Consider the following 72,089-nt stretch of genomic DNA (forward strand, 5'->3'; position numbering starts at 1 on the left):
ATACCCCAATACTGAGCATTCCAAATGAGTGAAGTCAGGTTCATCCCCAGGTAGGATTCCATTTTTAACTGGGATCTGTTCTTAGAAGCAGTTTCAGCCAATTCATAGTGTTGATAACGTAATTATGTTTTGCTGAAGGATAAGGCAAAGGTCATGCATAACTTGGCATGTTTATTTATCAATTGGTAAGAAGTCCATACTTGTGTAAGCAGCAAAACAAAATCTGAGCATGAATGATTCCTATGCAAAATCACTGTGAGAAGTACCCTCCACAGCGATGTACACTTGTTGACCAAACATATAAAACATGCTATATGAAAAAGATGCTAACTAAACATCTGTATTAAATACTGGAGGGGAAGGGGGATGGTTTACATTTTTATTATAATTTATTCTATTTAACAATCTAAGAAGTTTGCAGCCATCAGCAGTTCCAGTGCAATCTCAGGTGCAATTGGGAATTCAGGAATCTCTGTGGAGCTGTTAGTGTAGCGAACCTTATAGGTGAAATACATGCATACTTTAGATAAGACGTGGGAAGGAATCTCTCTGAAATTCACTTCGTTTGTTTCATTTTCAGCAAATTGGCCTGCGTACACAAAAAACAAAGGTAACTCATAAGCATAAATATTTTTTGACAAACATTTAATACAGAAGGGTATGGCTATATAGATACATAATTTAGTGAAGCCTCTGCTACTTGAACGTCTGTACTTTAGATTTGTTGTGCCTTCTTTATCTTTTATAATCCTTTAAATTTGATCAACCTGAACAAATTCAGAATGTATTTTCTGATGTATTGATTTCACCTTAAATATTTTGTTTTACAAATCCTGTCAAACCAGTTCTTATAGCAACTTCTATTTTAATTATACCACTGGAATAAATCAGAGTGAAATCACTTCACTTCTTGAATATGATGATGCACTAATCTTTTCAATGGCACTGCTCTTTTCAGTATTTTTATTATACATATACAAAATACACACATATACATGTACATACATATACAGAGAGCTGAGAACTGCATGTTAAAAGTTATATTCTGTGACAATTTCCTCTGTATTCACCAGCCTTCTGATATGTACATATATTTCTTGGAGGAAAAGCCAAAAGATAAGCACCTGGCATACATAGTTATCACTCAAGCCTTGACTTTGTTCAGTCCTTGTGGCCTAGATGATAAGCCCATGTGTAGTCATCATCCCCCAAGGAAAGTGTTATTAGATGTTTGAAAAAAGCACCTTGCATCTAGATGGTTGATTGGTATGTGAAAATATGTGATACAATCTGTTTTCTATTGCTGATCTGCATCCAGGAGTGACAACTGCTACATTATTTCTCCAAAATTTTGAGGGAATGTTTTTATGTTATCCTGGCTTTCCAACAAGGAGTTAGGGGCAGCATATTTGGCTGCCCCATTTTATTCTTCATAATTCTATGATGTTAATTAGTACATTGAGAGATGATTGATTCATTAGTTGATCAGTTAGCTTTATAGTTGAGACGTGTCCTATTCAGATACTTTCATCACTATTTAATTGGCAGATATAAAAATATGATGATTGAGGTAATTGCTGTCCTAAACCATTATAGTCAGGGTAATATAGGGAAGCAGCCAAGAAAGTAGTTAATGGGATATCAGCATTCAGATAACTTTTATAGTTCTCAGAGAAACATGTACAAATTATATCTATAGCTATATATGAAGGAACTCTCTTCTGTCAGATGTTGCTGCATGAATTCATCCTTTATAGCTTTGCTTCTGTCCTCAGAGCAGATTAGGTTTCTAGGTTGTAGAAAAACTTAAGCTCAAATTTAACTCATTAAAACTTAAAAACCATTCCTTTAGCAATATTAAATGCAATTTTAGAAATAACAGTGGATTCAAAATTAGATTGTAAAACACATTTATAAATTAAGCAAGTTTTATTTCTGAAAAGAAATGGATTGGGAATTGTTCTACACTGGTGTTAATCATTATAAAATTCTTTATCATACATTTGAATTAAATATGATTTTGATAGGTGTTGATTACCCGACTTTAATTCCTAGAAAAAAATTGTAGTAAACATAACTGAACATATGTGAGTCAATATTATGAAATATAAGTGGATTTTCCTTTTCTCTTGCACTTTTGCCTCATAAATCTGGTTTGTAGGAACCCAAATCTATTTTATGGATTTGGTGGGCATGGCACTTTACAGGAAGAAGGATGGAATTATTTATTTAATAGGAAATGGCTACAGGGAGGAGGAGAAATTCACCCCACCAGTACTGTCCCTTGCATTGGCAGATACACTCTTGAATTTCACTTTTGGAAAACATATTGCCTGTTGTGAATGTGCACAAGAATTCTTTGGACAGATTTTTTTAATGATATCAAGAAAGTAACCCCAGTGGGCAGGAATTTGTTCTCTCAGTCTCTGTAAAATATGATGCACATTAATATTGTACAATCATCATCAGCAGCAAAGTTTACATTCTTTCTATAATAGGTATCATTGACCCAATCTGGTATTACAACTCAAAACTGATTTATCCCTTTTCAAAAAAAGCAAAGCCAACTGAAATTATATAAGAAAAAAGTATCTAAAGTTTAGAATATTTTGAACTGCAAAAGTATTTCCTTTGGCAATACTGGCAAATCTTTTAGATTCCAAAATGATTTTGCACTTTTAATTATTTAGACACATAGTCTCTGGCTGAAATCAAAATACAAAATCCTACAAAACTGTATTGTTCTTTTTGAGAAACTGGTTCCGAAGATTACTCTTTCTTTGTCTTGTAATATGACAAGACAAAGAAAACAATTCTCAATCCCGTTTTTTCAGAACTGAGTGTTGTACCAACCTGGGCCACTCAACATTGCCTTAATTGTTCCTGATGTGAGTGCATGCTCCCGTTTAACAATGAACTCATGGCCATCAGAAGATATCAACTTCACATACATAGCATCAGGGCCTTCACACCCACCGTATGTTTTCTCTTCTCCATCTACAATACAGAATCAATGCATAATTTCAATTTAAGATTATTAGAAGGTTTAACAATTAAATAATGAACAATAAAACACTGAATTAATGAATATAAGAATGCTAGCAAGCCCAACATGGAAATATGATATTTGAACTACTCTAAGAGTATTTTATCTCAAGACTTTAATACTAGATGAACACTAATCTACTAATCTGAAATCTTTAAAAATGCTATCGCATTCCTTGGTAATATTCAAATGATGAATTTTTTAAAAAGGCATTATTATTATTAATAGCTTGATCTGGAAACATGGAATATTTCCTTACTTTAACACTTTAGTTACAAGAAAAAGAAAAAGAAAACTGCTGAATATAGTTGGTTATACTATCAAAAGTATTTTAAGAGGTGGTTACCTAAAATGCTTCATAAAAGGAAGGAAACTTTTAAAGATAAATTTAAGTATGAATACAATTTCAGCACACTATGAAATAGAATGAATTATGGTGTTTTCTGTTATACCCCACCCTTCCCACACATTCTGGTAATCTATATTTTTAAAAAACATTTCACCTGTCAGGATTACAATACTCCCAGCATGGCTTATAAAAAAGACCATATTTCTTTATACAGAGCTATTAATGGTAATTAACTCCACGAGGGGGAATGGCTGAATGCAAAGTCCAGCTGTGCAGGCTTTGGGGATGGTTATTACCTCCCATCCTTCTCCATTTTTCAGAATTTTTGTACAAGGCACTTGGTGGTAATGGCCCTCTAGGGAGGGAAAGAAATGTCCAGCAAAGTAGGGTTCTGTGATGGTTGTCACTTGCCCATCTTTATTCCTTACTCTTCAATTTTTCAAGATTATTTCTAGAATCCCCATGTACTTTCATTCATATTTTATCCATATTTTAATTTTGTGAAAACAGATTTCAAACCAGATACATATCTCCAAATAATATGAGATTATAGAAGTGTCATTTTGTCATTCAGCAAACAAACTGAATTTTAAAAGATACTCTATGACAAACAATTGCAATCACAAGTATATTAATTACTGCTCTGAAACCTCACTCAACTTCATGAACATGGCTGGAATTAAAATCAGCACTTTTAATGATATACTGAATACATCCTTAAAAAGTGAAGATACTTCTAAAGGATATTTTTGTCAATATCCTTACCCATCTCTTCTTAACAAATGATATTTCTTTGCCTTTGGAGCTTTTAAACAGGATCTGAAAACAAATGGAGAAGTACATACATATTCAAGTTCATTATGAAAAGTATATTGTTTGGTGGCAGTACGAGAAGGTCACTAACTACAATCCTTCCTACAGCTGGTAGTGACATTAAATAAAAACACGATTTAGCTATGTTTACTGTTGGACATCCTTACTGTACAATTACAATCACATGGCCATGTCTGGCTAAAATCTTATCTAGGTATTCGTATGCCCACAAACACGTACAATAGGTTTCAATATAGATGGTACGTTTAACTGTTAAAAAGCAGTCCCCACCTCTGCATACAGTATGCTGGAGAAAAACAGAAACTCCAGGCCAGTTTCACTCACGTTGTGTCATTATCCTGAGCATTACACTCTTTAGCCTTCTACCACAAGTTTGCCCCTGGACACTAAAAAATTCTCCACCCCTAAAGTATAGGGATTACTGAATCTCTGAATCCTGCTTCATTCAAAAAGATGACTTTAAATCAATTTATAGAATGCCAATCAGTGCTGGCCAGTTCAAGCCAAAGACACCATATGAGAGCTTCTTCTAAAGGTTACAAATTAGTTGCTAGACTTAACTCTACATTATCATTCTTACCCTAAAGCACCCAAATAACCTTGGTTATTCCTCAAGGACAGAATTCCTCTTTCTATGCATCTTTTAATGTCATGTGGAGAGATTTGGCTCATATCTTTATTTTTTTCTATTCTTGCTTTGCACTGGGAATCTCTGCCCGCTCCCATAAGGACTATCCTTTCTTTTTGAAGGCAGAATACCTTTACGACACTTTTGAAATATAAAGGGTAAACACATTTTTAAAAAAAATGTTGACTTCACATCACTAAGATGTAACAGTGGTAAATGTGTTTAGACTTTAATGCTTTATAAATTAAATTACATTGTCGTTTGATGATTTCAGGTCTCATCTTTGCTGAGAAACCATACTAAAATGTTACAGTATACCAATGGCAAATATTGTAACTTCTTGGAAAAATACTTTTTATGAATCAGGTATGGAGTAACTTAGGAGGGTCTCACAAGGTACAATAGAAGAGCTGATGGAAAAAATAACAGTGGACCAAGTCAGACCAAGATGGGATTAACTTAATGTTCAGTTCCTTTGCTGCTCAAGAATGCAAATCAATCACAATGCTCATTGCACAATACCCCTCAACATCCAGAGAAATATCTGTGGTAAATGAATGAAAGCTAAATAACTAGCTTGTTGGGAGCACTTAGCTGGCCTTGTCTGGGCTTAGAAGAAAGGACAGGCCTTCTTAATATTTGGATTGTAGATCTCCAAGGTATACCAGGGCACTTGATAGAATGGAAACTTTAAAAAGAAACAAAAAAAATAACTTCCCAGAAGGTGGCTACAGGAAATCACTTGACACTGCTAACAAGTACAGGTTGTCCTCAGCTTACGTCCATTCATTCAGCACCATTCAAAGTTACGCGGCACTGAAAAAATGGATATACAACTGGCCCCTGAAGTTCCAGCAATCACAGACCCCTGCTGTCACATAATTGTAATTACAACATCGCAGGGAGCCGCGGTCATGTGATCATTATTTGTGACCTTCCCTGACGGCTTCCCACAAGTGAAGTCAACGTGGAAGCCATCAAGGAAGGTTGCACATCGCTCTGGTAAGTCAATCCTGCTCGCAGCACATACACACACACACCCACATACACGCAGCATCCACTGGCCCTCCCAAGCCTCCCCCAACTCACTCCCCTGACGTCCCTCAATTCACATGCAGCCTGTACTGGGACCTCCCAAGCCCTCCCCCAGCCCCCCCACATTCCTTACCTGGGACTCCCCCCGCTTCCCGCTTAATAACCCACTTGTCTTGGGGTTACAACGGCAACTGGCACTGCTAGTATTGCCATCCTGATGCAGTCACGTGGCATTGCGTTTTACGACCAAATCACTAAGTGATGGCAATCCCAGTCCTAATTGCCGTCATAACCCGAGGACTACCTGTATACTAAATAGATGTCTCTATGAAGACACCAGGAGATTAACTCACTTGAATAAGGTTTTTCCTGTAGGATTTTTAATAAGAAAGATATTCAAATTATCATTGCAAATATTATCAAAATAAGATACAAATAACTTTAGCTTCCCAAGTATAATAAAATGCAAGCAAGTCAGATGATTTAATTCAGTCTTCCCAAACTTAATACCTATCAGATATGTTGGATTGTACCTCCTATAATCTCAAGGACAAAAGATAAGTGCCTAGAATGCTACTATTTAAATGTGCATGGCATTGCTTGCACAGAGAGCCAGTGCGGTATAGTGGTTGGACTAAGAGTAGCTGGGTTCTAGTCCACCTTCAGCCATAGAAAGTCACTGGGGGACTCTAGCCTATCACTGACTCTTAGCTCAATCTCTTTAATTGAGTTGTTGGGTGGAAACATAGGAGGACAGTACATTTCACCATGAACTTGACTGATAAATATGTAGTCCAGGAATTTCGGTAAGATGCTATTTTTTATTAAAAATACATAATAGGGTGTTTTTGGCCAGGTGTCCCCTTGATCTTCAGAATAAGTTTTCTTTCTGGCAAAAATACTGCCCATGTCATCAGAATACAAGTATGATCATTTCTGATAAGGAAGAGCTCGTATCTTAAGTTTGTGTGTGTTTGTGTAGATATATACATATACATACATATCCTTATACAATGTATTATAAAATTATATCCATGTACTTATATATCTATATCTATTTTTATCTGTTCATTGTGTCTGATTCTCAGACTGCCTGGACAAGTCCTTGCAGTTTTCTTAGCAAGGTTTTCCAGAAATGGTTTGCCATTGCCTACTTTCTAGGGCTGAGAGAGAGTGACTGGCCCAAGGTCATCCAGCTGGCTTTGTGCCTAAGGCAGGAATAGAACTCATGGTCTCCCGGTTTCTAGTCTGGTGCCTTAACCACTACACCAAACTGGCTGTCATATATCTATATAGATTTATGTATATTCATATTAGAATTTACTGGTATATATTTTAGGCCAAATACTCCTCCCCCCACCATGACACCTCAAGATTCCTTGCAGATAAAAACACATAGTAATGATCAGGAAATTATTCTTGCTGCTTACTTCTAGGCAGCATAGCCAAAAGTAATTCTTGTCAGCTGAACTCTGTTAAAAATCCTGTAGTCACATTATATGAATACTTTCCTCATTTAGAAGACAGAATTGCTTTTCTTGTTCACTATACTATACTATACTATACTATACTATACTATACTATACTATACTATACTGAGATAAGAATCTTGTTTAAAATGGAAATATACATAGAAAGAGCAGAACTTAGTTTTTAAACTTTGGTTAAGTCTGGGATGTGCCAAGCTGGGAACCAAGAAAACACAACTCTTGGTATCAGCTAATTCCATGATCCACCTATTGAGAAAGTAACTGAGATTATGAAATACCTGACCATATTCAAACAGTAGATATTGCATCAATACCTGCCTTGCCAATTGATCAGTATCCCAGCACAAGTGGCACTGAGCAAAGAAAATGGATTTGAATGCCATTTTGCACAAAAGAGCCAGTTTGGTCTAGTGGTTAAGGTGCTGGGCTAGAAACCAAGAGACTGTGAGTTCTAGTCTTGCCTTAGGCCTGAAAGCCAGCTGGGTGACCTTGAGCCAGTCACTCTCTCTCAGCCTAACTCACCTCACAGGGTTGTTGTTGTGGGGAAAATAGGAGGAGGAAGGAGTATTAGGTGTGTTCCCCACCTTGAGTTATTTATAAAAACAATAAAGGTGGAATAAAAATAAACAAATAAAAAACCTTCACCAATTTATTTGAATATTTGGGAGGTATTATTCCTATAGAAGGGACAGTACTGTTTGCATATTTAACTTTTGTCCAACATTATACATGTTGCTTTTTAAAATATGAAATTAAAGATGTCTTGGTCAAAAAGCCCAGCTCCCCTGAAAATGGTCAGGCTTTATCCTATCAGACAGACATATTGTGCCTGCAGCTTCATTATTATCTCATGTAAACATTTTAAAAGTTTTGGTTGTTTTGGATTGCCCATCCTAGTCCACAAGAACTATAAAATTCTTGTTGAATTCATTACCACAAGAAATAGTGATGTCCACTAACTTGGATGGCTTTAAATAGGATTTGGATAACTTCACAGAGGACAGATACATCAAGGGCTTTTAGTCTTGAGACTCAAATACCTCCAAAAACCAACTGAACAATGGTGAAAAGGGTTATTCCTCCTCCTCCTGTTTGCAAACAACCTAAAGGCACTTGTTGGCCACAGCAAAAAACAAAATGATGGACTTGGACTGACTTGGTGTTTTTATGACACTTTAGATTTTCAAATCTCAGACTGCAAATTGAATCAAACAGCCTCTGATTTAATCTGAATCAAAATCAGTTTCACCAAACTAGATCAGAAAAGATTTTTGTGCACGCACGAAGTGACACTACGTAGGTGGGCCTTCCTCAGCATGACACCATTCAGATCGTTTAGGTCTATAATTCCCAGAATAGTTAGCTAGCATGACAAACAGCCACATTAGCTGGGAATTCTGGGCAGTTGCAATCCTAATACACTGGAGGGTTCCATATTCAGAAAAGGCTGATATATCCACTTTTTGGTGATTTAGTTTTTATGGGTTAAGAGACATAATTGATTGTTGTTCCTGCTTTTGAATTTTCTAGCATTACATGTACAGTAAGAGAGCCAATTTGGTGCAGTGGTTAAGGCATCAGGCTAGAAACTGGAAGACTGTGATTTCTAGTCTTGCCTTAGGCACAAAGCCAGCTGGGTGAGCTTGGGACAGTCACTTCTCTCAGTCCTAGGAAAAAGGTAATAGTAAACCACTTCCTAAATCTTGCCAAGAAAACTGCAGGGACTTTCCAGGCAGTCACTGGGAGTCAACACTGACTGGAAGGAACACGCATGGTATATCTGTATCCTTATTGCATAGATTGTATTTTAAATAGTGTTGAAAATCACTTGGGCATTTTAGGCAAGTGACAGATTTAAAAAGACAAAGGAAAATCTGTCACATAACTCACTTGATTTCTACACTACACAATTAAATATCTGAGAGTTGGGTTATGAACATCTTGCTATCAGAATGGCTTGTTTCGTTTGTAATCATAAGGAAAAAAAAAAGAGAAGAATGCTAGGTAATGGAAGAAAGAAATGCTAGAAAAATACGTGTGGCAAGGCCACCTCGAGAGAAAACTCCAGCCAGGAGTTCACAAATAACGAAGAGGTGAGGCTGCAGAAAAAAATGACGTAAAACTCCTCTGAGTTCTTATTAAAAGGGAAGAAGGCGTGGCAACGTTCGCGGGGTGCTTTCCACAAAACAGCAGTCTAGAGACATGGCAGCTCTGTAAAACGAGCAAATGAAGTAATCTTCAGGGGCTCAGAGAGAAAAATAGAAACGGGGTGCTGTTTTTTAGCACTGCTTTTAAGATGGCATCCATAAAACAAATCAGAAGTAGGACCGGCTTCTCCGACGTGATGCCTTTCCGAAATGCTGAATTACAACACCTATCATCCCCATTCGGCGATAGGAACTATAGTCAAACATAGTTGGAAAGCATCGTTGGGGAAGGCTGGTTGAAGATGTTCGGCCCCCCGAACTTTAATTCACGCCTGGGATTGAGTTGCAGCGAGAACTCAAGTTCCGCCCAGCAACAACACCAGTTCCTTCCCACGACTCCCAGTTATCGGGGCAAAGCGGTCCTCATGGCGATCAAAACACGCAAGACTACCAGGCCAACTGCTCGCTCGTGCTCCAACAACTCACCGCTTCCCACGCAGCACCGCAGAAATCCTCAAAGCAGTTTCTCAGACACCACACGGTTCCAGCCGGGACAACCGCCCGTATAAACCACTTCCTGTAGGTCACCAACAGCGATTTCCGGTCTCCGCAACGCAATGAGGGGAACAAATACGATAGAGACGGAATGTAGAGTAACGCGGGGAAGCGACTGGGTGGATTGTTTTTTGTCAGTGCTGAAAAGCCGAAGAACTTCGTCTTTTCGGCAATAACTCAAGTGATTCGAGGCGAGTTGTCCTAATATCGGTATTTTAAAATGCCGACGAATGACCCTATACCGTTTTGATTTATTTAGAGCTACCAGGTTCGATCTTGTGTGTTTAATATTATCTGGTTTATTTATTATTTATTATTATATTAAAAATACTATTTTATTGATGATGATGATGATCTGGTTTATTTATTTAGGGCTACCAGATCTGATCTGAAAAAATCCGGGCGACCCCCGGGGGCATTAAAGCGTTTTTTTTGTTGTCGTTAAGTACAGAATGCTGGCCTACACTGCAAGAGTGGCGAAAACCATTCTGTTTCAGTTACTGTCCACTGGCTCGCAATATTTCTTGCAGGGGAAAAAAAATAGGGAAAAAGATAAGGGACTTCAGAATTCGTTAAGCCATTGTGATCTTGTGCCATATGCAAACCCACCATTGCTGATTATCAGCCATGGTTAAGGTCTTAGAAAAGATGTTTCAAGTCAGTTAATGAAATTAGATTAGACGGAACAGGAACTGGCTCATTTGCCTTCAGTTTTTTAAAGCGAAGAAACGGCACACTTCTGCTTAACTATGCTTTTCTACGTCGTGGCTTCCTCACCATGTGAAGTAAACTGGAATGACCAGCTTCCCTGGCTGAAAGCGGAGTAGAACCTGGTCTCCCTGGTGCTAATCCGACACCTTCACCGCTACACCGCAATATGTATACGTTTTTTAAATCTCATGGATAAAGCAAAGCCTCTCTCTCTCTCTCTCTCTCTCTCTCTCTCTCTCTCTCTCTCTCTCTCTCTCTCTCTCATACGCACATAGGAAACTGCTTACAAAAATCTTGAGCAAAAGACTTCAGTGACCTTTGGTCCTGTTAGCTGTATGAGAAATATCACGCAAGAAGTGTAGCAGTTGATTATTTTCCGTATAACTTTCAGATCAGTGTTTTTCAAACTTGGCACTTTTAAGATGTGTGGACTTCAACTCCCAGAACACCCTAGCCAGCATGCTGGCTGAGGAGTTCTGGGAGTTGAAGTCCACACATCTTAAAGTTGCCGACTTGGAGAAACACTGTTTTTAGACTGAGAGGGACAAGCTTCTGGCTCTTGGGTGTATTGGACATAATGGAAAAAGCAGTTCCCAGAAGTTGCAAGCTGCGGATTCTGATGGCTCCACTTTTAATTTCGCTGTACCCATTTAGCTCTGATATGTGCTATCCTTTTTAAAACTATTCTTCGTGTAAAGTGGTGCCGCTCTGAGCTCTTAAACAGCCTAAAGATCAGCGTTCAAACTCTGTAAGCTATATCTCTATGAACTCGGGGGAACTTGGCCGGCTCTCGCGAGACTCTGGAGCCGGCTCTCGCGAGATTCTGGACCGGCTCTCGCGAGACTCTGGAGCCGGTTAGCGTGAGAAGGCGGAAGTTTGAATCTTTCCTGCTCCCGCCCGTCAAAGCAGAGCTGTTGCTCTTTCCCGAGGCTGGCCCGCGATGGTTTGGGGTTTGTAGGTGTGCGAGCGCTCTTCAGCCCTACAGGTCTCTTGTATTTGAATCCTGCGCGGGTGGATCCTTGTGATCACTAGCTAATAAACCTAGGAAAGGGCAGTGGGGATTAATACCAAGTAAGGGGAGAAATAGTGAACTCTGTTAATGTCCAAAGAAAAGGGACTTTAATAGAAAACGAGTAGAAAGGAACTTAGCTTTTTTCGGAAGGTTAAAGCAACTTACTTGCTTCCTAGAAAGAGTCAGTAGGGTTTTTTTTTAGCTCACTCAGTTTAATCTCTGCATTATTTTCCTACTGACTATTGAAATGCATTGTTATCAAAATGCAAAGTTCTAATTGGTTTAAACTATGTAATGGTTTTCCAAATAAATTGACAGAATACAGAACTTTGTAAAACTAATTTCTCTTCATTATCCCATACTTTTGTTTACTATAAATACTTGAAAGCCTGGTAGCAAGCAGCTGCAATATCCAGCATCAACACGGGAAGTCAGAATTATGGATGGTGGAGCTAGGTTTGTTGAAACTCTAAAGCGGACAGGATATTTAAAGGCAAATTCACTTAATGGAGAAGACTTTGACTGGTTATTTGAAACTTTGGAGGATAAATCATTTCTGGAGTGGTTTTGTACAGCTTTGAATGAACATCATGTATTATCTGAAGAAGAGTTGCAGTCATTTAATGTTCTCCTAAAATCATCAAAACCTGTTTTAGGAGAAGAGGCTCTCGATGAAGTTCTCAAGATTTCAAAGCCTCTTGATCTGAACACTAATAATTGCAAGGAAGAAGAGGAAAACCTTAAAATGTTAGAAGATGAATTTCAAGCTCTTCAAAAGATAAAACAGCTAAAGATTCATCAACGTAACAAGCTTCAAAGCATGGCCTCGGCTAATAGCTTTATGTCCTTGAAGGTTAAAGAAAGAAGTGAGGAAGGACCTAAAATCCTGAAAGAGAGTCAAGGGGACTTCACAGCCATGAATATAAAGATAAACAATGAGCTTCAGACTCTTACTGAAGGAGTTAAGAAGCTTGCTTCTTTTTTTGCTGTTGCAGCTGGACAAGAACTGGATCCTCTTCCTGTGCTGCTAACACAACTTGCTTTAGATACCTATTTGTATCAAGAAGAACAAAGCACTGGAGCTCTTACTTCATATACAAAAAAACAGTTTTTCCAGGGTATATCTGAATTGGTGGAAAGTTCTAATGAAGAAAATTTTCAACTTGTACATATAAATAAGCCCTCCAGCTGTGAAGGAAGCAATGATGTATGCGATGAAAGATTAGAACTGACTAGGTTGCAAATGGCATATATTTGTGCTCAGCATCAATTAATTCAACAGCAAGCCAAGAACCTAAGCATGAGATCGGGTCTTCAGTGGGGAGAGAAGAGTATCTGTACTTTAAAAAAGGTAAGATGATGATGCTTGCATACTCAGGCTTAATTCTACTATCTTAAACATGCTTTTAAGCAGTCTCTGAATTCATATTGAGTTGACTTGAAGAACTTGACATCCTCTTAAATGTTCCATAGACAGGCACTTACTATTTTGAGCAAACTCATTTAGCATTTCAGAACAGATTGATCCTGAAAATTAAGTGTAAGTTGCTCAGATCCATACTGAGTTGGATCTTGGCTGGGCTTGAGGTGTGAGCTGGAATGAGTTTGAGTTAGTGATTCTTGAGTGGGTTCTCTGTGCCATTAGTTCAGCCACCTGTTTGTTGGAGTCAGACCCCTCCTGGGTTGTTTAGGTGGCCAGAAAGATGACCTGCGTGGTCTTTGAGGGAGGGGGTAGTACTTTCAGCCTTGAAGGAGGCGATTGTGGGCTCCCTCCTCAAGAAGCCAACCCTTTTAGATAATCCCTGGACCCAACACTTTTAGATAATTATCATCCTGTTTCCACCCTTCCCATTTTAGGGAAGGTTGTTGAGAAGGTGATTGGACTGCAGTTGCAGAGGACCCTGGAGGAAGTAGATTATCTAGGCCTGTTTCAGTTGGATTTCAGGCCATGATTTGGTATGGAGACAGCCTTGGTCACACTTATACATGACTTGTGGTGGAGCCAGGATGGAGGTGATGCATCCGTTCTTATGCTCCTTGATCTCTCAGTGGCTTTCAATACCATCAACAATGATATCCTTCCAGACCAGTTTTGGGGGTTGGGAATTGGGGGCACTGTTCTCTTCCTTTTGGGCCAATTCCAGTTGATGTTGGCTGGGGGAGAGAGAAAGCTCCCTAGGCCCTTCCTTTGTGGGATGCCACAGGGCTCGATGCTGTGTCCCTTCCTGTTCAACACCTACATGAAACCCCTGGGTGAGACCTGTGAAGTCCTACATAGGATACAGCTTGGTTACTTGAGGGACCGTCTATCTCCTGTGGTGTCTGCCTCACCAGTAAGAGCCAACAGGATTGGCACACTCTGCATTCCTTCAATTAACAGTGTCATCTGTTGGGACCCAGGAAGTGTGCCTTATCTCTTGTGGCTCCTGCCCTCAGGAATGAAGTTCCTCTTGAGATCTGTGTGGCTATCACCCTGATGATGGATCGTACTGTTCTTCCAGGCCTTGGATTGAGGTGGTTGGGGTGGATATGTTTGTTTGTGTGTGGTGTTGTTGGCCAGGCTGACCATCTTGTTCTCTATCTCTTCTGTTTTATATTGTATTTTTATTCTGTCTTGTTTATGCTGTGATAAACCCAGAGTTAGTCTAGAGTCAGTTGGCACCTAAATCAAATCAAATAAATAAACCCTCCAAATAACTGATTCTCACACTGGTAATTATTTCCTTGATTTTTCAGCCACTGGGATAACTGGATCTCCTTGACAAGGGACTCAGGTGGACAAGGATATGTGGATTTCCACTCGAGAAATAAAATATGCTGATAGAATATATACATCGTAATTATAGAATATTCAAATTAAAGTTCTGAATAGAACTATTTTATCTATATCGATCAGTAACATTGGAACTTTATGGAGGAAATGAGAAATACTTGGTAGAAGAGAACTACAGACTTCTGAAAAGCTTCCATCCTTGTAGGGATCAATGTTGGCTGAATTTGCTTCATAGTATAGTTTCTATGTTGCAATAAATTATGTGGCCTTTCAAAAATGGAGGGGCTAAGTAAAGTTATTATAGTGTGAATAAAATAAGTGGAAGAAATTGGTGAGCAAATGAAGTTTTGCAAAATATTTCTCACTGGCTCAGCTCTACAGCAACTCAGATTTTAAAGATGAGCAGTTGTAATTGCACTTCAAATTAAACGGTGTATTATGGAATTTATTTATCCAATTTATATGGCTGTCTACTTGCCAATTGATTCTGATCAGCTAGCAAGGGTTAAAAACATCACGATATGAAAAGAAGACAACAAAAATAAAACACACTACTCTAGGGACACAACGTAGACCTCAGGTTGTTGCAACAGGCTTATATACCATCCTGGCCCAGGACATGGAGGAAGAACAAGGCCTTCAGGGATGTTTTAAAGGGTGGGGTAGGGGTGTATTCCATAGAGCAGGCACTGTGACAGAGAAGGCATGCTTCCTGTATCTCACAAGATATTGTTTAATTATTGACCTCATGCATACCAACTGTTGGATGTTGTAAGATGGGCAAAGTGGAGGAGAAGGAAAAGGAATGAAACAGTATTGTAAATATAGAACTCAAACTAATTAGAGGGGAACTTCTGGAATTCAAGAATTAATAAGAATTCAGTTAAACAGAAACTCAGAAACTATTTGTTTATTAATTTTGCAGATTCGTGGAAAAGAAAAATTTGAAGCTAAAATTTCTAGCTTGAATAATGACATCGCAAAAATAAAAACAGATTTATCACAAATAAACAGTGAAACTCTACCTTTGCTAATTAAGGAGAACGCAGAGCTGTTGAATATGCCTGTGGTTAAGGGGGATTTCGATCTACAAATTGCTCGACAGGACTACTATATATCGAGGCAGGATCAGATCTGTAACCAGCTGATCAAACAGAAGGCATCATTTGAATTTCTTCAGTTGGCGTATGAAATTGAATTTCGAAAACTTAGGGAAAACAGCCGTCTGCTGGAAAATATGGTGCAGGACCTGAAATCAAGCAACGACATTTTAGCGCGGACAATAGAAACAATGTCTGAGCCTTCTATATCCCTTCATAGGGCACCAAGAAATACCCTTGAGTCAAAGGATAATGCAGCACACAGGTAAGAAGCTGACTCGCTTCAAACTTACTGAGGCACTAAACATAAAGTCTGTTGTAGATAAAAAAATCCCAGGCCCAAAACATGAAAACAATTTGATTGAAATCAGTGAATCTTCCTTCTTGGTAACTGCTCTGAGCCAGCATATATATATTTGCATGAACTTGTGATAGACATTTACTTTCTTTTTATTGTACAATATTTTAAGATGTTTCTAGTTAAGCAGTTATTAACCTGAATACTTGCATGAAAAATACTTGCCAGGTTAGTAAAACATTTTTCTGCAGAGCTATAGGAAACTGAAATGGAGATTACCATTAAAATCAATGAGATTACCATTAAAATCAATGGATGTAGTCTCACCTCCCATCCAAACTTTGCAGATGAACAGGTTCTAAGTTCACTTTTAAGATGCAAATATTTTGGGTTTTTGTTATTTTGATTACAGTATAATTTACCTGCTTCTTTCCTTGAATAAAAGAGTGTATGGATGTTCCAGTTTGCATCAAATGTACATTTTTCATCTAACTTTGGTAACATTTCAACCAAGAAGATTGGCTAGCTTAATGTTCTCCCTGTATATTAATAGCTGCCTAATGTTGGATTCGATCATTCCAAAGTCAGGTGTACTTTGCCGGTGCTTCCTTTTATTTATTTAAAATAATGCATTAGAATGGTAGCACAAGAAATAATGTCAAACATGACTCTTGAACCAAACATAACATGGGTGCAAAGGGCCAACACCCCTTGAACTGCTGAATTTGAGCCAGATTGTACAGATTTTATTAAATAATGTAGTATCTTATAATAGTTCACTGTTCAGGAAATGCTGGTGTTGTTAACTTCATTGTACTTGTATCCCACTTCTATACATATTTTAAAGGATGTGTCAGCTTCTGGAAGGAAAAAATCCAAAGCAATTATTCAGAACATATGAAAGGCTTGAGGAGATGGCTGAGAAGTTACACCAGGATTCAGTATCAGTGCTTGACCAATTAGTGATAGCTGGCCAAGAACAAATTCTTCTTCTGTCAAAGATGGATGCTGATTTAACTATTCTTCATGATTCTATATACTGCAAAGAAGAAAGTGTCTGTCTTAGTAATCAGGTAAGTAATTGAATTATGATCACCTGAGATTGTGGTTTAATGGAGTTTTCTTAGTACTCAGTGCAATTATAAGAAAATACCTTATTCATGTGGTTTTTTGATGTGGTCATTAGATATGTATAATCTAAGCCAGTGTTTCTCAGCCGTAGCAACTTTAAGATATGTGGACGTCAACTCCTAGAATTCCCCAGCCAGCAATGCTGGCTGGGGAATCCTGGGAGTTGACGTCCACATATCTTAAAGTTGCTACGGTTGAGAAACACTGATCTAAACTCTATAGTATGCTATTATAAATCTAGTAGGCAGAACTGAGTCCTTCCAAACCTCTGACACACTCTGGACCTGTCCTAAATATTCTGGCTCGGCCTGGCCCTTTTTCCCTGACCACCTTAGTGCCATCAGCTATCCATATTGACATCTGTTGCAGGCTCATCCACCAAGCTTGAAGCCCCTCATTGTGACAGTGGTAAGACAGCTGTTTTCTCTGGCTTTCAAATCCTATCTCTCTTGCTTCCACAGTGGGAGGAGAAACAAGAGCCATCACAAAATTGCCATGCTGCCTGTGTGAAGTTTGTACAAGATCCAATTTTCTGTAGCTGTATCTAGAACACAAACAGTTATGTACTCTAGAGCCACTGCATTCTTTCTGGGGTCTCTGGCTATATAGGCTAACCCTGATCTCACTCCTGGTCACAGAAACTAGATTTGTAGTAGCTGCTGCTTTTAAAGAACATTACAGAACATTAAAGGTTTCTGATTTGTCTTTAGCAGTTCCCATCTTTCCCAAATCTCACTGGGTCATATCCTGCCTCCTGGAATTCTTTATATGGTTCATCAACTGGGTTCAGAGAGTTAAGCCAGGGTCAAAAATTCATATTTTATTTTATTAAATCTGTATTTAAAGATTTGCTGAATCTTTCCAGATTCCTGGTAGCTGTCAACAACATAAAATATAATAAAACATCCACAGTAAAAATAATCCACAACCTCGAATAATACCATCTCAATTCAGGTTCCTGAAAAATGAATGCAGTACTTAATAAATAATATTACCAATGGTGAATAATACTTTCCTGAAGGCCCTTCACTATCAGGATTCTGTCATTGGAGGCAGGGGTGGCGCTAGTCTAGGAGGCGGCTTTCAGGAGCATTGGCACTATGATGGAAAAACACTTTCTGCCTCAGCCCCTTTCATCTGTACTGCTAAGATGCTTCTGATGCTTCTTCTGGAGCTCCTCAATGGACCAAAGCATACTCTGAGATCCGTGAACAGAAAAAGGCAATTTCATCAAGACTTTGAGTCATTGCCAGAGGCTAGCTCAGCAATCAGTAGAATAGCTTGTCAGATCATTGGGAGATTCTGCTCCTGGGGCAGAAGGTCTGAAAAGAATGCAGGAAAGCAAAATAGGTCTTCTTAGCAAGAAGAAAGGAAGGAAAATAGAAGCAGGATTTGGGCAGATATTCTGAGATGGGTTTCTTAGACCAGATGTTGGTGTTCTGGTTGAAGATATGCTGCCAGCTAAGAGACCAAAGTGAAGTGGCTCTTCACTTGACATGCTAATGTTTTTGTAGCAATGTATGATAAGGTTTCTGGCAAATGAACTAGCTCTTAGGCAGCACTTTTGAATATTTGAGCTTGAGACCCCCCGATCTGATATATTGTGTGAACCCAGCCATACTTTTTCATCCAGCAGAGGGTTCTTGCCAATGACCAATAATGGTTTGCTTATAGCATCAAATCAAAATGTTCAGATTCCTGATCTACAGTATAAATGTGAATCTGCCAAGAATTCCAAGTTGTGAAAGAAGCATATTTCAGAACGATGTGGGCAGAAACTGCTCATGGTTGCCTACATAAAAGAATTAGTATGATATTTATAGGAAGATATATTGGGAAAGAAATGTATTGAATTCACTATTATATTTCTGTCATGTTTAGGAACTGTCTGAACATTTTCACCAGCTGGAATTCCAGTTGAATAAAATAAATCAGCTTATTATGGATTTTCTTGCTGATATAAAGGCTAAGAAGAAGGTCCTAGAGAACAATAAATTACAACAGATGGAAAGAAAACTCTGCATGTATTTCTTCAATGATGAAGAACGTTTGAAAAATGTTGTGGAAAGATTGGAGCAACAAGTTAAAGCTCAACCCAACCCTTAAAGATTATATGTTAAATTACTAACATAGATTTTTTTAATGAAGTTTTGTCTAGATTATTCAATTTTAGGTACTAAAACTTAACCAGAAGGGCTGTTGCTGCAGCACCGTGAAGTTTAAAGGAAACAGTGAAGGAACCTCTATCAGTGAATAGTTATTTGGGAAACTAGATATACTATACTCTTGAGCTCAAGGACAAAACAGAATCTGGGAAATATCCTCCTATTAAATGATAACTAAGTCCATATGGACTTGTTGCAAGACTTCCTAGGTTTATTTCACAACTTTGGAGGAATGTGTAGAACATTAATTCATTAGCCAGTAGTTTTTCCACTGGTTTTCTTTTTATCCTCAGAATTAATATACTGATTGTTAAAACTCCATCCTAATTTGGGAAATATTCCAGAGCTGCCTTCCTCAACCTCATGCTTTCCCAGTGTTTAAGTACAACTACCATTATTCCAACTAAGATGATAGTAGTTGTAGATAAGATAGCAGGGGGGTACTGGGATTGGAAGGGCTATTCTAGAGGGTGATTAAGTTTGCACTTCTGTGCCTAGTAATTACTTTGAGTTTGCATGCATGTGTGTGCTCTACACACACCCACACAATATCCCTATTAGTATTCTCCATTTATATACAGTTGTGATCATCTTAGTACTAGATTTAACACGGCTGAAGATAAAATCCTTCCATATATTTTAGATTAGGTTGTAAATATTGGAAACATGTAAGCTTCAAATAAATTTTTAACCATCTCAAAGGCCATGCTTGTTTTTATTTCCTAGAAGTAAAAACATTTTTGGAAAACAGATTTTATTCCAAGTATGCTAAAGAGCAATGTTTCTCAACTCTAGCCTCTTGAAGATGTGTGGACTTCAACTCCCAGAATTCCCTAGCCAGCCTTCCAGGAGTTGAAATCCTCACCTCTTCAAGCAGCCAAGGTTGAGAAATGCTGCTAAAAAGCAAAGGGACTGCCTTGCAGTATGCTTGCAGGATATGTACCTCATATTCGAGGGTGGGGGGGACACATTTCCAAGTCTTATGCCAGATTCGCTGAGGAACGATTCACTTGGCAATGCTGCTTTATTTTTCACACTCAGAGCTGCAGACAATAAACTTCCACCGTCTTTCCATCGTTAGCTGAGCCTTAGGACACTCAAGCTCCTCTCTCCCCAGGACCGCGTGCCTCAAGCAGCACGATTCATCCTGAGTCAATTTAATCCCGCTATTCCTTGGGTGGGAAAAGTCGGGTTCTTGGCATTTGATCCGGATCCCACTGACTTCGAAAACCTTTCAGCGTCCTCTTCAGACCGAGCCGCCAAACTTGAAACGCCGCGCTCCCTCCGCCGAGGCGCGCTGCGGCAACGCACCCACCGCCGCTCTCGGCCTCTCCGTACGCCGGAAGGGGAGGTCCCGCAGCTGCGCCCGCTTTCTCTTTCCCGCGAGCGGCAGCTACCTGCGGTGACGATGTTGCTGGTGGCGGGGCTGAGGTTCCACGCTCCCGGCCTAAACCGATGGCAGCAAAGCGTTGGAAGATGCAGGGCGCTCCGGCAGACGAAGAGGCTGGCGGCAGTCCTCGAGACGCGCCAGCCCTTCACGGCTCCGCACTGCAGGCTGCGGACGCTGCTTGGCGCGCCCGGAGCCTTTGGATGCGGCTTTTGGCTGGCGGGAAACAAGCAGGTGCTGCAGCGTACGGTGCTTCCTTGCACGGCGAGGGAGGACGGGAGCTCCCGCGGAAAGCGTGTAACTGGGACTTAAGCCGCGGCTCCTGACCTGCCAGGTTTCGCAGGTTGCACGTGTTGATCTGTAGTCGGTGGTGTAATCCAGTGATTCTTAAGATCGGCAGCTTTAAGATGTGCGGAGTCCAATTCCCAGAATTCCCCATCCAACTAGGTTGAGAAACCCTGGCGCAGTATTTCTCAACCTTGGCGATTTCAGAATGTGTGGAAGGCTGGCTGGGGAATTCTGGAAGTTGAAATCTAGGCCTTGAACTCGCCAAGGTTGAGAAACACTGCCCTGGAGTAATCCATGCTGCCTGTGCTCAGCTGAAGAATGCTTGGGATGATAGATGTTAGGGTTTCATAGCCCAGCAGCAGGAAATTGGAAACAAAATCTGGGATGTGAATCAGCCTTCTTGTTCCCCCCTGGTAGGGTGTAGGATTTGTAAGCAAATGGCTAGTCTTGATTTAGTAAGAAATACTTCGAAATGCATATATTGCTCTTCTTTGAAATGCGTGTATAGCAGCAGGTGTTTCAGAGAGCTGAAATTGCTGATATGATTATTGAGGATGGGCATCTTAGAGATAATGTGTGTAATGGTTTTAATTTTACTGAGTTTTCTGTATTGCTGTGTTGTCAGCTACCCAACATTATATTGTAGAAGATGGGTGGCCATATAAATCTTACACAATAAATAAATATTTACATAAATACCTCTGTATCATGGACACTGCACCTTAACCTTTCATGTAGCCCATGCCTCCCTCACTTTGCAAAGGGAACCATGGTTAGAAGTAGGGAAGCAGCTTGCCAATCTCAGCCAGACTCGTAAGGATCATCCTTTAGGCTAGTTGCTAGAAGAAAGCATGGCTGTGTATGTATGTTTATATATGTTTATATATGAGAAAATTTACCAGAAAAGATAATTGATACTATTGGTTGTATATGGTATTTGTCTCCTAGGTTCCATTTCCCCATGCAGAATCTCTCTGCCGCTTTGGTACATCATCCCTCAAGGAACATTCACAATTTGGAAGATTAATTTATTCTGGAAATTTATCAAAAACTGTATTAGGTAAGTGTGTTGGGAAGAGCTTCTTTTTAGTTTTTTAAAAAAATATTGTTTTTCATGAGTGAGAATTCTTATCATACAGAAATGTATGCAAAGTGCATAATGATAATTTGTATTCATTTGTTTATATACTTAAATCTCTTATTTAAGAGACTAGTAGTTTAACCCAGGCATTTGGGACTGTTGCTAGGAGGAAGATGCTTTCTCGGTCACATATCACTTATTTTCTTGCCTAAAAACCAAAAATAATTGTAGGCACCTTAATGGCTCCTTTTAGTCTATTAGGGAGCACAGAGGCTAGAAGGAGAAAAATGCTGGTAGATGGACAAGGACAATCCATGAAGCAGTTGGACTTAAACAAGGTTCTCTGCTGCCTTGAATTAAGGCTAAGTCAAAAATGGAAATGAATTTTCTGGCATTCTTGTATAATGCAAACACTGTTTTAATGTTCTAAGTTGCCAGTAGAGTGTTCTGTACAACCACATGAAAAATGAGCAATAGCCAGCTGGGACATCCCTCTAAAGTGTAGCCAAACTACATTATTATCTCTTGGTTTTTGAGATACCACCTGGGTGTAGTTGAAGTCATATATTTTTAGGAGTTCCCATTCCCAATTTGATACATTCTAGATACAATTAACTACCACTGTGGTGACATGGCACAGAAGAGATTGCCTAGAGAAATTGCTTATTTTTTTTCTCCCTCCACCCCGCATAGCAGAGAGATTTGAGTGGAAGGGATTATAAGAGTAAACAGGCACACAATGGGGAATACTTCGAGCTGTTTGTGTAGCACGCTCACAGCTCCAGGCTGCTGATGCCACCACATTGCTTTTGATGTGTATTCCCAACTGTGTGCCTGCTTGCTTTCTTGTAATACCTTCCTCTCCAACCAATGTAAATACAAAGATTAATTCCCTTCTTGCTAATTATCCCAGCATCCAGCTGGGATGAGCATTCAAAGGGCAGGGGAGTGGTTAGGAGGCAAACAAAAGTGGAAGGTGTGAAAATGATTGGTCTTGCCAGTTTCGAGCCAGCTATCCCAGCCACACAGGGGTGAGCATTCCAAAGAGAGTGGGAAAAAGGAAAGCACAGCCCTGGTCACATGATTTCCCACTTAGCAACTGCTTTGCTTAACAACAGCTGCTCATCCCAATTGTGGTCTCTAAATGAGGACTACCTGTATGCCTTTTTCTGGCTGCAATGTAAGTCAAGGAAATACTATGGGTTTGTTTGTTTAATTTCTATACCCGCCTATCTCAACAAGTGACTGGGTGGCTTACAATCATAAAAACCATAAAACAGTTAAAATAATTTAAAAACAATTAAAAGTCCAAAATAAATATATATGGTCACCAAGTAAACAATGCATAGTTTCTTATAGGAGTGGTGACAGCTGCAGCAAATACCCCTTTTTGGCTTCCCACTCAAACAGCTGCATATTGCTAAAGATTTCGTTTAGCTCAGTTACCCCAACTACCTTAGTTCAGAAGTCAATCTTATTGAATGTAAGAAGGTGGCTCTCCCAGCAAATGGATGTAAATGGATCTTATTAGTGTCGCTTTTGAATTACTGTCTGGATGTATGCCATTATATGTGGTTGAGAGCCAGTCTGAACCTCTTAAATACTAAAATCTCTTTCTTTTTCTTCCAGGAGTGAAAATTTTCTGTTTTACCACCAGCATAATTACTGCTTCCATGTTGATGGGTATCATATTCAAGTTTGGCTTAAATGTTGACAAACTCTACTTGGAAATTGCTTTTTATAGTGTCACACTTTTCTTTATTTTTCTAACACCATTTCTCCTCCATTTATTTACTAGAAGGTATATTATCCGGCTATACCACGAAGCTAAAACAGACACATACACAGCAGTTACGTACAGTGGTATTTTGAAAGAAAAGAAAACTCTATTCCATCAGAAAGATGTGACTGTTCCAGACATCAGCAAGATATTCACAACATTTTATGTTAAAAGAAGAGCAATGTTTGTTAATCCATTCCATTTTCATTACGCTCAAGACTACAGCCATCTAATGGGTTATGACAAACCCTTTCAGTTTGATTTGAACGACTCAGATGATGAATAGAATTCTAAAATGTCAGAATCTTTCTAAATGTATTACCTTATTCCTGCTTGCTATTCAGAATTCTTTCATGGATTCTAAGTGAGCCTAATCCTGTTTTTTCTCCATTACTCTTTGTTCATTTAAATATTGATGAAGGTGATTAAAGGTGTTTCTACTGGGATAGGCATGTTAGTCTGTTGTGCAAAAAGATTATAAAGAATGTAGCAGAAGTTTCTTACGCCTCACGTGTTTGTGGACTACAGCCACTTCAGTGGTCTTTTAAGATCTTGCCATGCTTTTGATGAATAGAGCTGGAGTTCGCTACAAAATAATTTCCCCCCATAGATAAGTCCTAGATCAATTTATATGGCTGCCCATCTCACAACAGTGACTCTGGGTGGCTAACCAAGTGAACACTCAATAAAATAATAATAAATATACATATGGAGGACAGTCAAGGACAACCATAGTATCCGTTTCACAGGTGGATTGATGCAATTCCCAAATAATTCCTCTTCCAGTTCTAAGAACTAGTTCAATTTTAAGGAATACATGTTTTTATTTCTTTTAAGTTTCTGCCTATTGAGGTGTCCTTCAGTTTTTCCAAAACCATACACTGAGGGAGTTAGAGGTCGCAAGAATGGATGAGATTCACTAAAGGTTTTTGCCACTAGAAACCACTAGAGGGACTCGTTACCTGAATCCCAGTATGACACCTTTGAATGTAGGCCCCCATATGGAATGTTCAGAAAGCATGCATTGTTAAATAAATACAGAGCTGTAATTGGCTTACTAGTAAGTGAAATACCTTTATTCACAGCTGATGGATACACAGATGATTATTTTGTCTTTTAAAAATGTTCTTAAGGGTTCCTATGATTTTGGATTGTTGGCACACACTGATTTTAGTAATATTACGGCCATTCATATGAACAAATATCACGAGTTAATAGTAATAAAATCTTATTCGCTGGTTCTGGCATAAGTGACAACAGTGATAAGACTTGTTTCATCTCTAGAAGACTGGTAAGACTTCTTTCCTCTGGAAAACTGATTAATAAAAGTAGTTAAAAATTATATCCTTTGAAGGATGGATTTTACAAATCTGGTCTACGTGGAAACATCTTCCAATCTACATATCATTCATGCAAAGATGGCAATTGTGGCTGCTACTCCAGTGCATGTACAGGATCTGTGATCTCTGGGCAGCCTTAAAGGGTAAGGAAAAGGAATATTTTTTTGAAAGTAGAGCACATGTTTTGCATCCAGAAGGGCCCAATAAATTCCCAGTCCCATCGAGGCTGGGAAAATTTGTCTAAATGGTCAGCAAGAAAAAGGTAGATTGACCAATCATCTAGCTTAGTCTTTAAAATGCTTTCTATTACATGGAAAGAATGGTTGGTCTTACTCTGAAGAGCATTAAGGCTATACTCGCCAGATTTACCTGTGCTTAAGTAGTTTACATGCATACTTACGGGTTTGTGATTATGCTCTGAAGTGACAACTAACTGGTTCATGTAACATGTGCCTAGCTAGGTTATGGCTGTGTATCCTGATCGCAGCCAAATACTGTTTTATGATCACATTCACAAAAGGGAAGGCTATAGCTTTGACAGAGTGGTGTATGCTTTATATATTCAGTATGTAACAGTACCTAGAAAGATGGTTGCCTACCACTTTTGAAAGCATGGCCATGCCATGTAGATGTCTAGACACAGAAAAGATAGGTGTAGTTCTTTCAGGAAATAATTGCCCTGGGAAAGGAGGAAAATTATTACTGTAGTAGGCAATCACAAAATACCTTTCTGTTAAAACAGAGGTACCACACCTGGGTTGCAACAATGTGGATTAACTTCTATTATCAGAGCTGTGAATTTGCATGAATGGGTTTTTGCAACTGTTTTCTGTTCCTTTATGGACAAATGCAACAACCCAATAAGCTTTTTTACGGTCACTGACAAATTTAAAAAGGAGAGGACAAATTATGAGATAAAAATTGTAGAAAAATTACAGCAAATAAAAATTGGAAAAAATAATTATAAAAGTTAAGTGGTCAAAATGCAGCACATTTTACAAATAGTGAAACAAGACTAAACCATATTCAAGGAAATAAAATCACATTGGCTAGACAATATTAGCTGTAAATAGATTTGAGTTTGGGTGGCTGGAAATCTAACACTATGAAGGGTTATTAGCTATAACTGGGCATCTTTGTAATAACTGTGATATTATAAAACTTAGTTTAATGTTCCAATAACTTTTACCACAAAGCAAAATCTTTGTTCAAATGGAATATCACAAAATTTATTCTGAAAACAGCTGTTGAAAGGACATGAAATCTTCCTGGAGTTAGGGCTCTTTGGAGTTTGAGAACCGTTCTTTGGCTTAAATATCCACTTGGAAAAAAAGTGATTACCTAGAAATGCACCTTTAGGTGGTGCAGCCCAATTTAATTGGCTTTCCAGATCTGTGGCAGATTGTTTAAGGGCTGTTGCTGCATGCTTGTGTCCCATGGTCTGGTGAGAAACTAATATTTAAATTTCCCAGGCAATGTCCTATACCAGAATGAAACAAAACCATCAATTAAAATAGGGGGCAAGCCCACTGGGAAAAAGTAGTTTTAGTCAATGTGAAAGGATGCATGTCCAAATATGAGTCTCAGTTTAGCTCATGTTGGCCTAGTGGCACAAAAGCGCATTAGGAATCCATCATGGCATCAGGAAAGTGTTCCTGAAGAATTTAGGTTGCATCCGTTCCAAGGTGGTGAGGTCACTATGCGGTTCTGATTGGGCTCCATATAGAAGTGCTGGACTCCAGTTAAAAATACTCTAGTGCAGCAGGTATGAATCATGCACCTCTAGAGTAATAAGAAGATGGCAGGGTTTTTGTTGATTTCTGTGGTTTTTGAACAATGTACTCCATATGTGCCCTGTGTTTACCAGTAGCATAAAACACTGTTTCCCAAAGCACAAAGATTTTAACCTGTTCAATCGAATGCCTGTTCAGTTGCCAGGCATGAATTTTAGGATGCTTGGCAAACCCTAAACATGAGGTTTCATATAAATAATTTTGAGTGCTTCTGTGTTGCAATGCATGGCTCACTTTTGGCCAGTTGGAACCTGAGGTAACATATCATCTGGGAGGATTGCAATATGTCTATGCTTCAGTTTTGGAGAATGATGAGTATGATTATTCATCTTGGCTGCTGGACAATTGACAATTGTGTCACAGCAGCAGCACAAAAAATGCATCCCTGCTTAACCCTTACGGTAGTAGGAATTGCCTTGGTGTAATAGCCCTGCATAGTGCACCTGATCTTAAACTAGAATTCTTGTAAAGTTTGTATATAAGTAAGACTTATCTGCTATCTTAGATAATATTTCTGTCTGTAGTAGAACTCTTAAATTTATACCATAATTCATATCTAGAAATAACGTCAAAGGTGAATATAAAATCAATAAAAGCTATATTTCGTACAAATCCAGGCCTAAAAGTGTATTTTTGACTAACTGCTACAAATAAGAGCGTGTCTAAAATTGAACCCCCAGCTCTGAAGTCTGCTTGCTCTTCAGTCAGAATATTTCCTGATTCAACCCATTCTAGCTGATTGTATAAATTCCTAGCATGCAATTTGCTTACTATGCTAGAGAGGCTAATGGGCTGATAATTAGTAAGTGCATCCTGGTTGCCTTTTTGTAGATAGCAGCTATGAAAGCTAAGCCTCATTCTTTTTGGGATCAGAGCTTTACTGTGAATAGGGAGGCCATACTAGGAGTTGTCCAATCCAGATTACTGTATTCCAAAGAATTTTGGAAGTGTTCTGATCAGACTTGAGTTGCTTAACTAAACCTGTTATTTCTGAGCTTATTAAAGAGGGCCATCATGGAAACAAACTCTCATTAAGCTCTAGGTCGGGTTTGGGTGGTTCCTCCTGCATATATAAACATCCTAAAATGGCCCATTCATGCTGTGAAGGAAGGAGAAGAGCTGGTGGTTGGATGGGGGTGGGTGGGTAGGTGGGTTATCAGATGCCAAAACAAAGCTGAATTCTTGGATTGAGAAGCCAACATTTCTTGAGGGTCTGCCTGCTGATAGTCATGATCAAATCTAGCCTGGGTGAATATAGTGATGTACCTTCTCTTTTTATATTTTTTTTATAATCTTGTAATGATTACAATTTTATAATTATAAACTACTTACAGTAAAATGCAAAATTATAAAATAGTTATAATTATTTTTAATGTAACAATTATTTTATAATTTTTATAATTCACTAATAGAAAGCCACAGGTGTAATTTTACACAAATGAAATTCAGAAAATATATCAGACATCTGAAACAATGGGTGAAATGGTGGAAAAGAATTTCAGATAATTGTTTTGGTATGGTTTAAGACGTAACATTGCTATTCCCCTTTAAAAAAAATTTCTCGTCTAAAGGTGACGAAGCATAACGTCGTTCCTCTTTTAACTGGAAATGAAGTAAATGAAGTTGTTGCTGACAAGATGGTGTTGAGATACTTAAACTTGTTCAAGCTTGTTACAATCTTTTCTGTTTATGGCTTTACTGCGGCACCAGAAAAGCAACTGATTTGTACATCCGATGACATTGATATTTTATATAACTATTGTGGTAAGTAAAGCACCTCCATGCTTTTGTTTAATAGTGTTTGCAAAAACTTTCAGATTCGTTTACCCTTCCTGCTTCTTTATTGTTCTGATTTCTATTTCTTTAAAATAGCCAGAAAAATGTGTCCTGGACAGTGCTGGAAACAGATCAGAAGGACGTCTGTTTTTATCATTTTGGGGAGAGTGCTGTGGTGTCTTTGTTCTGGTGAACTCCAAGATTTTTTTGTGCTTTTCACTAACTTAGAGCCAGATTGCGTAGTATCTGTGCATCTCCTGTCTTGTTAAATATTTGCAAATAGTGTATGTGCAACTTAAAAAGAGAGGCAGTTTGTTATAACTTGAAAAGACAGGCAGTTTAGCATAGTGGTTAAGGCACCAGACTAGAAACCGGCAGACTATGAGTTCTAGTCCTGCTTCAGGAACAAAGCTAGCTGGTTGACACTCTCTCTCAGCCGTAGAAAGGAGGCAATGGCAAACCACTTCTGAAAAACCTTGCCAAGAAAACTGCAGGGACTAGTCCACGCAGTTGCTGGGAACACTGACTCAAAAGTAAGCATGTGCACACACACAACTTAAAAAATCATTGTGCCTTCAGTGAGGTGGATTTCCGTTTCTCCATTTACCCTGCTTTTGCAATAAAGTAACCCTGACAAAATTAGCTTTTGTGTCATGCACTGGTATGTTCTTTACACTTAATGTGGGAACCTGCAATCTAGGATGCATAATTTTCATTAGAAAATAGTACATGTATGTGGTGCTTTTGAGCTGGAAAAGCTCTTCAGTTTTCAAAACTTTACAACCACCTTAATGCACCCTTGTTTCCTTAGCTAGTTTGTTCCTCGGTTAGTCTGAGACAGACAACGCTCTCATCTTAAGACTATTGGATACTGCACTGGGCCTCCGGTATGCTCTTCATTAGCAATTTCTGTCTATTTCACATGCATTTCACTTTTGATTTAACACCTAGGCCAAAACACGTTTCTGTAAAATGAAAAAGTTAATTTGATGCTTTTTGATTTCAGGTTCTTTATATAAATATCTTACCATTGCTATTGGTTAGGAAAACGAAGCTAACTGTTAGTTAACCTAAACAGATTTTTACACTTCAAACTGGTTACTTTTTTCCCCCACAAATCAAAGAATAAAATAGAAAAATGCAGTGGCTAGACAGACAAAATTCTACTTACTTCAAATGTATTTCCAATATTTGGTTCGTGGCTAAGCTGGGGTCAAATCCACACATACACACTTGTCACCTTATGACTGCAGCATCACACAATGATTTTCACATGAAAATCTGGCCATTTAATTAACCGTTCTTTTTTTTTCAATTGTTTAAAAATTTTGATACCTCAACTTTAGGCACCATTCCCTATAATGTTATTAGTGTTACTGGGTTTGGGTTTTGTTTTTTACAGTTTCACAGTTTTATGGGGGGGGTTTTAATATAGTTTTGGGGTTTTATTGCTGTTGTGAGCCACCCAGAGTTGGGTTTTAAGATGGGTGGCCATACAAATCTTTTAAATAAACAAAATAAATACACAAACTTCCCAAGAAGTTAGCTTATTCAGAAGAAAGTTCCCTTCACAAAGAGGAAATTAATTCCCTGGTAAATGAGTATATGACTGCAGTCTGGGTAATCTGTCACGATGTGGCTCAGCCATCAGACTTAGATAGATTTCCTATCTTCACAAATAGGAATAATAGTCTCCTATTCAGTGAAAATAACCTAGGCATTGAGAGGACCATCCTCAACACTAGAAATTATGTTTTGCCTCCGGTGGGACCATCAGATTTGGGCTGCAAAAATCTGGACAACTGCTAGATGGCAACAAAGAGATACATGAAATCCTAACTCTTTGCTGCCATCTAGTAGTCACCCAGAGGTCTGTAGCTCAGAGCAGATAGCATTAGCCTCCAAACACTCGTGCCATGATTTGAAAGAATTTCATGGAGCAGAGATGGAAAAGATTTGTGTGTGAATGTAGAGAACTATTGGCAGTCAGAAAATGATTGAGAAAAGGTTCCTCTAGTACAGGGTTTCTTAACCTTTTTGCTCTCAGGACCCCTTCCTACTTTTAAAAATTATGGAAGTCCCCAAAAGAGCTTTTGTTTGTATGGGTCATATTTATTGATGTTTACTGTAAAATTAAAATTGATTCATTTGTCAATTATTTATTTATTGAATCATAACAATATAGCAATATTAAACCCATTAGATATTAACATACTGTATATAAAATATTTTTCATGAAAAAACCTATTTTTTTTAACCCATAGAGGTAGTCCTTGGATTATGACAGCAATTGGGACTGGAACTACCATTGCTAAGTGACATGATTATAAAGCGCAACGATTATAAAGTGCAACCCCATCGCTTAGTGACAGCAGTTCTGGTTGCTGTCGTTAAGTGAGGACTGTGCAGATGCTAAGCAGGAACCTCACATGGCCGCAACTTTGGACTTCCTGCTGGCTTCTCCATTGACTTTGCTTTGGGGAGGTCAGCAGGGAACATCAGAAGTCATGATCACAGGACCATGGCTCTCTGTGATGTCGTAATCACAAGCTGGGCACCAAGCACCCAGCTCACAATCATGTGACTGTGGGGACACTGCAATGGCCAGAACTCTGAGGACTGGTCATAAGTCCCCCTCATTCAGTGCCATCGCAAGTTGGAACAGTCGCTAAACAATTGGTTGTAACTCAAGGACCACCTGTAAAAAACAATGAGAAGAGTGACATTGTTTTAAATTTTGGCAAATATTTTCAATCTCTGGGAAATAATTTTGATTTTGCAGAGCCCTGAGAGGGTCTTGGGGGACCCCCAGGGGTCCTCAGATGACACTTTAAGAAACATTGCTCTAGTATAAAGTAACATGCCTGTATTTATTTTTTAAAAGTCCACTTTTTAGTTAGAAATCTGTAGTCATATCTGATGCAAATATGTCAGTTGCATTGTTTGTGTGATGATGCCATCATATTTGTGCCATCACTTGCTCCTTTGTTCTTTCATGGATACTTTTGACCCCACCCTTTGCTATAAGTCCTTTAGGAATTGGTACCAAAGTAATTTTACATTTTGTAAATTCACTTACAGAATTAAATTAGTTTAAACCTTGGGGGAAGACCATGAACATTTCTTCTAATTTAAGTAAAATGAACAGGGTCAGCTGAATTTATGTAATTAATATCACATTTGACCAAGCAGCGTGAACACTGAAACACTTTGTTTCTACAAGGAGCAGGCATACCTTTACAATTACTGTACTATGTTTTAGAACCTACAAAGCAGAAAGAGAACTTGTTTAAATATTTGCTTTGGAGCAGAAAACAATAACATATTAAATCTGTTTTGGTTGCCCCATGAAACTTGAGACCTACTAGGAAAACTTCAGCCATCGAATATGGCCTGGTATGGGTTAACAACTTCTCTTATTTTGAAAGCTGTAGTATGTCACCACTTATGAAAAGGTGGCTTCTTATGAAGTCACATCCTTTGTAGAACATCTTTGTAGGTGAGGAAAAAGAGAATAATTTACAAAGGACATGGCCACAGAGATGAGAAACGAGTGAACTTTAAAGCTCTAAATAGATTTCTATGTGTAGGTAATCTCTATTGCAGGTAATCTCAGCTGCTTCAATTAGCTACAGGTCCAGAAGAACTCCCAAAGTGTGCATTTGTTTTTTATATGATGTGTTTTTCTAGCTGCAAGAGCTCTATATTATCCTGATCAAGTATTGTCTTGCTATTTTCTTCCACTCCCAAACTGACTCAAAGTATCGATCAACGCTTATTGCTATTAATTTCGAAGGTATGTTAGTTGTGTGTTTTAGTAGTACAATTGAGTCCAACAGGAATGGTCAAAGATTCATGTTATTTAAAAAAAAAAAATCCTTAAATTTGTTTGCCTTGCAGATCCCAGGACTGATACCTTCTTCTTTTCAGTGAAGCCATGTTTGTTAAGGGGTCAATCAGAATGGCAGGGTACAATTTTCTGGATTCCAAGTAAGTTTACTTCCTATGTCAGACCACACTAGCCTTAATTGTTCTCCATTACAGGTGGTCCTTGCTTAACAACCACTCATTCAGCAACCATTTGAACTTAAGACGGCACTGAACGAGTGGTACCTACGACTGGTCCTTGTCCTTACATTGGTTGCAGCATCCCCATGGTCATGTGATCATCATTTGAGACTTTCAGTGCTAGCTTCCGACAAGCAAAGTCATTGGGGAAGCCAACAGGAGTTTACAAATGGTGGCCATGTGATGGCGCACTTAAGGATGTCGTGCACGATTTGCTTAATGATGGCAACTGGAAGTGCCGGAACTGCCATTACGAAGCAGCATGGTCGTGTGATGTGCTTTGCAACCACGTTGCTTAGCAATGGAAATTCCAGTCCCAATTACCATCGTTGAGAGAGGACTATCTTTACAGCAAGTATGCCACATTGAACAATTTTTCCTGTTGCTGGGTTGGATCTGATGGTAACTTTCTGCTGGTGGAAATTGCTTCTACTTATTCAGGATCAAGCATCAGACTTGGCTGATCTTTGCACTTACTGTAGTGTTTCATGGGATTATATATACAGTAATTCTTTCAGGAGGACTGACTCTCAGTATTCAAAAGCTGTTATTGGGAAGCATGAGGGAGCTAAGACAGACAGGGACTTTTATAAAAGTGTGAAGTGCTGTCTGTCGACTGCTGCAAAGCTAACATTCATACAACTCACTGCTACATCTCTACATCACAGTAGGCCATATGTAGCATATGTTTTTTTGAATAAGCCCCAGCAGTTAGGTTTATACATGATGCTCAACCATATTTCATGGTAACCATAACTAAGCCATACTGGCTGGGTTCGTGCAACATGCTAAGCCAAACCAAACAAATCATTCTCTGGCTTAAACAATTGATGCACAAACCATAGTTTGCAGGCTATTGTGTTGTGCTACACCATAATATGGTTTATGTAGTTTTAATTTAACATAGTATATTAACCCACCTATTTATTCCACTCCTTAGAAGTCTAAAAGGTATGGAGTTAAAACTAAAGTTTCTTCAGACCTCAGATGAAGAACAATGATTGAAAAACAGCTCACAAAGGAAGATATGTTTTGGAATGCTAAGAATAACCTGACATTGACAGCATTTATACTAGCTACTGTCTTCTAGTGACTGAATTTAGATCAAACACCTTATGGCTGAAACATCTGGCCCAGTTTTTAGATTTTCTTGCTTCTTCCCCACCTCTGTTTTTGCAATTTGCTTTCCTAATGAAGAGCTTTGAAGAACTCAGAAGTATGAATATTTATTTATAATAATTTGTATGCCACTCTTTTCACAACTCTTGGCAGCTTACAATAAATACAATAAAGTAATCATAGAATACTCATAGAATGATGATCAGCTAAAATGATAAAATATTGATAAAAATGGTTGCTACCTGTAAGAACTGACACCTTGAGCCCCAATAATGACCTGACTCATGCACAACTGGAATATGCAGAATTCAGATTTATTGCGAGCAGTGTACAGATCAGAAGAAAAGCTGTGATTGAAGCTTTCGGCCTAAACTACCTAATTAAAAATGAGCAGACACCCCGCTCCCCCCCTCGCATCTTTTCCCACCTAATTTCAACAGTTAGGCATGCTAAGCACAGATGTCTCTGCTGGTATGACCTTGACTTCTCCCCTTAGCCCAAACAGCATAGTTTCACACTCCTTGATGTTCCCCCTCCCAACTGGTTCTTGACACACATTACCTCATCATGGCAGATGAACACGATCAGATTCATCACTCATCTGATTGTAGAATCTGACACTACCACTCTTTTATTCCATATGGTTGATCCGAATGAAGATGAAGGGTGTGCACTTGTACAAAATTCCATGTCAAAGGTCAAGGAGGTACTCTTTTGCTCACCTTTCTGTGCCTTTCATATTATCTGCACACATCTCACATGCCTAAGGACTGCTGGGTGTTAGCAATCAAATCAACCTTGTGCTTGTTCTTTCATATTCACTTTCATATTCACTAATCTTTCATATTCATTAATGTTTTCAGACAGCTATTTCTCCTAAATGAGCCTTCACTACAGAAGTATTGGTTCAAGCCTTACACTTAAGTCCTCTTCAGTTCAATGGGCTTATTCCCCAGTCAATGACTGAGTTTACATTGTGTACTGCTATGCCACCAAACGGCTTGTTTGATTTTTTCCCCCTTAGACTGTTATGTGAATCTGTCTGTTGCAATTTGTAAAGTATAATTTATGATTTAGTATTCTGTGCAGCAAGAGAGACACTGGGCATTCTGGTTGAAAATGATGGGAGGGGTAGTGTAACATACCCGGAAGCAACTTTTGAGTTACAGCGTGAGAGAGAACCTTTAAACCAAAGAAACCAACTCTAGTTCTTTTTCATGCTGGAGATATAGATAGATAGATAGATAGATAGATAGATAGATAGATAGATATAACATATGTAATATACATATGTAATATGTATATTACAAATACATTTTTTCCTCTGTTTTTGTTATATATAGGAAGTAAGAAAACTATCTACTCAGGAACCAATTCACTTCTCTGTTTTATATGGTGGAAGGTCTCTGATTAGCACCCAAGCTTCATTGCAAGAATGATAGTGTATAGTCTGACTTAACAAAATATTTATCATTCCTCTGGCTTTGTTGTCACCATTTATAAATGTCTTTATAAATACGTTTCCAATTGATGCCTTCTTCTGGGACACAAAATATATTGTGAAATACCATGAATTTAAAGGAATTTAAAAACTGTCAGATTGCCACTTTCTCTCTCACATATATGTATGGAAAATGTGTATGTGTGAGAGAGAGACATATATTTAATGGAATAATAAAATTATCAATGATCTTTTTGTAACGTATTTATTTCTATAGAGGCTGATTTGACGGTAGTAAATGCACGCCTACGCTTGTGGAATGGGCCTCTAAAAGCCCTTGAATGGGAGAGTACGGTTTGTCATGGTGTGGATGATGACTATTCATATTGTGGAGCTCTAAAGGGAGGTAAGCATGAATATGTAGTCTTTAACTGATCTATGAAATTTGTTCTGATTCTTGTATTCCTGCATTTATCAGATTTCCAGTATATTCTTTTATGATGGAATGAACAGAAAAGGACATACTGAGGGTTGATAAACTTCATGTTTTATAAATTTCATAAAGTGGATTGTGTTTACAAAAATTTGTTCTATCAGTTGGTGGTTCTCAGGATCAAACAGACAAACTTACAGTATACAATTGTGATCAAATTTATTTAATTAATGATGGTCCATGATCAGCAAGGTAAAAGGAAGAAAAATGGAGAACAGCAAAGAAAAGACTGCAATAGTCATATAAACTAAAAATACAGACTTAAAAACCAGAGTAAGGGAGAAATTGAATAAAACACAATAAAACAATACAAAATATAAAAAATACAATAAAATATAAGGATGAAGAGAGTTCACTTAAGTCTCTTGTTATCATCCAAGATGAAGACATCTTACAGAAATTGCTGTAAATAAAAACTCTGTTGGTGATGATCGGTTTCTGATCTGTGAGTAGAAAATGGACTACCTCCCTAAAAAAGGGAGGGTTTGTTAAGGGGTGGTAAAGGTATGTCTGCACATAAACTGGTCTAGAAAGGACAATGAAAAATGCATAAGAAAATGTTTCAGGTTCATCCTGACCTCAAGGACATCATCTGTTCATGAATGGGATCCTATCATACCTCAACTCTTTATGTATGATGTGACATTGTAAGATAGGACTTCAGTTTCTCTGAAAATCTTACTTTTAGAGCTAGATCATTTGCAGGCAAATGTAATTAAAATAAATAACAAATCTTTAGATATTCTTCCCACTCTTTTCTTTGCATGACTGCCATAAAATGATTATAATTCAGTAAACCACTTTATAACTCTAATTACTCTTACCAGTGATTAACTATTTCTGTGGCTGAAAAAAAATATTTCTTCAAAAGTCAGTGTGTCTATGTAAACAGCCAGGGAGATGGCCTTGAAGCAATCATTCAGAATCTGTTATGTAAACAGATTTGATTATTAAGGCAGAGGTACAAATCTCATGCTTCACCGAAGCCTTAGGTGCAGCCTAAAAAAAGGTTCTCAAAAATGTTGCTGCCAGATTATGTAATTTTAATGTAGTAGAATTGGGAAGGTGCTATCAAATTATAGTTTGTCATGTAATAGAAAGGAGAAGTTAATCATGTTAATTGTATGTAATAAATTTAATTTTCACTAAGCTTTTATTTAAATGAAATCACATTGAGGTTTTGCCGTAGGACCCTCTCACATTTGGGATTCTGATCCCTGGCATATGGCTAAGTGCAACCGATGACCCCCAAAAGGTTGTGCACTCCTGCCCTAGGAGGTGGTATCATAGACATCAAGTGCAATGCTGTTATGTGTGTCATGATGATGTCATGATGCATCTGGTATCACTTTTCCTCAGGGGTGCAGCAGGTAATATAAGACTCTGTTTGAATGCTCTGGGATGGCTAAAGTATTGGTAGCCAGATTTTTTTCCTTTACTCCCTTGTCTTTTGCTATAATTTGTCCAGTTGTTATAGCTCTAAATTTATCTTTGATACCCCTTTCCCTACCTATGTTTTAAGCTGTGAAAAAAATAACAGGATGACTTTCATTTGGCCAGACTCTTGATCACTGTTTCTTTTGTGCAGAAACAATCAACACAACTGTGAGAATCAGAGGGTCTGGTTCAAGATATTTGAAGCTTTTAGAGGTATTAACTTCAGATTACTTGGAACTACAGGCAATCATTGCTTAAAAATATCCAACAAAATGACTTTCTATTGCTGGTAATCAATTCTTTTTCTTTGTTATAGGTGGGGGAATACATCGTTTCTCTTCAAGTATTCTCAGGTCTCAAGGAGTTGATGACTTGTGTGAATTATACATTGATCCTTAAGTAGTGACAACTTTGGTGAGGAGGTTTTGGTAAATCACCTCACAGCACCTGATCTATTCTCTCTGAAACTGTGGAATTGTGCAATGGATATAATGAGCTGAAAACAAATGTGATGAAGACAAATGTTCATTATAAATGAGGCAATATGAAGCTTTAGTAAGATATGTTGCTTTGACAAAGCTCCAAGTAAAGCAGTCTATCAAAACTGCTTCACAAAACCATGTTGTAGTCTTGCTTCTAAGAACGAAGGAAGTTGCTTTGTCGTCCTCGGTTTCAGAGCCCTTCTAGGCCACAAAGCTTGCACTGGGGAGGAGACTGAGGGAAGCCTGTGTACCAAGTGACTTTCTGGGCTATCATGAAGAACAAGTGGTGTTTTTTTCCTAATACACTAAAAAAAGTATTTTCAATGGGCAACAGAAAGCACAATGTTAACTTAGCCTCTGTGTTAAGCCATCCATGGTACAAGTCATGGACGCAAAGATACAGTCATGGACGCAAAGTTGGAATTAGAAATGTAAGGAAAATAAAGCTATCAAGATCAACTACCCTTCAGGGCTATGTATTATGATTCCTTTTCTGCTTTTCTTTTTCTTGTCAATAAATTGTTTTTTTTTTCCTTGTGGTATTTCACTCTGTTGGCAAAATAGCGGGAAAGGGCATAGTTTGCAGCTCAGCAAGATGTTGCTTAAGGAAGTTTCCCTCACTCATCATGACCAAATTCGTATCAGAAGCAACTTATGAGACAACACAAAGTTGGAAGAGGAAAATACTGTCAGTAGCTATTTCTTTCTAAGAGACCAAGAAGAGCTTCAGTCATTTTGAGAGGTCTGTGAAGAAGACAAGATGCCCTCTGAATCTGCAATGTTTGCAGCAGTTTCTGCAGGTGGAGGGGGTATCAAAAAAGTAAAAATGGCAAATGTGGTTGCATGATCAAGGCTATTTTGGCATTTTGGCAACCCCTTTCCCCCAAGAGATTGCTCCTCAATGTGTGCAAAAGATAATAGCAAAACTTGGGGTGAGGGGAGGAGATAAAATTAACTATCACTGAGAGAACCCTTAAACTATTTCAGGAAATGTGTAGTAGGCTCCAATCAAATTTAAAGTCTGTCTTAAAGTCTTTTGAGGCTAACATAACTTTGTCTGATGAAATACTTTTAAATGCAGGGCAGATGGTAGGCCAGGCAGTGGATTTAAGATTATCTAAAAGCAACAATCTCAATTACTTGATATTTGCAAGAACAGATTGAGCCTCCCAAAACTAAAATGAACATCAGCAGAATGAACTCACTGGGCGGAGGATGAGCTGTCTGTTATTGGGGAAAATCCACTGAATCACAGAATCAGGTATTGTCGGAATTTATATCACTTGTGTGATGGTGTCACAACAAATGTTGTAAATTAATGCAAATACTGTAATTTATTTGCAGAATGACATCATTATGCAAATGACATAAATCACAGCAGAAATTTCATCCACGCTATGTGAAGTCCATTGCATCAAGTTCTGGGAAAACAAGATTTCACTATATTAAGAGTTACTGCTTTTTTTTTTTTTTTTTTTAAAGGAAGAATTAAGGTTTTAGAACACTATGGTGGTTTGGATTTTTGAAAAATTGTCCAGAAATTCACTTTTCTGTTGAAGTTAGTGAGCTACTAAACTTAAATGAAAATGCCACATTTGACACTAGTTGCTCCCTTGTAACAAAGCTAAAATGACATACTAGTAAGGGTCATAAGGAGCTCTCTCAAAAAACTTGTTTTTACTGTGGCTTCTGAGGGAGGAATGGTGGACTGAAGACGTCTCTGCGAAAGCAGAGCTGACAACTGTGGCAAATAACAAAGAACCGGTGAGTAGACCGGCTGTTCGGAATCCCTCTGAACAAGGAGAGGATGCAACATTGCCCACATGTGCTCCGCATGCTGCTCCTGACGAAATCGCAGGACAATGGTCTCCCATGGGTGTAAGCACTGGGAGATGACAGGAATAGCCTTCATGCTTGCAACCGCAGTCGGTGCCTTTTAAAGGATGCTAAGTTCACTAACCTCATTTTCTAATCACTTTCGGAAATCACTTATTAGCTACTTTTAAGCTATTAGAGAACTTTGGAATAAGTTTGAAAAGTGAGTTTTTCTTCAATCCTCAATGAAAGAAAATTTTAATCATAAGTTTAAGAATGTAAAAAAATTGAAATAAACAGCAAAAAGCTAAATAAGATTTTGATCTTAGTTATAAATGGACTAAGGGTCCAGATAAGTTTGGAATATAGAAACTTTTACAAAAAGATTTTGGAATTAATTATAAAGAACAAAACCTCATGGGAAATAGATCCGTTTTGGTTTTTGCAAGACATAACAAAAATAAGTAATTTTATGATTTTAAGAACTGGACACTAGAGGGGACTAAAAATTCTAGGCAGAGGGAAAAAACACAAGCCTACCTTTTGTGGTAATTAACTGGGATCTACAAAACGATGTAAAATGTTATAATACTGAAAATATTGAAGGAGACTTTTGAAGAATGGAGCCAGAAATTAGTAGCCACAATATCAACAGTGTCAGTCATGATGTCTGCCTCTGTGGATAGACTATGTTCAAAAGATGTTATTGAAGTAATGACAGATGTGGAACAAATTTTATCTGACAAAATAGAGATGGTACCAAAAGTGGATTTATAAATCACAGGCCAAAAGAACAACTTGGAAAAGGATGTTTCACCGGATATACAAAAGAAACTTGCTGGTGTTTTAAAAATCCAAAGGGAAACCTCACAGAGTCCCCCGATGGGAGGAGATGGGTGGGGACAAATTAGATAAAAATAAATAAATAAATAAATACAAATGATAAACCAAGAAAGTGACCTGGATAATTTTTTCTCATTGGAATTACAAAAGAGACTTGTTAAAGTCTTGAAGAACTCCGTGCAATGGGATAAAGAAGGAATGAAGAGAAATCAAATTCTACAACAGTATTTGAATGAACTAAAGATTAAGACTGTTAGTAAAAGGAAGTAATATCAAGTTGGTTTATTCGATCAAGGTTAAAACAAGATATGTTTTACATAACAAGATATGCTGGGAGGAGATGGGCAGGGACAGATTAAATAAATAAATAAATGTTGTTACTTCTGGTTATCCTTTATGGACTTTCTGCTGACACCCGGACTGATAAGATGATATTTTATGGATCTGCCTGCAGGATGAGATATCGGATAAAATGTTTGTAACCTTAGAGCGGGTGAAGAAAGAATAACTGAATTTGTCTATACTTGTTATGATGAAGGTTGAAAATCACTTCTTTACATATTTGTTTTCCTTTATTACATTCTTACTTTTCTTTTTCTTTTTCTTTTCCCTTTCTTTTTTCCTTTTTCCTTGAACATTTTACTCTTTCTTTCTATTCTCTTCTTTGTATTAGATTTCCCCCCCCCCCCTGATCCCTCTATCTCATAGCCAGAAGCAACATTTCTGCTTGTGTATTGCACCCAACCTTTATCTGGCTATTGGTTGGATAATATCCTACTTCCTGCCTGCCAGATCCCTTGTCTTCCACAGTGCTTAAGGAGAGTAAAAAAGATAATATTCAAGACCCTCAGGGTGGGATCATCCCAGAAGGTTAGCAGGACAGTTTTGCTCACCACTGGAGACAGTTTGCATCCCAACAGTTTGATGTAGTACAGAATTCATAAATCAGGCATACCAAGCATCAGGTGTGAAACCCCAACTGGCTATTTCCAGAGATGATAATATTTAAAAATATAATATAATAAAAATAAACTTTGCTTATTTTTCTGAAAAATGCTAGGAATGGTCATCACCATGAATACAGTGGAGTGGAGAATGCCAATATATCAAGAGTTCCATTTTCCAGCCATTTATGGAAAACTTTAACAGGCAGGAATGATCTATTATTGGCATTCCTCTTCATGCCCCCTCCCCTCCAAGACAGCAGTAGCAATCTGTGAGGTGCTCAACATAGACATGCCTAAGAAAAGAAATTTCTTCCGTGAAAATGAATGGTCCTCTTGCCTTGGAAAGAAAATAAAGGAAATGAGGATGAAGGAAGAAAATTAAGACTTAGTAAATGGGAACAATTTTCTCCTTTACTAAATAAGATTAAGCAGTCATTTGGTTCATAAACATCTGAGGTGCCATGGCTAAATGCAGAGGGTGAATAGCTGGAAATCTCAGTCCTTTCTCCCAGAAGCCCTCTGGGTCCACACTCTTTAGCTCCATTTCCTGATTCTGTACATTTCCTGTACAGTGAGAGCAATAAAGAGCTGGAGTTAGAATGCACTGACTCGCCGTTGTTCTTGGGCTGGGGCTGACATCAATCTTGCCAGACTAAAGCTACCCTAATTAACCTAAGGGGAAGTAACTTCTTCACTTTCCCACCAACGCTGTCTGGACTGTGAGTCCTCTTATCTCCTTGGAATGCATTCCCTCCTTCCTGAGAATCCACAGCAGTGCTGAAATCCACCACATCACCCCCTGCCCCCCAGGGACACATTCCACTGAGTGAACCAAAGAAATGTGAGGGGGTGGGTCCACTCCAGTTTAGAGCATCCAATGACAAGGTCCGGCCGGATTTCTCAATAGTTGCTCCCAGTGATGCTTCTCTTTCCTGAGTCTCCCATAGCCTGGCTGTTAAGGCTAATTGCCCAGCAGTAAATTCCTCAGCTGAGACTGGTTTTAAACCTCCTGAGTTGTACGTAAAAGGCAAAACAGCAGTAAGAGATGGGAAACACTCAGGTTTATTTTCAGGTATCTTAGGCAATCATATTTTTCAGCAGAAGTCACAGCAAACTGAGCCAAACCCTAAACTAAGGGGAAGTCCAGATGCATATTCAAACAGGATAAGGATTTATGGGAAAAGAGTAACTATTTATTGTAACTTTATTGTAAATCGCCCAGAGTTCCCCTTTCCTGGGGGAGATGGGTGGTAATAGAAGTTTGAAAAATAAATAAATAAATACACTAATAGTACAACAAGCAGGATAAAGAACTTATAGTATTTCCAGTAACCTACCACATTTAAGAGAGTCTAAATACTTCACACTGAGGCCATTCAGCAGAGAGTCATCAGGCATTCTGCAGCAGCTCATCTGCTCTCCTGCTAAAATTTATGGCCTTCTGAATCAGCCTGGCACTTTCACACTGTGAAGCCTTCTGACTTTGTACTCTCAATCTGCATCTCTTGAGGGCTGGTTGGTCTACCTTCCAGAACAGAGCTTGGGTCACTTGGTCCAGGCTGAGGTAGAAGGTTCTGGCAAGGCAGAAATGGGTTCCATGGTGTCAGCGCTAATGCAACTGGAAACTTCTGGGGAGTCTCCTTTTCAGATATCAGAACATGTACCTTCAGCTAGGGGTACAATATTCACTTGCCCACCAAGCAGCATTCCAACTGAGAGGGTGTTCTTCAAGGCAGGTGGTATGGTAATACTCCACCACTCATGTCTGGCACTGACTTGGTAAAGCAATTCATTTTCTTTTAAATGAATCCACTTTGCCATGCAGATGACATTTCCTTTTGCAGTACAGTAATGCCTTGGGCCACAAAGGATGCTTATTATTATGCAAGCGTTCCTACCCTTTGATCCACTGGGAAGCATGTACAGGCTGACTGTCCCTTGGCAAACCTTCTGATATGCAAAATAGAAAGATTAAAATTAAAATTTCTCCTCACCTTTCTGAGTATCCCAAAGTAATAAGAATATAAAACGTTATTAACTTGTTCTTTATCTAGAAAGATTCCCAAAGAAGAATGGTCTCTGTCTTTGAGTTTGCAATCAAAAAAGTTCTGATACAAAAGAGAAAAGGAATGAAGAGGTGAGAACATAAGGGTATTCAGATATCATTCCTGGAGGTGGAAAGCTTGATTGACATTTCAGAAGCTGCAAAGTCATATCCAAAAGTACAGATTATTTTTAAAAATGTTTCCATGTCTTCAAAATACTTTTAATTAGGAACTGTTCAAAAGGAGTTTGAATGCCGTTATGGTTAAATCTGCTTTCAAGATTTAACCATAACAACTCTTCAGAGAAGCCATGTTGTTCTCTGAGCTTAGCCTCACCGACTGAGCCTCCCTAACCAGAAAGATACTACATGCTTTCCAAACAAAGCCATGATTGTGCACCACTCCACAGCACTCATGCCAGTTCCTTAATTTTAGGGGCTGATCATTGTACCCCCAAATGGGTGAGAAATCCTATTCTGTAGCAGAGGATAATACATCTATCTGATGACAGGCTGTAGCAAAGCATGTTGCTGCAGATGTACAGATGGAAAATCACAACGTCCCACCCTGTTCCGCTTGGAAAAAAAACAGAAGTTGGCAATTAATTTCATTTTTTCAGCGTCTCATGTGTCACACTACAAAAGGATGAGAACAAAAGGGCATTGTCTCAAAGTACAAGAAAGCGTTGATGCTCGCTGCGTGTCTTCCAGCAGCACAGGGGCTGCTGTAACCCGGGTGGAGGGTGGGGATCTTCTTTGCACATTCTTATTTCACAGCCAGGTGGTTTCCATTAAATGATCTTTTAAGAAATAGTATAGGTTTTTTCGATGAGACAAAAAAGAGTCTTTTGATACCTGAGATTTATTGGGCACAAGCTTTTAGGACTGGAGCCCAGTCTGCTAGATGAATAACATGTTATCTTCAGCTGACAGATATATGGCAGAAAAACAATGAACAGAGGCCAAAGGGCCATGAAAACAAGCAGTGCAAGTCTATTGAGTTCTATGCAGTGCTCAAATGTATATGCAGCAGCACGGCATGGAACTAAAATACCAAAAAGACAGCTTGCTTCCAAATTTAACTGCCTGGACTGTAAGAACAGTTTGAGAGATTTCCCCCATGCTGCCCTTGTGAAGCCGAGCTCACATCCACACAGAAGCAGGAGTTTTGGTCCAGCTTTAATTCAGATTTTTGATACACATTGACTTCCCCTCCCCCATCAGCCCTTGCTGATTTTATTTGCAGTAAAATTAATTACTCAATTAATTCTCACCTATCTGACTGATTATTACACAGCATTTTAAAACTGTGATTTTAAGTTTATTTTTAAATTTTCAATATTAGCCACTTTGAGAACTAAGTAGAAAGGCAGGATAAAATATTTTAAATACCTTTAAATAAGATAAGCAGAATAATAATGATTGGGGTTTTCTTTCTGTAGTAATTTTATTAAAAATTAGAATTAAAAAGATAAAGTTACTTGCGAACTAAAAAGAAAAGAATAAAAAGAAAAAATAGAAAAAATAGAAAAATAGAAAAGAAAGAAAAAACAAAAATATAGTAAAGAAAAAGAAAAGAAATATACAGTATAAAGAAATGACTTCCCCCTTCATCACAAGGATAAACAATTTTAGTAATTTATCATCTTCTCTTAAAATACAACAAATGATCTCTTCTTCCCATATCCCATCTCTTATCCATAAACAAATCCTTAAAGCCTCGTCATTTCAGTCCTGATCAGCGAAAGTCCATTAAGGGTTACAAGAGATAACAACATATCTATTTTAATCTTGATCAAATAAACCAAATTTATATTCCTTCCTTTTACTTTTAACAATCTTGATCTTTAGTCCCTTCAAATAATAATCCTAGAACTTTATTTCTTTTCATTTTTTCTTTGTCCCTTCTCACAAAATTCTTCAAAGCTTAACAAGCCTCTTTTGTAAGTCCAATATAGGAGAATTATCCAGGGTACTCTCTTGGTTTGTTATTCATATATCCCTTTTGATTATTAAGACATCAGTCAGCTTCTTTTGTATGTCCAGTGTAGTCTCTTTTTCCATATCATTCTTGTAGCCTGACATTTTTAAATCCACTTTCAGATCAGTCTCAATCTTGCAGGTAAAACTTGTTCCTCTTTCATAATATCTTTTAAACACAGTCTATCTATAGAGGCAAACACTCTTAAAATCAGCTTCTGGGTCCATTGTTCAAAAATATCCTTCAGTATGTCCAGTGTTAAAATATTTTGCTTCATTCTGTATTAGTAAGTAAAATTTAAATGTTCTTCTCCTTTAATTTCTTCTGGTTCCCTCTAGTGTCCAAACTTCAAAGTCTCATCCTATCGTGTGTTTTTTAAAAAGAGAATTAAAAACAAAAGCATTTTCCCATAGGAAGGATTCTTATAATTAATTCCAAAATCTTATTTCAATTCCAGCTGGACCCTTAGTCCATTTGTAACTTTCCATAATCAATGTTCTAACCACCCTTTTACTGTTTATTCCAAAAGAAATTTTTTTAAGTCCTTTAACTTGTATTTAAAACTTCTTTTGCTAAGGATTGAAGGAAACTCACCCAGTACTATGAAACGTATCGATCCAAAGGTTCCTAATAGCTGAAAAGCAGTTAACAAGCAATTTCTGAAAGTGATTAGAAAAGGAAGTATGCAAACCCAGTGTCCTTTTGAAGGTGCCAACCACACATTGATCAAGATGGCTATTCCCTTGTCTCCCAGAGCTCTAAATGCACCTGAGACTTCTGTCTTGTGGTCTCCTCACAAGGATCAACTGTATGGAGCACTTGTGGGCAACCTTGAGTCCTCTCTTTGTCCAGAGGGGAATTATGAAGAGCTGGTCTACTTGCTGGCTCTTCATTCCACCAGAGTAGTCAGCTCCACTTTTAGGGGAGCCATCTTCACCATTTCTTCCTCAGAAGTCTGATTCACTACCATCTTCTTAACAACCTTCCTCCAAAAGGAAAAGATGGAGACTGAGAGGAAGTTGCCAAATATACTACTGCTTCCTTCAACTTGAGTGACATGATACCTTTGTCCAAAGAAACATGGACAGTCTCCTGAATCTGACTGCCCACTCCCTACCTAGCCACTCAAAGTAGCCAGAAGAGGATTGATCAAACCAACAGGTGGCAGAGAATCCTATCCACTTCCTCAGGTCCTACAAGATCAAAATAATCTAGATCACAACATAAGATGACCCCAATTTGCCACAGTGGTCTCTGCTCAATATCCAAACCAGAGCAGCAACAAATGACTTTATGCACAAGGAAAACTGAAAATACATCCAGCAGCAAGCAAGTGTTATGTCCTACCTATCTTTCCCCTTGGTGTCACTGTTGCTTCAGGACCTGAAGCCTGGGCTAGCAGATTTCCAACTGAGCCCCATTGCTGCCCAGCCAGATCTCAATAATACATGCCAGGTTTGCGTGTTCATCTGTCACCATATCATACACAGACATTCTCATATTCTGAACATACCTAATGGTACTCAGCAGCAGCCAGAATCCAAGGCCCCCAGTAATTAGTCCACCAGGCCCAGGATTGGGCAACTGTAAGCACCATTAGTTAGACTAGAGCAGGAAATCAAGTTCACTGGAAGACTTTATTGAGATTGGCTATAGTAACAGAATCCTGTAAGTCTGACTGTGCTAAACATGCCCCCTCCCCATATCCCAGTCAATCATGGAGGCGTCTGCCTGAGCTGCTTCAAAATATCATCTTGTTTCTCAAGACTTAAAAAATGTTTCAGCTTCCTTTGCCCAGGTAATGACGTATAATTTGCATATTTCTGTCAAGGTCATCTTCCTTACTCTCTACAGCAACTGTAGAGAGGACCTAGAAAAGAGGACCTAGCACCATGCACCAAAATGTAGTTCCCCCTTCATCTGCAACAACCTTTCCAGCACCCTGACCCCCTTTATCTCCCCAAGGTTCTGATATGCATCCCCATTGCCACCTTCCCAGAGACCAGCCCCAGCCTTTCTTCCCTCCCATCTTAACATGCCCTTCTTCTTCACCCAACCCATCAGTATCCGTTGCCATGCTGAAGATTTTACTTTTTGTTCCACTATCCTATCTGTCATGAGTAAGGATGGCGAGCAGGGGGCTCCCATCCAGACTGTCAAGCGCATGCGTAGCACTGATGAATTGTTCAGCCATTCAAAGAGACACAGATCGGGACCGCCTTAACCCTTGGGGGTTATATGTCTGGGTTTTCCCCACGCTTCTTCAGTTTGTTAGGATTCCTGTTAAGTACTAGCAATAAATATTAGAGACCAGTTCCTTGTCTCAGTGTGTTTCCTGGTTGTTAGGACACTATCCTACCTAAGACATCTCCAGTGGCTTCATATCCTTCCCAGGAACTTTCTTCAATTATATATGCATTCCAATATGCACTAGTTGGTGGACTTTTCATATGCTATACAATGCCCAATGGATAAAATGTGGTCATAAAACAGCAGTAAGATGCTGTATAAAACATAAAACTATTTTAAAAAACTAGAGAGATTTTTTTTAAAGCATTTTCATGTGGCGGTTTGTGTAATAACCCACACTGATGTCAAAACGATGACTTGTGCATCATGACATCCCTCAGTTGACATGATTAAGTAATAGGGTCATGACGTCTGATGCAAATATGTAAGTTGTATCATTTGTATGATGGCCAAATAAAGCATTTGTCTTTGTCCCCCCCTGTCCCCCCCGCCATCATGGATGCTCAGGTTTTTGTGGCACCGGAAAGATAGGAGCATAGATCTAAGTGAGCCCCTCTGAGAACAAATTTATAAAGACAAAATATGTGATTGAAAATCGGGTTAGGCTAAAGATCTTACAGGGAAAACCGCATCAGCAGATAATATTAGCACTCCTAAGATCTAGATGTTTGTGGCTTATCATGTTTTGTGCACTCAGACTATTGTAGCCTATTTATGCACCATAATTAAACACAACATGCTTCTGTATGACGTATGAATGCAAAAACTGTAGGCTATTGGAAGTGACCTTTGTTGATGGAATACTTAGAATCTATCAGTGTTTCTAGGAATGGACAAGATGACAATCTGAGTGTCTCTGTTATATGTGTTGGTTAGGTCAGGTGGGTTGTTGTGGTTAATGACTAACCAAGGGAATGATGCTATTACTTCTTTGGATTCTGATCACACAATGTTCTCAGCACTAAAGCTGCATTTTAACCTGTAGCCACAAGGTTGTGATGTGTTTCACTGTTTGAAAAGAGGTTATTCAATCACCATTAGTCTGCAAATGCTCAAGCATACAGTACATAGCCAGATTTAGGAAATTAATTTGAAAACTCATCCTTGACATACAGTATATATGATATAACACAATAATACAGGGTCTGTGTTAGTTGACCTTAATGTCAAATCTGTTGTTTGATTATGCTGTGTAAATCCCTTTGTCTTTCAGTTAACAAGAAACAATAGCAAAAAAAAGTAAATTATGAAGGGATTCAGAGTATAGAGGTAAACAGGCTACTTCTGTGGTTATGGCAATGTCTGCCCATCTTAAGAATTAATTTGCTATTCATGCTAAACCACACACACACACACACACACACACACAGAGTACTTTTTAAAAATGTACTCCTGTGCAAGAGTGCATCACCTGTGACAAGACCATATGAGGCCCTCAATAAGAAACCTTTCAGAGTGTTTCTAGAAACTACCACCAAACTGTAACTTTTAATTTGCCTGAAGATGTTAAGTGTATTTAAATAAATTGATTTCATTTTAATTAAATCTACATTAATTTAAATAAAATTAATACTTTTTGTCTGGACTCCCAGTCTCTTTTCTGGCTCTTGAGATTGCTCATATACAGAGAAATTAACAGATATCTGTTTTGTAAATATACTAGCATATAAAAAGCACCTTTTTCATAGATTTCTTGACTCAATCCAGTTTGCTACCAGGTAGAGTGAAGTGGCTGCCTCCAGTAGAAGTTGATGTGGGGAAACTGGGAACCAGAGTTTTATGTGTAATGTAGTTTGGCCTCAGCCACAAAATGAAAATTACTACCCCCAATTTTTGTGGCTTGTTTTGTTACCAGGACTGAAAAGATTCATAGCATGTTCCATAGGTTTTGTTAAATACTAGTGGGAGGCACCATCTTGTCCTTTCCCTCTTGAGCCATTGAGTAGTGGAAGCATCTGAATAATTTCTGTCAAAAAATAAGAGCAAAGGAAATCAGCCACCCCTGATTTCATAACATGCAAGTTGTTCCTTACAACCTTATGTCACACCAGTGTTCTAATAGGGCTATGTGACAGCCGGCTATATATTCAGAGCCTTTTGCTCCTTGGTAAAAATACTCCTCCTGCAATTGTGGGTCATTCAAGGTGACTGGATTAGAACATTTGAGAAGTTCCATATATAAGAACAAGGAGCTAGTGGGTGAGGAGAAGCTGGGTTGCCATCGAACACGGGGAACTAATCAAAATGTTCCTGTAGAATTTTTGGGCAAGAGATGCCTGTGATATTTGTGGAAACCAGATCTTCATACCAAACATAGGGTGGCTAGATGTAAAAGATGACAGAGCTTCTGCACCTTTAATAGGCATGTAGAAGAGGGGAATTCAAGCAATCCAAACCTACTGAAATCTCTTCTCCTATGCTGTTAGTAAGAGCAGGGAAATTCTTTTGCAGATACCAAATGCTTTGGAATTAAGCAAGCTCATGAAGAAGATGCAACACAGCCAGGCTGAGCAATGCTGAAAACGTCACAGAATTCACTATACAGTGACTAATGCAACCAAAAGGAAGCCCCCCTCCCCTCCCTTAAGTGTGACAAGAAAGGTGGGCCAAATAATAAAAGCAATAAATATATTTCTCTCTTTCAAGGATAAACATGAATACTGTATGTCAGATGTCTTGCAGGTAAGACTGCTGTGCACTGTACACTGACTCAGTGTAAACCTGTAAAATGAAGAATGAGCAACCTCACTTTTTCTGAGGAGTATGTCTTTATGTGTAGCAGGAAAATCATCCAAGCAAGTTTCCTACCTCTTCTTTGCTCTCATTTTATATGGCTGTCTTTACTTTTCATGCACAGGTTGAAAAAGGGGAAGCTCAATTGGTTCTCCTGCAAAAGATCTTCTGCTTTCCTTCTTTCAGGCCCTTTCTCACAAGCTGTTTGCACTGCTCCACATCAATGTCTGCCCCATGTCAGATGGAAGCTCTTATTGTAGGAATCCCTGCTTATTCCAGGACCTAGTGTTACATTACAGTAACCACAACTTTGAAATACAGATTATTCCTCTCACCCCAAATTACAGAGACCAGAGAAAATATCTGATTCCCTTCACATTTTATGAAAGCCACTTCAGTAGTTGTTTTAAAAAGACTGGGGTGTTCAGTTCACTGAAATGGGAAGGAAGAAGCATTGCTGAGTTCATTAATGCCTCTTACTTTTCTCTAATATTGGAGCTCAGAAACTTTAGAAACTTCTAGGAACTCAGAAATCAGAAACAATTCCATGTGAATTAATTCATGCTAGCTTGGAAACTGAGCAATGCAGAGAGGCTCAGAGATCATACAGACACAGGTTCAGACAAGATGCCAGTCAAAGACAAACCAGCCACATTATAGCTTAAAACCCCATTAAAATTATATTTATCTATCTATCTCCATTCAATCATGTCCCATCCTCAGTGACTGCCTGGACAAGTCACTGCAGTTTTCTTGGCAAGATTTCAGAAGTTGTTTGCCATTGCCTTCTTCCTAGGGCTGAGACAGAGTGACTGGCCCAAAGTCACCCAGCCAGGTTTCATGCCTAAGGTGGGACTAGAACTCATGGTCTCCCAGTTTTTAGCCCATTGCCTTAACTGCTAGACCAAACTGGCTCTCTAAAATTTATATAAACCCAGTCAATTGAGGTTTATTCAATAAATAAAGCATGCCTTAGTATGATGTGAGTTCAGTCTTTGCAACCCTGAAATGCTTTTTGAGCTAGAATATTCCAGTTCCTTTAGGGTAGGATCAGGTTCTGTTAAAATGTCTAGAGTATTTTGCTAAGATATAATGTGGTTTATTTGTTGTAGCATAGTGTGATATGTAACTTCATCCAGTGTGCTTGGTAAATCATGTTTTGAAAGCTTAGCAATAGCTGTGTCACAAAGCTCTATGGCTTGTTCAAAAAACCATGGTTCAAACAAAGTATGGTTCACACATTGGCTCACATGTTGTAACCTTTGATTTGATGAGATGCCTACTTTTGGTCCAGAGGTGTGTAATGTAAGTTTTCTGGACTGCATGTGGTCCCTGAAAGCCTTGGCTGTGGCTTCAAAACTTTGCAACTAAGGGGAAAATAATGATATTAATTACTGGAGAGCAATCATATTAAATATAATGAATTCTAATTAAATGTAAATGAACTAACATCAATTTTATTTTTTTGCCCTGATTGTACCCCCTCCCTTTCCAAGTATCAATCCTGGCACATGTACTCAGGGGTGTTCAAAAATGTTGTGCTGTTTGTACTCAAAGATATATGCAGGATATCTTTTTTATAAAAGATATTTGTTAAGTTCAGTAGGATGTTGGTTGCTATTACAAATGCATCTGATTTTGATAGCCAGACTGCTGATAATAAAAAAGGCACTGTTATCTAGACATCATGCAGTTTGCATTTGTATGTGTTGTGTGTGATGATCGTATGACCCCAATCCAGCCTGCAGGACTTAACAATAACAGTCTCTGATCAAGAATATTTTATGATCATGGATGGCTAGACTACAAAGCATCCAACATACCAGACATACTTTACATATTGTACTATGAGACAGCTGCACAGTCACCATTTCCGTCTGCTATCCAGGCAATGCAAATAGATGTACAGGCATTGGGGAGTCAACAAAATGTGGAATGCATCTTCTATTCTCTTGTATTTTATAGGAAGGACATGCAATAGAAGGTGTGCCTAATCTGCCTGTAACTTTAAAAGCAATGCTACAATTCTGTTGACAAGCTGGAGATTTAAATGGACACAGAGATGATTCCCTGTTCTGTTTTAGGAGTTGGGAAGCATTTTACACACTCAGTGTAGAATTCTATTAGCTTGAACTATTTTATTCATCCCTGCAAGTCCCAGTATTCTAGTATTATTGTATGAAAAATGGCTGGGCCTAATTTGTCTCTAATATGTCCTAACTGCCAGGAAACACGCTGAGACAAGGAACTGGTCTCTAATGTTTATTGCTTGTACATAACAGGAATCCTAACAAACTGAAGAAGCGTGGGAAAAACCCAGCCATATAAACCCCAAGGGTTAAGGCGGTCCCGATCTGTGTCTCTTTGAATGGCTACCTAATTCCTCAGTGCTACGCATGCGCTTAACAGTCTGGATGGGAGCCCCCTGCTCGCCATCCTTACTCATGACAAATATGGGAGAAGACTGTTTGAAATGTTGATGCATGTTCCTTTTTCATACTTCATACTAACATCTAAGGAACTTCCTAAGATTTTGCAGCCGTAATGAAGGAAATATTCTATTTGTTCAGTTTTGTGTATGTAATATTTGATATCCTTCAGAATAAATGTTCTCCCAAGGTGAAGTAAAACTTTTAAAACTTGTAACCGTAAAATAACTGCAGCCGTTAAAACTATATAACATGTAATTGGTACTAATTTCTAAGCAGCAGAACATAAAACAGGAGAAATTAATTAAAAGGCTCCTCTGCAGTACAGTATTAAACTGTTTAATATTCTGTAATATTAAGATTTTCACACATATTAAAATGTGAGTTCTGAGACCCCCTGAGGAGGCCTGCTTCAGGGGTAGCCAACAACCATACATCAGAATTCTATTTGTAGTTGAATTAAATTGCGAGGAAAGCTGTGGATCATCCACCTTCCCCAATGTTATCAATTTACTCACCATGGTATTGAATGTTATGGTGTATTAACATATCAAAGAACACCACTTTTCCCAAGTTAATTTCTGAATGCTATCTCTGATATGGCCAAATGCCAAAGTATTCAGAAGGAGAATGGCTCTACATGATATGAAGATCCAGTCTGAACCATTGACCCAGAGATTGGACACATTCCCAGTGTTTGCAGTCCTTTGTCCTTGTTTTCTCAAAGCTGCTCCTTTCTGTCTACCATGTACCACTTTTCCATCTAGCAATATTAAAAGACAAGTTAGACTGGAAATCCTTAAGATGATCAGCACACTTCTGGTGCTGTTACAAAGGCTTTGTTAATACAACACCTCTTTAATATATATCTTTATATATTCTATTCTAGAATTTATGATATCTGAACTAAGTCAAAACAAAATGTGAAATGAGCAACATTTCTATGGCTAGCCATCCAATTTCAAAGAATTCCAGTATACAAGGTATAGTGTGCTGGGTTATTGTTATTAATTGGTTAAGCATGTCTATGTTCTTACAGTGTTACTTGATTCCTTTGGGCTGCCTGTATATATTGGAGTTCTTGGAGACTCACCAGAACAAATTCTTCCTGAAGTTTCAGTAAAGCAAGCAACAGAAAAACCTACTCCTGATTCAAGTGTATTTTACATTGGCTCTTATTAATCTGTATATCCCACCCATCAACCTTCATAGTGGACTGGATTCAGATTAAGTGACTGCAAAAATTAATTTTATGAAAGCTATATAAAAGGTTAGCCATTACTGGAACCCTTTTGACCTTAGTGGGAAGTAAGATAAAGAACAGAGGTTATATCTACTTGGAGTCAAACTGGACTGCTGACTTAACAGACACCTCTACAGTATGTAGTTTTCCTGGCAGCAGCAGTATGGAAGCGCTTTGTCACTGTCTTCTAGGATTATTATTTGTTTAAGTTCTCTATCTGGATTACAGTCATGGTATTTCCTGGTGGTATCAACCCAAGTATTAACCAGGTCTGACTCTGTTTAGCTTTCTGAAATCAGCTAAGTTCAGCCAGCTGCTACTTTTTCAGTACCTGACTTCTGAAATGCTCTCTCCTCTCCTTGCACCTGTCTTGCTCTCTTCCCCGTGCCAAACTAAGACAGTCTTCTTCTCTCAAGTATTTTTTATTTTGAACAATTAAGTACCACATTATCATGGGACAATGGCTTTTATATATTTTATTCCAGTTTTCCTGTGCTATTTTTGGAGCATATTATATTGTGGATAAAGCATAGTGTATGCAGTCTCTATGGTCCCTCTGTATAAATTCTGTCATTCAGCAGATTAAAATATAACAAATACATGTCTGGATTCAGTCCAGGAAACATAAGTAAGGAGGTCCCATGGAATTAAATGATGATACTAATGCTTATCTGGAGTCATCTGGAATACCTTCTAGGCAGAAAGACAAGAAATAAATTGAATTGTTGCTGTTGTTGTTTAAATAAAACATTCTCAGATCAGCCAGAAGCTGAATATTATTAACTGAATCTCTTAAAAAACTACTGATGTTCCTCCTTAATATTTTAATTTTCAGTTAGTTCATGTTAACAAAAGAGGCATGCTATATTTTAAATATTAAATGATTTGCTTCAAAATTTAGAAACTACATCTTTTAAATATACATATCCCCTTATGATCCAGATTTTGTTTCTGTTTTAGCAAGATGCATAGCTAATTAACAGGATCCCCCAAAATCTTTCTATTCTCTTCCCCTCTAACAATTCATCATGTATCCCTCACCATCTGTCACTATAGTTCTGCCAACCCCAGGAGTTATCTTTGAAAAGGTTGAATTACAAGTTAGTACAAGAAAAGTGATGTAAAGCTTAAAATAACATGAAATTAATGGAACTCTTTGAAAAGATAATTGGATTGAAATTGTTAAAATATTTCTATTGGTAATTCTGTTAAATGAGAGATATACCAAATAATTATCTAGAATTCTTTTATGCATGATAATAAAATACATACTGCTAAACACTGAAAATGCTGTCTAACTCATCAAATTCTGAATGGAAAGATAAATTACATGAATATGCTGTAATGTCAAAAAAAAGTTTTAAAAAGATGTAAGTGACCTTTTAAAAACTGTCTTAAATTAATAATTGAAAAAGCAGGAGGCACACAGCTTTCAGTATGAATAGATATTTAAATTACTATGATATTATGTAACAGTGTCATCATCATGCTTTATGTAATATTGTAATACAATAATTACAGTGTTGCATTATAATTACAATTAATTTGTCAAGATTTTTGTGAGAATTCCACAAAATGAAACATTACACACACACACACACAAACACACAAAACAAAACTGTTTTATTAAAAACATTTAAAATGTTTTTTTTTTAGCATGAACACCAGCACTCATCTTCTTCCACCCTCTGACACAAGCTGCCATCCTGTCATTGTGCCGTGCATGAGCTGAGTTGCCAGAGGAACGGCTTGGAAGGAGATAGGGGAACTTTAATTAGAAGAAGAGCATCAAATCTGTCTTTCTTGCCATTTCTAAATATGGAAAGTGAATTAAACATTACATTTGGAGATCCTCAGGTTATGGAAACCAAACAGCCTATTTTTATTAGTAAGTGGATTTGTTTCAGCCTTTTGTAACATTTGACTTCCCTCCTCCAAAGGTGCGCGCTTTCATGTGATGGAGACGTGTGTAACAGAAACAGAGACACCAGCTTTCTCAACAACATAGTAAGCTCAAAACATCAGCAAAATCCATTCTGAAGTGTTCTGAAAATGAGAAGAAAGAACTGAAGACTTTTTCCTCTTGGGAAAGAATAATTAAATGAATTTGGAGAATAGATTTCACTACCTTATTATGTGCCATTTGAATTTATTGCTCTTACATTAACCTCTTACAATGAGCTACATACAGCATTATGTGAGTATACTGTATTTCCATACATAGAATTGCAATTCCCTTTGTCCCCTTCCCTCTTCTTCTTCATGTCAGCTCAAATCTGGCTAGTGAAATCAAAGGAAAGAAGATATTCAACATGCAGATATCATTCCTCCAATATAATGACATCACAGGGTATAAGTGCCTGGGCTACATATGATTATTTATTTATTACATGACTTTCGGTGGTTGTTGCTTTAAACAGCCCAACTATAATGTGATAATTATGGTCACTTAGAACATGGTTGTCTGCATCCACCTTTAAGTGTTGTATATATCTCACTCATAGTACAGTCCCAAACCACCAAATCAATCTCTGCTAATTCTGTCATCTTCACCAGCCATTCCTCTATTATAAGTATTTCAGAGTCTTTCTGAAGTGCATATAATTTTTTGTGCATATAATAGTCTCACAGCAATGATCATATATAAAAACAACCTTTCATAACATAACTCTTTTCTAATTGTCTATCCATTAGTATGTAGCCTCTAAATCTTTAAGGCAAATGCACATGGATTCTATACTTGCTGAAGCTTAATCCTGCAAATCCTGGAGATTATTATTCAACACAGTTTTTCAGAAGACATTTCTTAGATGATTTGTATACAGCTTGACATGGAATGGAAAGACAGATTTCTTTTCAGTATGTTATTAGTTTGCAATGCTGAATTCTCATAAAAGCAGGTTAAAGTCACTAGGGGGGAATGTGATCCTTTGTAGCACCAATTCCTTAAGATTCTGCAGGAGGGATCTAGGGGGAAAACAAGGCAGACTTACTTTGTGATGACTGCAATGCATGCCATGATTGCAATCCATCATGAAAGGGATGTTATAGAGAAGAGAAACCATTACTGGAGGTTTAAGCACACCTTTAACATTGGCAGTACCGTTCTTTTTATCTTGCAATTTATCTGCAAGAAAACCCTATGTTTATACACTACCCAGAATTATGTTATGTGAGATGGGTGGCTATATAAATTTGCCAAATAAATAAATATTTGAAAGGCATCCCAAGCCTTTTCAAGCAATATCCCCAGATGCGCTGACCCACCCAGAGCACTGAGCATGCCCTCTGAGTGAAGCAAGGAAATTGCAACCACACACAGTTCAGGAACATGAGTCGAATATGTTCCCAGAGCCAATATTGCTTCTCACAAAGACCAGGCATTTTGTAGGACACCCCTGGTTTTTGCTCTTTTCCAGCAGGACAAGCCTGATGAAGAATGAGATGGAAAGGTGTGTTACATTTGCATGTACTGGGGATCTGTTCTGAGTTGTATAAGGCTAAGGTTGTGCAGCATCCAAGTGTAACCTAGCAAATGGGCATACTACCAATTTCTGTTTTGTTGGCATGGATGGAATCTCTGCTAGTACAGAGCTAGCAAAGTATTTTCTTTTGGGTAGCAAAGTATTTTCTGATATTCAGAACTGATCATGTGGCAAGCTGTTAGCATTTACTGGAATATGAATTTCCAAATATATCAATTATACAGGAAGTGCTGTGGGAAGCTGGTCTATGGGAGTTTTATTTTAGTGAGCCAAGTGGTCAACTGACTGAAAGAAATTCTACAGAATCACGTCATGGTAGCATGATAAGGCAGAAGGTGGAAAAGTGAAATAAGTTGAAAGGAATGTCAAAAGTGGAAAATGTGTTGTAGAATCTCGCGATGAACCAAGCAAGAGTTTGACTAAAACCATTATTCAGGAACAGAGAGAAAAGTAAATAAAGTAACTGTACCCATTAGGAGGATAAGAATTAAAGTGATTTCCCTAGCAAAGCCCCTTGAAGACTAAGATGACATCACCATCGTCATCATCATCATCATCATCATCATCATCATCGATTAAATGTATATGCTGCCTGACTCCCAGTTACATTTATAATATATGTTTCCAACCCCTAGACCACAGTATATATGGGTTTCCTGGCTCTCTTCTCTGGCACTTTCTCTGAAATCTGGTGGCAAATCATTGAATCAGAGCAGCACATTTTAAATAAATAAATAAGTGAATGGAGCTTCCAATAAGATCACTACAATTCACTTTTGAAATCCACCAACATTCCCCTCAAAATAAAAAAAGGATGAACATTACTTGTACCTCTGGGGCCATCATCACCATGTACCCCATGCTCTCAGAGGATGAAAAAGACCGTAAAATAGGTATGTCTCTCAGTATCTAAATTTTGCACAGTATAATTTAGTGTATATACTGAATTATTACTGAATTTAGTGTATATATTCACAAAATGTGTTGCTAATGCCTAAAGTCTCTCCAACAAGCAATGGAAATGGAGAAAACTCAGGGGAAGAGCTATTAGATATGAATGGGGCAGTGGCAGAGCCTATTTGCTGCTTGGAATATGACATCTTAGTTTCTTGTGCTGATGCACTTATGTGAAGCTGGTGTTCAAAAGGTTTCTCATTTTCACTGGTGCTCAGTGGCACATGGAAGATGAAACTATGAAAACTATGAAACTATGAAACTATGTTCTCATGGAAGAATCTGAAATTGTGGTGGGATAGCCACCTCCCCCACTTCCCTCCAACCTTTTTAATAGTATAAATGAAGTTCATTCCTGCATTTCTACACTGTGATTAAAGGAAGAGTATTATGTTTCCTATAAACTGAAGATGTCGTGGGTCAGCTTGAAAACAGTCAAGGAATGATATGAGTCAAAGTGCTGCACTTTATTATAGCCCAGTGACCTTATTATGTGTTTGTGGTGAGCTGTCAGGAGCCAGTGTTATGCTGTAATTACCTCTAAAGAGCTCTGACCAGATCAATACTTTGCACATCGATCTTTTCCTTTCATTACTTTATATCTCAGTGCTAGCTGGTACTCAGAATTAACTATCAAATGAGCTGAATGCATCCAGTGACATCCCTAGGCACATTTCTAAAAGGAGCAAGAGACAAAGGGAAAAGACAAGTGAGGGAACATGTTGTTTTTCATGGCCAGAGTTTAGATAAGTCATTCTTGTCACTTGCCAATAATCAACTGGATTCTGTCTTCTCCCCTTTTAATCTGAAGCTTGGCTTCTCTCATTTTGGGTGCTCAGAAATCTGAATAATACTTGAGTTTTGACCTGTGCTGCTCCCTGTTTAAAGGCTTTTGGCAGGAGTGTGCCTTTCAGAAGACACTGGTGGCAGGGAAGATGAATGAATGATATGCGGTAATCAAGAGGGAGTCCATGGCAGAGACAGTTGTCAATGGCCAATAGTTCAAATGAAGGACAAAACAAAAGCAGATACCAAAGCAGACTAGGAAACAGTCATTCACTTCCTAAACAAAAATCTAAACCACAGTGGACACAGACTTGGGGTGTATACATTCACTGCTACCTGTGCTAGGCTGCCTATACACAGACTAAATGTGAGCTTTATGTTCTATGCAACTTTAAAAGCAGTGGCATCTTTTTTCTCAGGCTTGTGCAAAAGCTTGAAAAATATCAGGCTACATTAATGAATAGCAAAGAGGTCCCACACTTGTGCTGGGATCCAAAGTGGTTCTTCTGAAACACCTTTGAAGCACGCACAGTTCTTATAAAAATATCATCATTCATGGGTCTTCACTTTAATATGGAATGACTATCTGAGGAACTGCAGAAATCTCCTGTTACAAACAGTTCAGATGTTAATATACCCTACAATCAGAGGTCTATTTATTAGCACCTTCCTTTGTATGCTTCCCAGGTTCTTTGCTTGACCCCTACCGGACTGTTCCCTGGGAGTACTAATAATAAGGACAATGCTTAAATGGAGCCAGTTTGGTGCAGTGGTTAAGGCATCAGGCTAGAAACTGGGAGATGTGAGTTCTAGTCCCAGCTTAAGCACAAAGCCAGCTGGGTGATCTTGGGCCAGTCACTCTTTCTCCGCCCTAGGAAGCAGGCAATAGCAAAGCACTTCCAAAATCTTGCTAAGAAAACTGCAGGGACTAGTCCAGGCAGTCACCAGGAGTGAACATTGACTTGAAGACACACACACATAAAAGCTTAAATATTTTAGACATAATACAAAGACAAGAATCATTGGAAAGAAACCAGATGCTTGGAAAAATCCAAGGCAATAAAAAAGGCCAACAGAAGACAAGGTGCCTAGATACTGTCATTAATGACACAACCATGAGCTTATGAGAATTTAAAGAAGCAGTTATGGACTGGTACAATTATGTCCATCAGGTGACAATGTTGGAAGCCACTGAATGACCAAAGAACAAAAAAAAATCATTGATTTCATCAGATCTGCCCCAAACCATGATTGAACTTGGATCAAATCTATTGAATGTTGCTGTATATCACATATCTTTATGCCACAGCTCACTTAATCAAGGTTTATTGAATAAAGCACAATTGCCTGGATTCATTCAACATGTTAACAAATCACATTATGGGTTAGCATATGAATTTTTCCTCATGTATAGCTGAAATCCCTTTTTTTTTGTAATTGGAACCTAACGTTTTCCAGAATGTCTTTTTAATACTCTTCTAATAGGGAAAACATTGCTTTTATTTGGAAATCGCAACCATAGGCCCCATGGCAGCAGCATAGAGTGTGGATGTCAAAATTAAGAAGAGGGTTGGTTGTGATTCAACACTGTCCCTCTGGTACATGTGTCGATGTTGTACGTATGTTCAAAAGGAGCAGGGTTTGCACTGCAGTGCTCTGTCTACCATCTTGCTGATTTTAACCCCTCTCACAGATGCTGCTGCCCCATGGTCTGTCCCTTAATCATCTGAAGTAATTGTTTTTAAAAAAACAGTGGCATAAGAAAAACAGAACATACTATGAGAACAAACAGTTCTACAGTACCAGTAAATGTTACACATATTTATACCCTGGCAGTAATTTTATGAGTTGGCAAAATCCCTCACAGTCACCATTTTGTAAAAATCACACCATTGATTAATTGATCTATTTGCTCAATATGCTGTCAACTACTAAGATTTCTCAATGATTTGCACTGGAAAATAAAAACCAAAGTTAAAATTGGAGCAATGAAAAATCAGCAATTAAGGCTTTTTAAAAAGTGGTGTTTTTCAATTAAGGTTTTTTAAAACCTGTCAAAATGGTGTGGCATCCTGAGACTGATGGGGCCACAGAGGCGCTAAATTCGACACTAGAGCAATATTGTGTGCTTTCATGAATTATCAACAAGACGACTGGGTTGACCTCCTTCCCTTTGCTGAGGTTGCCTACAACAACGCCGTTCATCAAAGCACCAGTCAAACCCCTTTCCGCACCGTTCATGGCAGGGATTTTGTCCCAATCCCTGACTTGCCGCAGCCATCTATCCTGCCTGCTTCACCGTCCGAATGGGCAACGCAGCTGGCGGACTCTTGGCCGGTCATCCAGCAGGCACTAGCGAACACACAGTTTGCTTACAAACAGCATGCTGATAAGAAACGTGCCCCTCACCCTTCGTTTCAAGTGGGTGACATGGTGTATCTGTCTACCAAGTTCATCAAGTCCTCTCAACCATTGAAAAAATTAGCTCCTAAATTTGTGGGTCCATTTCCTATTGTGGCACAAATTAACCCAGTGACTTTTAAACTTGATTTGCCGCATAATTTGAAACGCTTACACCCTGTCTTTCACTGCAGTTTGCTCAAACCCCTTACTCGCTCTGACCGCTGGCATGATCAACCTCCGCCGCCTCCTCCCATCATGATTGATGGGCAACAACATTTTGAAGTAAAAGAAATTCTTGACTCTCGCCAGCTTCGCAACACACTGCAGTACCTAGTTCGCTGGAAACATTTCCCCCACCCGGAATGGGTGGCCGCTCACGATGTGGCTTCCCCTATTCTTGTTCGTCGTTTTCATAATGCTTACCCCTCCAAACCAGGTCCATAAATTGTTTTTTGGGGGGGGGCAGTATGTCATGTTCACCGTTTCAATGTGCTTGGTACATCGTAACATTTCGCATGTCATTTGCCTGATACGTGTTGGATCTTGGGAGGGAGGAAGATTCCTCTTCGGGGAGTTGTTATCTGTTGGCTGCTGGGTTGGAATGTGTTTGGGTTATCTCATGTGTTCAAGGTTGCTTTCCCAGGATGTGTGGAAAACGGTTACCAGCACCTGGGAGGGGGGTGGTTGCTATGGCCGGTAGGGGGGAGGGATTACGTTTGGAGCCGAGGGTTTTTAGTTTGTATTTGGCGTGCTTTGAGTCATTTTCAGCTTTCTCTGTATCTGCCATAATTTCCCTAATAAATCAGATTTCATTTAAGTAACCTCTTGTGAGTCTGAGTGTTTGGGGTAGGCAAACATTACAAGAGGTGTAATGTGATCTCTCTGAATCCTTTTAAAGACCAATATGGTTGCTGAGTTCTGAACTGAAGTTTTTGAATTGGACACAAAGGCAGGTCTATGCAAAGTGCTTTACAGTAAGCAAACTTGAAGGTTACCAATGTGTGGATCACAAGTTTAAGGTTATTTCTTCTGGGAAGGGATGCAAGTGATGCATCAACCAAACCCAAATTCAAACCCAAACCCAAACCCAAACCCAAACCCAAACCCAAACCCAAACCCAAACCCAAACCAAACCCTTATTTTTTCTAGAAGAGTGTAATCATACTGAACAATAAGATCTACTATATTGATCTTTTACAATGAGAACCTCCAAATTCCATTTTTTCTCATCCAGCCTGTTACCAACTGCAGGAAGGCATATAGAAAGCCATATTAGTACCTGAAAATGGTACAAAAAACAAGAATTGGGTGTCATTGGCATATTCATTCAGGGATGTTGGGTAACATCCTATAGAGATTCACACATGAGTGTTACCAATGTAACCTCTCTGTGAAATTGTAACTCTGTGAAATTGTTTTATAGTGTGCTTTATATTGAAATTTTATTATATATTTATTGTTTTATGTTGTAAACCGCCCAGAGTTCCTCCGCTCAGAGGAGATGGGCGGTGACAAATTTGATAAATAAATAAATAATAAATAAATAAATAAATAAAATCTTAATTCTACCCCTTCCCCCTTTTTCTAAGTTCCATAAACACAACACAGCTATTTTCTTTCCTACATTTCATTTATGTTCTTTTCCATTTCTTCCCAGTTTGCCCCAGCAGGCCCATGCTATTTAATGCAAGCTCGGATCTCTAATTTAAATATGACCTTGTAAGCCAATATACTGTTGTCCACATTCTACTAACTAGGAGGCACATGCAGTGAATATACTGATACACATTCTGTTTTGTTTTGTTTCATTTATTTTATTTCCTAAAAGATAGTAATGGATTTGGATTTTTTAAAAATATGCAGACTAGGTTGTATTTTTGCTCACTAAGTCCTTTAATTGATTAACTTATTGTGAACTGCTCAGAGTCCCTCCTTGGGGGGAGATGGGCAGTAGTAGAAATTTGAGACACACATACATACATACATACATACATAGGAGATAACAGGATATCACAGACTGGCCTCCTCCAGATATTCTGTCTCTCTGAAAATAACTCCTACTTTAGCTTGACTGACTGGGGAAGATGAATTTATTCAGATCCTGCTACATTTTGCACTGTGATGATCACAAGCACAGATTCAAAATATTAAATGTTTGAAATATTGATTTATTTTCTGTGAGAAAGAATTAGAAACTAGATAGAAATCTTATACTGTCTCCTATCATTGATCCTTCCAGATCAATATGGTTCCCATAAAACAAAACAATGTGTGGCCCTCCAGAAGCTGCTGAATTCCAATTCCCATCAGCCTTAAGCAGTTTAAGTTGTAAAGTGTCATGGGAGTTGCATCTCAAAAGCATACCCTTAATCCACATGGGGATTTTGTCTACCTCGGTCTCCATGGGCTGTTCTCAGGGCTATACATTTTAAACTGGAATGTTTTGAGCCTTTTCTTGAGATGAAAGAAATGAATATGATATCTTCTACACATGAAACAAACATTTTAGCTGTTTCTCTAAATTATAAAGTAGTAATAACTATACTAATACTTTTATTTGGTATGCACTTTTATTTAAGCACAGTACAAGACCTAAAGCCTCCATTTTCACAAAATGAATTCATAAATGCATGCATATATGAATAAATACATAATCTAGCTTTTTAAAAATGGACACATAGGTAGGGTTAACATTCTTGTCACAGTGTTGACTAATTATTTTGCAATTTGCACATAAATCTGGAATCAGTTAAAAGAGGTATGAGCAGTGGGAATGTCCTCTCTTATTCTGCCTACTATTTCTATAGAAGTGATCTGCTATCTATATCACAAATCCCATGGGACTCATAACCATGCTTGATTCTATCTGACTACAGTATAGAGAAGCTTGGTATCTAGGCTGGCAACAGGATCTTTTCCCAGTGTTTTGTGGTTGTTGTCTATCCCACCACCTTGTACAGCTACTGAAAATGTTCCCTGCTTCCTGTCTGTAGTGTATTAAGCCATTATAGTTATTATCTCATTAGCCAAGTTGTGACAGTTGTTTAATGCAATGATCTGTAAGATGTTCAGTTGGTTAGATTATATGTCAAGGAAAGGGGGGAAAAAGAATATTGGTGGTTCATTAAGATATCATGAAAATATAATTTCTTTTCCCCTTAAAAGGATGAGTCAGTGCCTCCTCACATGTTGTCAATTGTAGTTGGACAGATTGTGATGCTTAACTGGAATGAAATGCTATTAGATGAATTGACCTTACATGGTTGGTTTCCCTGAAGTCTCATCTGATTCCATTTTTATGATCCTTCTTGAGAGTTCTTGAGATGTCCTTGCCTTAGCCATACAGTATGTAAGATTTATAACATGTGAATGGCCAGTCAAACCTAACATAATTCCTAAACTAAAAATGATGTTGGCAGAAGTAGCCCCACATTTTCCTATAGCAGGTTTATCCACTCCAAATGAATTAGTATCATTCAGAAGAAACTCTTCCCCCACAAAATGCCGAAAGCCATACAGGTAAAAAATCCACATCTAGATGGAAATGCAACCGGAAGAAGGTATCTAGTCCATCAAGTTATTGTTATAAATTGTTATAAATATTGATCATTTATATTTATAACTGTGACTTGTTTTTTTAAAAAATGTTATTCATATTATATAGAATTAGCTCCTTAATTATATTTTATTGTTTGCTGGTTTTTAGCAGAAGTCTCAATAGCTGGAAACACAGTTTTGGTAAAACATATACTATTATAATCATGCTCTTCATAAAAGGAGTTCCTTTGAAATATATTTATAACAAGTGTAAAAAAAAGATGATAGGTTATATGCTCCTTTGATTTGCATTTATTCAGCTTATTCACTTTGCACTGTATATAATGCAGTTCCAAAATCCAGGCTACACTTTGTGGTTTAAATGCATCTGCAGATGACGTACATTACCAAACAACTCAGCACTCTGTAGGTTTAAACCTGATAGGCAATAACAGGTGGCTGGTGTGCCAATTAACCTTAGAAAGATGATCCCCCAAGGAACTATTAATTTACATCTGATGGTTGCAAGATAAAGTAAGGGTTAATTAAAGAGAATCTAGAGGGAGCCCAGGATGTTCAGGTAAAAAGAGGAAGGTCAAGACTGGTACAAAAGCAAAACTGCACTAAGATGTCATCATGATTTAAAGCTTCACATGCATACAGAGTACCCCATTGTTGGGAGAAATTTTACATTAGTGATGATCTATGGTCTTAACAGGTCATGTATAGAAGAAACCCATAACTATGGGGTGAAGTACTACACTATCTGTAACCAAAGCAAGATGTGGACCATGCAGGAAAAGAGAGATGTTCCAGAGATCACTGGATGTTTTGGAATTCTGTCAGAAGAGGGCTTTGACCTCAGATGAGGAAATCTGACACTGAATTCCCCTTCTGAACTTTGAATGTATTTCTGCAGTTCTTCCCTTCCTGATGTCACAAAAGTATTGGAGACTATGTATCCTATGGATGAAACTGAGGAGGTGGATGAATTTGCAGGATCCTAATTGCTCTCACCTGCTTACTGGGCCCAATGCAAGTATAAATTAACCCCTTCTTGTTACTCACAATGGGACAGAACAACAACTAGCAGCAAGGAGAATAGGAGATGTCACTGATTTTCTCTTGTGTCTTGTGCGTCCAACTTATCAATAGGATTACCCCTTTTTTGGGTTGTCTTCTATTTTTTTTTAAATTAATATGACCACAATATCTAATAGGCAATGTAACAGGCAACCCTCACACAAAGTAGAATTTGCATTAAAATATAACAACTATTAGAAAGCCAGTTTGGTGTGGTAGTTAAGGCACCAGGTTATAAACTGGGAGACTGAAAATCTAGTCCTGCCTTAGGCACGAACCCAACTTGGGCCAGTCTCTTTTTCCCTCAGCCCTAGAAAGAAGAAGTTGCCAGGATTCAACACGGCATCAAAGGCACTCTCCCCCAGATAGCAACTATTGCATTGTTGGCTATTTTTTGTAATTAGGCTGTATGAACTAAACAGCTGCATCACTGGAACTTATTTCTTGAAAGGGAACTGTGAGAGTTAGTGGTGCAGAGGCACTAAGTCACACAAATAATAAAACAATGCCATTTGCCCATAAAAGTTGTCAGCTGCATTATTTTGCCATCAAGTCAGCATTTTCTGACAGCATAGAAATCAAATTTGAGGCTGCTTCTGGGTTATATTGGGACTATGCGTCACTTCAGATCTGCTCTCCCAAGGGTGCTTGGGACCATTGGACCATTTGGGAGCACAGAAGTAGCACCTGTCTGTGACACCTTAAGCAGCTGCATCTTTTCCTAGAATTGTTGCTGCTGTGTGGCAGGTGTCATATTTGTGCACCGATGTTCTTTGAAATGCTTTTGGGGGTCTGAATTCAAAGTGTGGCACATTCTGCACTGATACTTCTCTCCTGCTTTCAAGGAGAAATGCTACCAATTCTGTATGCTTTGTTGTTTCAGCAACATCTGAAAACGAGAGAGAGAGAGAACGAACCCTGTATAGGCATGTTCACACTGCAAGGTAGTTAATGGCTTGCAATTTTATGATATTGAGAACTTTTTTTCCTCCATCTTCTTGCCATAAAGAAATGCAAGTTCCTTTTTGAGCACACCTTTTCCCCACAGTTAGAGGAGCTAGTATTGTGAATAGGATTGTCATTTTTCATTTATTTTCCATCTATTCATCTAAAAATTAGAATTCATAGCTGAAAGTTTATATTAATTTCAGGAAAACATTCTGTATGACATTAAATTTATCTTTATCAATAATTTATACACTGTCTTATTGTTTATCATCCTAATATTTGTTTTTTAGATATACTAAAGCAGATGTCAATGTGAATATTTGGACTAGAACAAAAAGAACAGGAATTTCTGATTTAAAACCTAGGTATGGTTCTATAAGCAGTTCTACAATTTTGATTGAACTAAATACTTTTTAAAACAGCCTGGCCTTCACATATTTATTAAATTCAAATGAGTAAGCACATTCTTATTTTTCCTTATATTTCATTGCTAAGTGACAGAAGAACATGACTGTGAAAGAGTCATGTCTGACCCTTTGGAGGGAACGCCGCTATAGTCTGCCAAGAAAATGTCACAAAAGTGGCGTTTCCCCCCAAGAGCATGACTAGAGATCTAATATGTCCTTGAATAATTTCAAGCATGTGGACTGTGGACTCCACCCAGACCAAGGAGTCTCTAGGAGAGACAATGATGCTTGAGCCAAGAGTTTTCATTGACTTAGTCATTGTTCAGTCATGATAAAGATACTCTGCATTGCACTGGAACAGTGCAGAAGATCACCAACAAATCTAAAATTAATCTATAATAGCTATTATTAAGGCTAACTTTTATTGTAAACCGCCCAGAGTTCCTCAGGTGGGAGGAGATGGGTGGTGACAAATTTGATAAATAAATAAATTTCTTTCAGAAGCCCACAATGACCATATGAGGTAGACAGGACTGTTTGAAGTCTATATATCTCACCCTCTTTATTTTACTTTTATTATCGTATGTTGGGATTTATCCATTATAATGGCTGACGTATGTATTAGGAATGACATTTTTAATGGAAAAACGGGCTCTCAAGATAAAGTTAAATGTGTGCTGAGGGATGGCAGCATGACATCAGATACATTACTATTGAGCTGGGCCTCCATTCTAAAAGGATTAGCCTTTAATACCTGTAGCTTGGGCCAAGAGCATACACAGGTGACCATTCATGGACTTCCTCTGACAAATTCAGCTGCAGTGTGGGAGATGTCAGTCCTGCTGGTAGAATGCTGAGCATTCTCCATCCAGGCAAAAACAAAAAATAAAAAACCCTGACACTAATTTTGCCAATGCAAGAAGAAAAGAAACTCACATGGAATTATATCTCAAGGTAAGAAGTATCTGAGTGAAACTTACTGAAGAACTCTGAGTTTTATTCAGTCTGCAGTAGATAAAATGCACCCATTTAGAGAAGCTTTCTTAGTGTGGGCAGAGAAAAAAATGGTTATTTCTATCTGCAGCACAGATAGAACAGATGCACCTGTTCTACACAGAAAGAAAGAAAAATCAACAACAAAAAATGTAGCATTCCACACTGAAATAGTTTATTGCAGGTATCACTTGTCTGGATGCTTTCTGATCAATTACACCTGGCACAGATTTTACCAGCTTTGTAAGAAACAAGGCCTTTCATGCCAAGGGGAGGTATTTTATTACTTATAGGCTCTTGTGGTGGAGAAAATAAATGTAGCAAATAAAATGGAGGCTGCATCCCTTTCCTCCCTGTCTTTTAGACATGACCAGGGTCAAATCCAGCTCCTCTCTTTGCCTAATCCTATCAGACCTAAATTGACCCTCTCTGCCCCGGACAAAACTCCCTGCAATCCCATCTAACCAAGGAATAGAAGCATCCTCACCAGCTCACAGTACAGCCCTACACAGTAAAAAGCTGAGAAATCCTCCACATTCCATCCCCTTTAATGGTGGACTCCTTCAGCTCTGCTGCCTTTCTGAATGGGCCACTTTGCCTAACAATAGAAATAACTCCAGGTACACTGAAAAGGACCTGCCTAGCTTCTCCACAAGTGGCCAGCAAATTGTGGGGAAATCCCAGATCCCTAGGATTTCATGCCTTGTAGCCCTCAGTTTCTATACGAATGTTTGCTTTTCCATTGTTTGGTCCCTCTTTTTTGTAAAGCAGGCACCCAATGATCATTGCAGTAAACATGGTTTCTTTTCCTTGGTGTTGTGCTCTGTACTTCTGAATTTTCCATGACACCCTATTAGTAAAGCTGCCTCCATGAATAAGCTAATCAGGTGAAGAGAAAGTAGAAGAGCTTCCATTTATATCAGTCCTCCCCCAGCCTCAAATTCAGGGTCCTGGGAAGGGAGTAAATTGTTGGCAGATGCTGAAGCAGTGGGAAATAAATTCAACAACAACACCTAAATAGATGAATGCTCACTGGAACTAACATCACTTGGCAGAATGTTCTTCCTTTCATCTCATTTTCTAAAAAATGTTAGGAATGGGGACCTGAAACTGGTCATGTTTATTTTTTTACCTTTTACTTTTTTTATTAATTTTATTTTATATCACCATTTTTATTTTTTTTACTTTCAATGTTCAAATGTTCTTTTCAGGGACACTATGATGCTTATTCCCAAGTAAATATTCTTAGCATCAGGGCAGTAATAGCAATGTCTATTTTAATGGGATGCAATGATTTGAGTGAATTTGAAATCTAAAATTACACATACTCAGGATGTCCCAAGAGCTATCAGGTTCTGTCTCCAGTGACATGTTGGGACTATGGTAAAGCAATCTAGAAATCAGACCACACATGATACAACATACAACAATTAGTCAGCAGCAGATGCATCACATTAAAATATGCCACTGTGAAAGAATTAAGCAGCCTTTAGATGAAGGTATGGAGGAACCTGCTTAGTTAATGAAGTTCTTTTCGATTACTTTATTGCTACAATGATGGCTTATAATGACTAGTCAATGTGAATTTTGTGTGAGTAAAAATATATGTATATGACTCTCTTGATTATTAGGATGATAGTTTGGCTCTCAAACAATTGTGACTAGCAATCATTGTAGATGACTGATTTTTGTATATCATCTCTAAAATAATTAAGGCAGCAATCCAGACCAAGTTCCAAGTTACCATGCATAGGATTGGATTATGAGGATCAAGGTGTTTTCGGTACTCTGTGGGTGTTGCATGGAAAGAGATCATCATAGGAAAAAAAGATTGATAGTCCTGTTAAACAGAACAGGACCTACTTCTAAGTGAACTTGAGTAGTATTGTTGCCCAAATTATATGGTGAACAATTACTTGTCTGTCTTTCAAAGTGTTACTTTTATCTGACAGCAAATTAATAGATGTAACTTGGAATTAAGATACAGTCCATTTATTTGAATGGCTCTGAATGTAATGGAATTTAAAAAAATCATCAGCCTTTCAAGTCAAGTCATGTAAGATCACTCCAATTGTCACAAATCTTTAATGGTTCATAAAAAGAGCTAAAACAGGGAAGAATATGACTAGAATCAGCATGTTTTAGAACCCAAAAGATGCTTTTGTGCTCTCAGTGGTTATTGATCAAGAACAGAGGGCATTTTAAGAATGAAAGGATATCACAAACACACACAGACATAACTTTTCAAAACTCATTTATAAAGGTAGTATCTTTAAGTTATATTTGTTAGGTACTCTTGACTTATGAGATGCAAAAATATACATGGAACAATTGATTCTACAGTATATTAACTGGGTATGCCAACCCCAGTTTTATATATAAAAAACAAGCCTGTGAAGTTTGCTGTGATTTATGATTGCGCAAATGTAGCATGGGCTAGGTGAGTGCCACCAATGTACCAAACACATCTCTACCTCTACCTCTACCATCTTGATCGCCAAGTTAAAACAAACCACATACATACAGTAAGCACCAGAAGTAGAGGCACCACAGAAAAGTATTTCCAACTTGCAGAATGAAAATCCTAGAATGTTCTAGATAAAGCCACATTCTACAAGACATCAAAAACAATTCAGTGTGGAAAAATCCTTTTCTAGTTCTAAAAGTGGGCATGAACCACCCCTGAGTACATATAGAACTGATTTGTTTTGCAAGAACACATTTTCTATGCTATATTTTGTGCGTAGCATTTGGCTTTCATGCACACCTTGTTGGATCCAATCTGCTCAAGCATAGTTGTTGCTCAGCGACCAGAAGTGTATGGTTGTTTCTGATAAATAATCAAGGGCATGATATGAAAATACAGAAGCAGAAGTCATCATGCCTGTTCATTCAATATCCATAGATGTAATCTGGGAGGTTGGATAAAGTTAAGATTTTCAAGATATCTTACAGTAAGGTCTATTCATTCTTTGGCCTATTTCAAGCCATTAGGTTGAATTTCTTAAGCAGCAAGTAGAAATTGAAAGAAAGCACTTTTATTTTGTTTAGCAAGGTAATTCTTGTCCTAAGTCCTGTAAGCTATATAGTCATAAGGACACCTGTTCTTATGACTAATGTAGATAGATAATCCTTGCAATGATAAGTTGCAAGCCTAGAGGCCATTCAAAGCCTATTTTAAATAAGTATGAGGAAAGTAACTTGATGAAAGGATACCCACATGCCCTTCCTTTCCATTTTGGATCAGGGAAATGCATATTGGCATTAATGAATGCAGAATAATTCTCTGTCATACCAAAAGAGTGACCATTCATTTCTACTGCTGTTGTTTATTGATAAATTTCTCCTGGTTTTATCTTCACCTTGAAATATATTACGAATCAAAGACCTTTTCCAGAAACTGAAAGGAAATGCATGCCAACCTCATCATCACTATTTTTCCACCATAT

The 72,089-nt window shown here is 38.2% G+C and overlaps 4 protein-coding genes across 5 annotated transcripts; 3 read left to right on the forward strand and 1 right to left on the reverse strand.

The window, feature by feature from the left end:
* Window positions 1-365: 365 nt before the first annotated feature.
* ELOC (elongin C) lies at window positions 366-10,124 on the reverse strand. Of its 2 annotated transcripts, none has more exons than XM_063299393.1 (4): window positions 10,016-10,124; window positions 4,161-4,214; window positions 2,854-2,997; window positions 366-589 (listed from the first exon to the last, which is right to left on the reverse strand). In XM_063299393.1, the coding sequence occupies exons 2-4, from the start codon at window positions 4,162-4,164 to the stop codon at window positions 399-401; spliced, it is 339 nt and encodes a 112-aa protein (XP_063155463.1). In that variant the 5' UTR covers window positions 4,165-4,214; window positions 10,016-10,124; the 3' UTR covers window positions 366-398. The 2 variants fall into 2 exon arrangements, with proteins under 2 accessions (XP_063155463.1, XP_063155464.1); XM_063299394.1 differs by having other exon boundaries at window positions 4,088-4,214.
* Window positions 10,125-11,664: 1,540 nt separating this feature from the next.
* On the forward strand, window positions 11,665-19,929 carry HAUS3 (HAUS augmin like complex subunit 3). Its single transcript, XM_063299395.1, has 4 exons — window positions 11,665-13,158; window positions 15,506-15,945; window positions 16,826-17,051; window positions 18,991-19,929. Exons 1-4 carry the CDS (start codon window positions 12,247-12,249, stop codon window positions 19,213-19,215), a joined length of 1,803 nt encoding a protein of 600 aa, XP_063155465.1. The 5' UTR covers window positions 11,665-12,246; the 3' UTR covers window positions 19,216-19,929.
* Window positions 19,930-20,666: 737 nt separating this feature from the next.
* On the forward strand, window positions 20,667-24,185 carry TMEM70 (transmembrane protein 70). Its single transcript, XM_063299396.1, has 3 exons — window positions 20,667-20,895; window positions 21,898-22,009; window positions 23,660-24,185. The coding sequence occupies exons 1-3, from the start codon at window positions 20,683-20,685 to the stop codon at window positions 24,094-24,096; spliced, it is 762 nt and encodes a 253-aa protein (XP_063155466.1). The 5' UTR covers window positions 20,667-20,682; the 3' UTR covers window positions 24,097-24,185.
* Window positions 24,186-25,222: 1,037 nt separating this feature from the next.
* On the forward strand, window positions 25,223-38,243 carry LY96 (lymphocyte antigen 96). Its single transcript, XM_063299397.1, has 6 exons — window positions 25,223-25,293; window positions 28,515-28,707; window positions 32,620-32,709; window positions 35,625-35,753; window positions 37,429-37,490; window positions 37,594-38,243. Exons 2-6 carry the CDS (start codon window positions 28,581-28,583, stop codon window positions 37,678-37,680), a joined length of 495 nt encoding a protein of 164 aa, XP_063155467.1. The 5' UTR covers window positions 25,223-25,293; window positions 28,515-28,580; the 3' UTR covers window positions 37,681-38,243.
* Window positions 38,244-72,089: the final 33,846 nt, after the last annotated feature.

This window comes from Candoia aspera, chromosome 3 (assembly GCF_035149785.1).
Source record: "Candoia aspera isolate rCanAsp1 chromosome 3, rCanAsp1.hap2, whole genome shotgun sequence".
In the NCBI taxonomy this organism is placed as follows: Eukaryota; Metazoa; Chordata; class Lepidosauria; order Squamata; family Boidae; genus Candoia; species Candoia aspera.

Coding starts and splice junctions, on each gene's coding strand:
- LY96 (XM_063299397.1), top strand. CDS start 28,581: ATGGTGTTGAGATACTTAAACTTGTTCAAGCTTGTTACAATCTTTTCT. Junction 28,708..32,619: donor TATTTTATATAACTATTGTG/GTAAGTAAAGCA, acceptor TTTGCCTTGCAG/ATCCCAGGACTGATACCTTC. Junction 37,491..37,593: donor GATATTTGAAGCTTTTAGAG/GTATTAACTTCA, acceptor TCTTTGTTATAG/GTGGGGGAATACATCGTTTC.
- TMEM70 (XM_063299396.1), top strand. CDS start 20,683: ATGTTGCTGGTGGCGGGGCTGAGGTTCCACGCTCCCGGCCTAAACCGA. Junction 20,896..21,897: donor GGCTGGCGGGAAACAAGCAG/GTGCTGCAGCGT, acceptor TTTGTCTCCTAG/GTTCCATTTCCCCATGCAGA. Junction 22,010..23,659: donor TTTATCAAAAACTGTATTAG/GTAAGTGTGTTG, acceptor TTTTTCTTCCAG/GAGTGAAAATTTTCTGTTTT.
- HAUS3 (XM_063299395.1), top strand. CDS start 12,247: ATGGATGGTGGAGCTAGGTTTGTTGAAACTCTAAAGCGGACAGGATAT. Junction 13,159..15,505: donor GTATCTGTACTTTAAAAAAG/GTAAGATGATGA, acceptor TTAATTTTGCAG/ATTCGTGGAAAAGAAAAATT. Junction 15,946..16,825: donor AAGGATAATGCAGCACACAG/GTAAGAAGCTGA, acceptor CATATTTTAAAG/GATGTGTCAGCTTCTGGAAG.
- ELOC (XM_063299393.1), bottom strand. Junction 590..2,853: donor GGCAATGTTGAGTGGCCCAG/GTTGGTACAACA, acceptor TTGTGTACGCAG/GCCAATTTGCTGAAAATGAA.